The 60,948-nt window shown below is 39.5% G+C and overlaps 1 protein-coding gene across 1 annotated transcript; it reads right to left on the reverse strand.

Moving 5' to 3' along the window:
• Nucleotides 1-8,896: 8,896 nt before the first annotated feature.
• LPIN1 (lipin 1) lies at nt 8,897-58,057 on the reverse strand. The gene is made up of 20 exons (XM_058801393.1): nt 57,977-58,057; nt 48,009-48,209; nt 46,591-46,686; nt 45,059-45,396; nt 44,582-44,701; nt 38,975-39,104; nt 36,327-36,636; nt 34,807-34,900; nt 33,276-33,463; nt 32,278-32,371; nt 29,905-29,974; nt 27,028-27,120; nt 25,682-25,755; nt 23,540-23,684; nt 20,735-20,883; nt 19,011-19,097; nt 17,469-17,621; nt 15,520-15,634; nt 13,290-13,393; nt 8,897-12,448 (listed from the first exon to the last, which is right to left on the reverse strand). The coding sequence occupies exons 2-20, from the start codon at nt 48,198-48,200 to the stop codon at nt 12,289-12,291; spliced, it is 2,712 nt and encodes a 903-aa protein (XP_058657376.1). The 5' UTR covers nt 48,201-48,209; nt 57,977-58,057; the 3' UTR covers nt 8,897-12,288.
• Nucleotides 58,058-60,948: the final 2,891 nt, after the last annotated feature.

Below are 60,948 nucleotides of genomic sequence, written 5' to 3' on the forward strand. Positions count from 1 at the left end.
CAAGTTTCAGCCTTGCACCATCAGAACAGTGCTGAGCAGTGACAAGAGAAGCCAAAGAAGTGGTGGTTGCCCAAGCATCCACATTTCATCCAGCACAACAGGTCTGTGCCAGACCCATCACCCTGCAGCTTAGATAAGACTGAAGCCAAGCCTAAGCTGGATTGGGCTCCACTTCTCTTACCAGAACATTTTTGCTGTCTGCGGCCAAATTTTCTGAATGCTCTTGCACGGGGTTGAAAGTACGTGTGAAGCCAGGCTGGAGCTGCAAATGGAGCCAGTCCCCTGGCTCCTGTGTGAGGGCCTAACAAAGGTCACTTTATGTGTGTTGTTGCAAAATGATGCTATGCCATGTTTCTGCACAAACACAGTGCATCGTTGCTCAGCCAAGACTGGTTGTTGGACAGGCTGAGGGTTGATTTAGGTGGAGCAGCCCTATCAGTTTTCAAGGGATTAGTAAAGTCCTTGTGAAATCCTTGCAGTCGGCCTTGGGGCCAGGAGCAGCTGTTTGGTTCCTGTCACAGCCCCACAGCACAGGCTCCTGACAACAGAGATGGGCATATGGGAGGGATCAGGCCCAACACATCCCCATCCCATGTCCTTCTGAAATAGAAACAGGTCCTGAGACTTGCATGGAAAACAGGCAGCTCATAAGGAAGGTAAAGATAAAATACAGAGGAAGAGAATGGAATTTGAAATGCTAAAGAGATGGATGCATCTCTTTAAAGAGAACAGAGAAATACATAATAGGCACCTAGCCACACAAAACACTCAAAGAAAGTGTCCTGGATAGATGCAGCCAATACATTCTTCTGGATATTTTGCTTTCTAGCCCAATCTTAGAAACCTGTGGTTGTGTGTTAATTTTATACATTCATTTAACAGTCAAACCAACTCTGTCTCATTTTCACCTAGTTTTAGAAGTCAGGATTTTATTTGATTTGCAAATAAGATTTCCTTTTAAAGTAAAATTATTGTCAAGTCAATGACTGACAGATTGTCACGTAAAAAATTATAAAGCATTTTAAAGAGTTAAGGACTAAAATATGTATTTGTAGCGCACAACATTAAAATAAATATTACTTTTTTATTCCTAAATGCAAAATATTAAATAGTCACATACAAAAAATGTTTCACCAAAGAAAGGAACACAAAAATTACTACTCTGCTCCTGAAAATAGGCAGGTCTTATGTGACTTATGTGCTTACACCTCTTGAATTTAATAAGTCTTTGCTTACCCATATGGAAGGTCATGCATGAGGTTATTACTCATACATACCAATTACTTTCACAGGTAAATCAGTAGGAAGCTACTTTGACCAGACATCTGAAATTTTCCATAATTTTTAAAGCACAAATTTCAATCAAAGCATTATTTTCAGGAATGGTTATTGCTGTTATCTGCAGCATTGCCCACCAAATGCCCTCTTTGAAGGCAATGCTTAGAAATTTTCACTAGCCAAAATTCTACCTCCCTGTTTGTCACAAGGACATTTTGGAAATGTTATCTCTAGGTCAACACTCATCTCGCTGCATTTTAATGAACAGTGTGAGCCCTCCTGATTTGCATAATAGCCGATGGTTTCAAATCCTGCCGGAGCTAACACCTTATTATCCCCTTTCATGAGGGTGCCTGGGTACCAGTGACCTGCACACCTCACTGTTGCCATTATTCAGGGGATGGCATAAGTGCTCAAAGCTTCTGAAAACCAGCCTGCATTTAATAGGTAGCTAAAAATACACAGGCCAAGGCTGCTTACAAGCCAGAGCCCTTTAGCCTCCCACCCTGCCTGTGTGCTGCTGTCTCCAGCTATTTCATTTTCTCCTCAGCAATAAGGGTTTGGAAGTGCTCTGATACAGAATGCATCGTTGTCACTTAGCAACCTTTGCCATGGTCCCTAAATGAAGTGTTTTATCAAGGAATTCATGTAACTTTAGCATTTATAACCAAATCAAAGGGGTTTTCCCTCTGTCCCTCTGATAATTAAAGTATAATAATTAAAGTTTAAAATAAACTTGCGAGGGCATTGTGACAGAAATATAAATTAGGAAAAACTGATCTAAAGTTCTGCTGTGAGTTACTGAGATTGCATTTACCTGGATTTTAACCTTTTGCTTGCTTGTTGTGAGAGGACATTGCTGAGTTGGGATTCCTCCTGGGAACAATTGCCTTGGACATTGCCTCTTGCCAGAGCCTCCACCAAGTCTTCACTACACTTGAAGTTTAGTACAGTAAGAACAACTTTAGTGGGAGATTGCTTCCTGATATTTATGTAACTTTAAAGTTGGATGAATTTTAGCATTATGGTTTATTCTCCCTTTTAATATAAATAATAATATTATCAAGTATACATGAGAAAATTTGGAGCAGTACAGCAACCACATGAGAAACTCCTTCAGGTTTAACGACACACACTTGGACTATGCAGCAATATTGTTTGCATATACCAAGCATATACTGACTATAGTATATGCTTATATGCTATAAGCATAGTATATAAGCATATACTATGCTTATATAGTATAAGCATAGTATATAAGCTTATACTTATATACTATGTAAGTATATACATAGTATATACTTGAAACTACAGGCCAGTAGCCCTGACAGCTGGAAATGGCTCATGTGCTGAGCAGATTGTGGGTGACAGCCATCTCTTTGCACCTCTTGGCACTCCACCAGCAATCAGCCCACCCTTGGCTGCTGGACAGTTCAGGGCGGGGAGGGACACCGGGGCAGGGATGCACGTGGGTGGAGATACCTTGTACTGTGGGTTTGGCAGCAGGGAGGGCCTGAGGAGACCATGGATCCTGGATACACAAACCAGGACTTCAGTGCTCAGCTTCCTCAGCAAGGGTCACACTGCAGCTGTGACTGAAAGCCAGGAGCTGGCAAACCCCAAAGCTGTGAGGGTCCCACTCCTGCTCTGCCCTCCTCAGAGGAGGGGTCCCCACCCCGGGCTGGGAATTGCCTGGAGAAGCCTGGGAGGCACCGAGCAGGAGACACAGGTGTGTCAGGCTCCGGGAGTGATTTTTTCCCACAAGACAGCACTAAAGAAGGAAATGAGAAGCGGCCTCTTTTGTGGCTGAGATTCACTCTGGAGGGCTGCTTCTTGCCTGCCGCTCCTATGTTGCAACACAGGAAATTTGCTTCTGCTAACACCTGGTGTTGTTTCAAACAGCCAGATGGTCCTAACCTCAGTCTCCGGTAATTGATGGCCTACTTGTCTAACCCTGTAACTATCTCTCGCTTTAGACACAGATGCTGCATCTCTCTAAATACTGTTCCACATTAAAACATCCTACCTTCCTGTTTCACGTATCAATCAATGCAGTAATTCTTACAGAAACCAGCAGTGGCCTGTATAAACCAGGAGACAGTGGGTGTAAGCAAGGAGAGATAAAATTATGCAGGCTTAAATTACAAACTGGATGTGCGGTTTGAAGGATTTAGACTCGCATTGCAAAATTAGCTGGGACATAACCAGCAAGCAAACAGACATCAGCCAGTGACCCCAAGAGCAAATGTTAGCTCACACAAGCCAGGATGCCCTGGTATGTACTGCTCTCTGTTACAGGACTAATGCTAATTTGATCGCTAATTCTCTGCACCAGCCTAACCCACTGCTCACTTCCAGCAAATCCAAATAGCCTTATACTTGCAATACCTTTTTTTTTCTGGGTTTTTCTGGTAGATGATTCTCTTCTTCTAGTTGAGCTCTGCTTGTAGGTGGTCTGTTACCACATGATGATGATGAGGCATCCTACAGGCTACCACAGTATCAGAAGGCATTAGCCTTCACGAGTTTGAAGGCCAGAAGCTTTTACTTGATGAATTAGGATCTGCCCCGAGCTCCCTGCTTCCTCTCAATCCTTGTTCTGAGCAAACTGAAGGCTGACACCTGGGACCCTGACAACAGACTCAGGAAATGAAAGCTGATGTTACTGAGGCTACCAAGATGTTCTGTTTCCTGACATTAAATGGAGACAGTATTCTTCCATCTCTCGTGCTCAGCAAGGATATAACTTGACTGTTAGGTATTTAGAAGCTGAGCAACTGCTGTTGGTTCAAATACCTTTCTTGCATGACCCTTCAGTTTCACATAGCAATCTCTCTAGGCATTAGAGCCTTGCTTTCAGGGCATGCCACCATCCCCTCCTTCTGCATGGAGACATAAGGCACAAAGCACAGTGAAGGATTCACTCAGTCAACACAAGATTTCTGTGCCAGGGCATAGGCTGGATCCAGTTCCTTACTTGCCTCTAGGTTTTTGCATTTGTATTTGTCCCTCCCTTTTAGGCAGGTGGTTTTGATCCCACCGTTTCTTTACATGTGGTATGTTACCATTCAGGTTCTCATCTGCATGCAGTTATCCCATGCTCTCAAGTTCCCTGATGGACACCAGGAATGTCACTTTATAAGGTCTGCCCACAATTATATGATGATTACTGTAAGAATAAAGAGGTCAAGTATGGAATTGGGATGGCCATAGTAAAATTGAGCTTACAGTTCCATAAGATTTAGAAGCATAAGGTTCTTCTTCCCTCTGAGACCCTGTAACTTCCTAATGTAGAGCAAAATACCAGGAGTACAGGGAGGGGTTGGGGGTGGAGAATCAGGAGGAAAAAACAGGGAAAGTGGCTTTTTTGTTTAGGCAGTAAAAAACCCAGTAGATCAGATCAGCCACCCTTAAAACCACAGCCCTCATTTACAAGAATTTACTAGGTCAAAATAAATGGAAGTGATCCCATGCCAATGATGTGCAGAAATGCAGCGTAGAGCAAGAGAAGAAATGAGCTTTGCAGAGAAGTGCAATACCTATGGAGGCTCTCAGGTTGTGCAGAGTGCACGAGAAAGCAAAGTGTGTGTGAACAGCTGAACTGCTCCCTAAGTCACTGTAACTCCAAACAATCTGTTACTGACACAAAACAATGTTTCCATAAGCCACCCCACCCCTCTATTTCTATACTTTGAGAAATAGAAATGTGTTCATTTCCATTCACACAATACATGGATCAGAAAAAAGTTCACAATACAGGGCACTGTATTTTTACACAATATCTAGATCCCTACAGGAAAGGTGCAGGATAATATGGAGCCTTTTTCTTTCCTCTCAGTACACTCCCAATAAAATTGCTTCACTTTCTGAGCCTCACATTTTTGCTCCCAGCTGTTGTCTCTGCCAGCTTGAACTTGACAATTGAGAGGGGTAACTGGAAGGTCACATTTTAAGCATGATCAGTTGAATTTCTGCTTTCTCAATGTACATATTTGCCATGGGGTTTTTTTGGTTTTTTTTGGTTTTTTTTTTTTTTTCCTAAGCACTTAGTTTTCCACACTCCATCTCTAAGAAGCCTTTGCTAACAAATGTTTTAGATTTTTCTGGCCTTGTTGCAGAACTGCAGCTTCTCTAACATGTTAATATTGCACAGGCTCCCAGCAGACAGAGGCTCAAAGCAGTTCAGGACCAGAGAGCGCCTCCTCTTGAGACTGAACTGAGCTACAGATGAACTGAAGCACCTCCTGAAGCCATAGGAAGAGCTCAGCTCATCTCAAAGCCTCTGGAAAGAGAGGTCCCAATATGTGATTGCCAGTCAGCTGGGACACGCATGGGGAAAGGAGCAACTGCCAGGCCCAAGCCCCAGGCCTGGCTCTTCCCAGGTACAGCACAGACATGCCAAAGAAGCGTCAGGGCATCCCAGCCCTGGCACACAGTTGCCAGTCCAGTCTCCTGTGGCCTCAGTCAGGGCCCCCAGCACTGACCCAGGCAAGGTGTGGGCACAGCGTGAGGGTCAGCAGGGCCAGCAGTGCCCTGTGAGCAGGCAGGCAGCTGGACAGCGGCCAAGCCAGCCCGTTGGTGCGGGTGCCTAAAACGATCCCTACCCTTCACTGGGCAGCAATTCATCTGCACAGACAGCCACGAGCTTGAAATATAAATAGTTGTATCTAGCAATGGGGAATGGAAACTGTCCTGGTCATTGGTTTTGATGTATTTATGGCTGGTTTTAACGTAAATCTGAGTTTTCGCTGCCAACGGTCTAAGCCTGCTGAGGATTCTCTCCTTCCGCCACCATATTCTGGCAAAAGTCAAAAACAAATGCGTTCACATCTCCTACCTCTTTGCCTCCAGTATTCTGAAGGGATGAAAGGGATTGTGAATTGGATGGAAATCTGTAGCACTCCCTATTCAGACTTCAGACTGCAATCATAGCTGTGCATATCTGAGCAGCCATCCAGATGCTAATGGAGCTGATCCTATGTCAGTAAGATTAGAGAAAGACCTCCATCGTTTAATTTTTAAATATTTATTGCCTATGAATCAAAGGGCCAACACATACTGAGATAGCAGGGGAAATATCTTTTCTTGCCTGTGTTAACAGTAATGTTCTAAGATAAAGCTGTTATTTTAAAACTTATTTTCACTTTTCACTAGTGTTTTTAACTGTCCTGAAAAGAAGGATGTTTATACAATTTTGAAAAGAAACATGAACTGTTCTACTCCATTTACATTTCTTTGTTCCAAAATGTATTCCTCTTGTTGAGATTCCAGCAGACAAGGAAAGCAGACACAGTGGTTACTTTCCAATGTGAAACTTAAAACCACAATCTCCTGCACAGAAAACACAGAATGAGTCACAGGAAGGGGCCACTTGCTTGCAAAACTCATTAAAAGCGAGGCAAGGCAAAATGGATTTCCTGTATCAATAAATAGATTGCTGGCAGTAGGCAGAACACCTGACAGTGCTGGAGGCTAAAAACCAGTCCAAGGGTAACCATTAGTAAAGTCAGATCAATTCTTCAGCTCAGAAACTCTATCTCCCCAATACACAGTTTTCTTGGAATTAGTTGGCTTAATCCAGCAAAGTGTTTAAGAATATGCGTAAATTTCAGCACAGGGAGGGATGAGTTAAACACTTGCTAAAATAGGCTGAAAAATGATGATGTCTGTATTTATTCACTGAAGCAAGCTGTATTAAAAGGATACACGCATGGTACCACTGAGGTGCAGACAGTGCAGGTGAAAGCTTTGTTTCCCAAGTTCATGAAAAAATAATAAAGAAGCCCTAGTCCTTACATAAGCTTAAAATTTAGCTGAAATTGCAACTTTGTTTTGCTGTTAGCAGTACTCCTTGGACACCTGAGCATAGAATTCCTTTTGTTCAATGTTATTCTCTTCTGTCTGGCAAATGAAGCCAAAAGGGCCTTCTGATGTCTTCTGTGCAGCACAGACACACGGAGATCACAGGCTGTGCACTTAGGGGGCACAAGGCTGAGCTCAGTGCCTGACCCAGCACCACCCAGGGTCAGCACAAGGGTAGGAACAAGAAGGTGCTTTTTGGCCACTTGTTGTGGTTTTGTTCCCCTTCTCTAGTTCCCCTTAGAAAAAAACTTAATTCTCATTTTACCTTTATTTTTCTCCCTCACTTCCCAATGGCTGGAAAGGTCTCAATGAAGGTCTCTTCCCCCAGCATCCAACAGCTCTAATTCCTCAGCACCGTCTCCTGGCTCCCATTTACAAGTAGCCCTTTGATTGCATATTTCCAAAATGCTACTGAACACAATGAGAGGCTGTATTTTACTGCAAGCACAAGAGTGAGACTATCTGAGGTCATGACACAGGGAGTATATTCCCTTCACCAGTGTACTTTGCTGGAATTTTATGAAAAGAAAGAAAAAAAATAAACATAAAACCAAGAATACTAAGAACAACCCTCAGACTTCACCTTTTCATGCATTCATAAAGGGCTGCAAGTTACACTAGTGATATTTTTAGGCACTAGCTCTTAGCATCAACCATCTTCTGACTCTGGCAATGAACTATCCTGAGGTACTTGATGGCACATGCAATGCATATTGAATTAAAGTTATTTACAAGGATGAAAATGTAGCATTCAGGAAATATTCCCTACCTTTCTCATGGCATAAAAAGATGCCCCCCCCCCAACAACTTTATGTTCTTTGCTCCTCAGGAGCTTCCTCCCTCAGACTGCTGTATCTTTAGTGTCAATGGGATCTTCCAGGAGCAATGAGTGTCCTTATAAAGTTTGTTTTGCTGATGCAAAAGCACAATTTCTCTGACTTTTAATTAAAAGGGTACCTTCATTTCAAAGTCTGTCTCCAGAGCTCCAGGGTAAATGTTTATACAAGGCAGAGACATACAGAAGATAGAGAACACTGAAGAAGCAGTGACTGCAGGCTGCCCAAATACGGCTGCTCTCGTATTTTTAACAGAGAACTTGAGATGCCGCAGAGCCTTATCAACCCCAAACATCTTTGCTTCCATACCAGCACTCACAGGCCTGGCAGTATCACTGCACTGCAGTGAGGCTGCTCAGCAAACCTGGCAGGGCAGCAAAAGGCACCACTGTGTTCTCAGGGACAGGAGGAAAAAGGGTTATTGGCTTTTCCCCAGCAGGATGGCCTATGTCAAAGAGAAGCCCACAAAACAGGCTATCTGGTCTCACTGCCATGGATGGATGACAGCATCCCCATTCAAAACAGATGGACAGCTTTTGCTTAGGTCACACTAAGAATTAGACAAAAGGAAGATTCAAAAAATTCTGGGCTGGGGTAGGATTCCTGACTGCTCCAATTTGCTCCAGTTCCCGTCTGGTTGCTCTTGGCTCCAAGGGGCTGTTCCCATGTCCCAAAATAGCCAGAGCCCAGATCCTGGCCCCATCTCCCTCAGTAAACTCTTTCAGATTTAAAAGGCTCTCAGCAAAACACTGCAGCTGAACAGCAAAAATAATCTAAGATACACTGGATAGCCCTAGTAAAAAACAGGCAGTGGAGATTGGAGATACAAAAGCCATGCTTTACATATTCAGCAGTTCTGCAAAAGCACTCTGCCATTATCAAAGAACACAGAAAAATAGGAAAGTCAGGAAAAATTTATTTTTGCCTTTATTACAATATATATTTCTACTCTTGTTGCATTCAGCAGATCAAAATGAAGTGTTAAAACTATTTTCATCACTGCAGTAGCACATACATTTACAGAGTAAACACTGTATATAAATAGTCTTTCAAATAATAACAAAGCATATCTACAAATAAAAAATATCCAATACCTCTTTCTCCTCCTTCCCCAAATTACAGCAGTAACAGTTTATGTTCAGCATAACTAATGTCACAAGCACAACATTCTTTCCCTCCCATGACCCAGCTAGAGTGGTGTGGTCATCAGCATCAAGAAAATAAACATTAGTCACTCCTCACTGCTGCATATTCTAGTTTCTGTGTATTGTATGAATAGAATATACTGTGATCTAATGTGTCTGTATACTTATGTTAACATATTCTTTCTGTAACAAAAACCAGCATTACACTGCAAGCAAGGTTGACTTTTTTCTTTCACAGAAAGAGTAGCATTTTTTAAATATATTTTTCTGCTACATGAATTAACAAAGCAGTTTAAATATTACCCTAAAATTATTCAGCTACCAAATCAAAATGTCTTATACGTTCTGGAAAAGCATGGTGATGTTTCTAGCAGGTCAAACCCTTGATTTTCATGTAAGTAGTTTTTTTGTCAGTAAATTTGATAAAAGTTACAGCAACACACACTCCTGACAGTGTTCAGCTATATTTCAATTTCAGATACAAAGGGGGATGCAGCAACTCAGAAGCGAAGCTTTGAACGTCACAGAATCACAGAAAAGTTGGTCAGAAGGGACCCCTGGAGGTCATGCAGTCCAACTTCAGCCTTAAAGCAGATGGATACCAACACTAGATCAAGTCAGCCATAACCCTGTTTAATCAAATCTTGAAAAACTCTGGGACAGATTCTGCAGCACCTCAGGGTCACCTGTACCAGCAATGCACTCTGGCCACAATCTGACAATTAAAACAGTTCCTTATTCACATTATCATTTTGTTTTAAATACTAAAGGCAAGAAACAACCCTAGATTGCCTATTTATTAAGTTATAAATAAATATATCACAGGCTTTAATTGTGGAGAACTTTCAGGGACCATCTTTTCTGGTGGGAATTGCTGCATGTACCACCTTGGAAAAATAGATTTTAACTACTGTTAAGGATAAAAAACACAAAACTGACAGCCTCTCGCTGAAGAGAACAGTTAGTTTTATTTTATATATTTTATATAATAAATGCATTGAAATAGGCCTTTACCAAAACAGAATTTAAATAGGATGCAGCTAGCACATCTGTCCATTTATTCAATGATTAATGACAAGTATTAATAGATAATTAAAGTGTGGCTATATTTAGAGATGCAACCATCTCAGTTTGGCAATCTGCAATCCCCACTGATTGTCTTTCAGAAAATCCACCCCATATTTCTTACACCTTGAAGTAAAAAGATATTTGCATTTTCTTTAAACTTTCAAGAGAACATAATCAGTTCTGGGTTGTCAAACACTTGTCAAACAAATATCAAACACACATTTCTTCCTCTTTGTGTCTAATCCTGATATGTCCAAAGCAGATATTTACCTTTCCTGAAGTAGCAATGTTCATATGAAAGGAAGACTTAGGGAGGGCTCTCCACTGCACACTGCAGCTATATAAAGCATTGCATATGTTCTCATTGAAGGCACAGAGAAATCATAAATTGGCCCACTTAGAACCCAGATAAAGTCTTCAGCAGTAAAACTTAGAAAATCCCTACCAGAGTGTTCCCATCCTATCTACATTGCGATCACTCTTGACACGCAAAACCAGAATTTGTTGTTAAGAAAGAAATGTGATACAGAGCAGCCATTTCCAAATTTCTGGGTGATGAACAACCATAATCACATCTTAAAATGTCTCCTGGACCACTCTTCCTTCCTGTTATTAAACTCTTAAGTGAAAACACTACAAAGCAGCTGCAAAACACTTACCATAGCCTCAGATCACAAGCTGGCAGAGACCACAGCTTGGGAACCACCAGTGTAGTCATACTGAAATACAATATACATAGAAGCCCATGATGCCATTTTCAGCATTTCAGAGAACAGTTAGACTTTTCAGTATAATCCAAAAGGAAAAAAAAAATTTCTTTCCTATCTACAACATATTTGAAATCATTTGGCATGTGGGCACTTGGAGTCCATATTTTAAGTACCACATTGTGTAAAGGCAGACCATTTGGAAAATGTTATCAACTGATCCACAGTATTGCTTTTAGTGCACACAGTTCAATCTTAAGGCTGTCAAAAACAATATCTACAGCTTGTGTCTGGATAAATATGGAAAAAAAAAAGAAAAAAAAAGGAGATTTCATTATCTTAAAGGAGAGTAAATTGTACTAAAAGTATCCATTCTTTATGATACAAAACAAAGCAAAAACATCCATACAGTAAAAACCTGAGATGCGTCATTCACCAGAATCAAAATTCACATTTTAACCAAAATAATATTTCAAACAAAACTATTCCATTTTGATAAAATCCTTACTATTTTTGGCTCAGTAAAAAATCTTCAACCTCCGCACACTGCGTGTGGGAAAGATGCATTTACTGAAAATCACCCACTTCAGTAAGGTGGGCACTATCCACAGCGGCCTGTATCTTCCACTTGAACATGGACCTTGATCCAAAAAGCTACTCCTGAAGTATTATAGTTCTCACACTGAGAAAGATTGGAAGAATCTGGCCATCCTATTTCATTTACTTTCAATTTAGAATACATATAATTTATTTCCTCAGAAGTGTCCCATGTCAAAACAGGCTGGAATCAATCAAACACAGCTCAATTGGTTTTGACAGCTACACTGATTTACATCTGCTGAGAACCTAGCCCAGTAATTAACTCTTAAACAAAGAGTTGTTGGTCAAGCAAAGGAAGAGAGGAGGAATCATTTGCTCCTTCAGAGAGAAGGATTTTGCTATATAGATTGTAATCCCTGTTTGTGTCACCAGATAATGTCAGGAATGGTGAGCACTTTCAGCTCCGTTACTGGCAAGGGGTTCTGACAGGATGGAAGATGGCTTCAGTGATGCAGAACAGAAGTGGAATCACTTTACAACCTTATGGCATGATTACCTGCAACCCCAACATCACTGCACTTTTAATTGACCTTATATAATGAAAGTGCATGGCAAAATTTGAGGAACTGGGAAAGGACCTAGAAAAGCAACTCCTATTCCTAACAAGACTCCCCTTGTCTGGAAACCTAAGTAAGTATGAAAAAGCATTCCTAAGTTTGCTCACAGCAGAAGAATACAATGCTCACAACTTCACAGATCCCAACTGAACTGTCAACAGCAAAAGCCAAGTGGTGTCCTTTCAACACAAGCCAACCCAGTCTTTGAGGTGAGACCAACAATTTGGAGATGTGATTAAGATGAGGCTGGATGTGCATCCTGAGTTTCAAATGGTGGCAGAGGTTCTCTCCAGTAGGTGAACTGGCTGTAGGTGTCAGAACAAGGGAAGTCTGAAGAATTACTTCTTTTCAGCAAAGGGAAAATGTGATCTACCACTTCACAGAGTCTGACATAGCTGGAAAACAAAAAAAAAAGAATGCTGAACCATTTCAGACCATCTTTATTTTGAATTTTTTAAATGTCCCAACCACTAAGGCATGACTACATTTACAAACAGACAAAGTGCACAAGTCACCCTCCTCAAAGCAATAAAACTAAATTTAATTTTGGTGCCCAGCTTCCAGAAAGGATTCAGAGTTAGGATAAGAAATTCATTCTAATCTGTTCATTCTAACAAATGATACTTACCTAGTGAGAAATAGATGCCATTTTACACATAGATCATCTGCTAAAATATTCAAACACCACATTCTGCCTCTCCATTTCTGTCCAGCTTGGCTCAAGCAGTTCCCTGCTCAACTGATTATTCATATTTTATGCACATATGGCTGCCCTTCAATTAAAGACACCAACACTTAACATTACTAAAAGCCATTCCAATGCTAGGGGTTACCAGTGCCTAAGCATCTTTCTGGAAGCACTTGACCCTCTCTTCAGATTTTGTTTTCTGGCTCTTCTAGATAGGAGATCCAGGAAAAGGAAATTTTGAAAAGGCAGATGGTATCAGCAAACTAGTGAGTCTCATTTTTATGCAGACTAAATCATCCACTTTTAAATCTTTTACATTAATAAAGTAGATGGAATTTATTATACTAAATATAAAAAAAAATCTTTTTGTCAGTTTAGCTGAAGGGAAGTGGAAAGTCTGTATTTTAATCTAAATCTTTTTTGTTTTGTTTGAAGAATTATAAAGAATCTTTAATTACTAAAATTGAATGGATCTTTGGGCAACTTGAGTCATAAGTTAGAGTAAATGAATTTAGTCCATGAAGTGTTAGGGATAAGAGATTACTTACGATGAGATGTTTGTCTTTGCATGCTCTTGTATAAGTTCTCCTTTGGGGTTAACTGTAAATATCCTGTTTAAAGAAACCCCCACTTGTTTGTATGAATAAACATCCTAAAAGAATAAAAAAGAAGAAAAATCATGATTCCGCCTTTGCAAAATCATGTGTAATCTTGCTTTAGTATATTACACAAAAGAACATATTTACACAGAACTGGTACTAAATTCACCTAGTTATTGTGTGCCTGAAATTCTCCATTATGTTACAAATGAGGTCAATCTAATGAAATGTTCATGAAACAGACAATTTCCTGCTAGATAAGAAGTTTGCCACTTCAGTTTAAACTGTTAATCAAAATCATGTTCATTTTTTTCAGTAACTTCCCTTGACACAATAATAACATTCAGTAAAGAACTAATGACATTTGGTGTAAGAGCACATTAACACCTTCATTTTTCCTTCAGAGAATATTTAATGCCCTTTGTGCATTGTACCAAGTATGTTACAACAGTGTACAGAGGTTAAAATGTAACTGACACATAAAACAGGAATTATTTTTTAAGGGCAAGGTCACAAAATTCGTAACAAATATGTCTATACTAAAGCCATCACTTAGCTCTTGAGTTCAGATTTGTGGCATACTCATATGGCATACTCCATGTCAGAACAAGGGAAAAAGAAGGGAAAGCAAGAAATATAAGTGAGCCACAGCAGGTAATGCAGATACAACTATGGGAAGTACAATTAGAAGTCAGAATTAAGAATGTCTTCTACAAAATTCAGATTGTTAAAGAAAACAATAAATAAGTTTTGATCTGCTCTGAAGAAAAGCTCAACAAAATCAAAGTTGAAAATATCTCCCAAAAGATCAGAGCAAAACCAATTTCCATTTTGCTAACATAAATCATGGTTTCAAAAGCCAAAATGGTGAAAAACTGGAACATTAATGAAACCACAAAGTTTATTATTATTTCTATATTGTAAAGACTGTTCAAAAAATTAAGTAATTGAACAAAAGAGAAGAGCAGTCATTTCAAGAATTCAGCATCATGGCAGTCCACACACTGTCTACACCTGTAACACCCATGTGTACAGAAATTTCTCTGAGTTTGTTCTTGGAAAAAACAATCAAAACCAAAAACATAACAAGACAACAACAACAAAAAACCAACTTCCAAAAAAAACGAAACAGAAAAACAACAGAAAACCCAGAGCAGAAAACTGAGAAAGCTGTGATCCTGAGCTATACAAAACCTGTATAGCACATTGCACACCTGAAGCCTGCACTCTAGCAGCAAGTATAGGAGTGAGCTACCAGTAATAACTTTAGAAACAATAACTTAGTGTTTTACTTGAAATAGTATTGAAATAAAATCATTATTTTAATGCATGTTTCCCTGAGGTTCAAATAAAAATGGAACTAGAGGTAGTTATTATCTGTAATACAACATTACCGAAGTTTTTAAAATGTTATTTCATAATCCTATGTTTAAAGGTGTCTTGATAATGGAAACTAAGCTGCCTATAATATAACAGCTCAGTACAGCAATGGGATAGTGAGGAGCTCTGTAAGCTCTGACATAATGCTTTTAAAGAAGGAGTAATTACATGCCAGGGTTCCCCCTCAGCCCAAGCCCATGAGACTGTTTCCTCCTCTAGATGCTTAATAGCATTCTTTGGTCCAGGGCAGGAGCCTTCTATAGCCCAAATATCCAGTCTGCCAACAGGTGACAGATCTGTCTTTCCTTTCCTATGTCTAATATGTCATTTTCTATCCTTTTCTATGCCCAATATATCATATTGGACATATCCTTTTCTATGTCCAATATATCACTTTCCATACAAAGTGGAACCTTTTGACTTCGATGGGACATTCAAGGTTATTTGAGTGTACTTAGAGAAGTGTAAGTCCCACCAATCTTAATCTGGAATATTTTCTGTCTGCCCACAGTTACCTCACTGCCACTGTATCTGTGTGGATTAAAATGAGATCATTGTTTCTACACAAGCTTAACTGCTAATTTATGCAGATATAACCTAGTTACTTTGCTGCTCTTCCATCTCTAAATCCTACATCATGGTATTTTTGAGGAAGAACCTTAATACTTTGTTTTGTACAGGGCCTAATAAAATGTGCTTAATTCTCATTTAAAGCTTCTAAGTTCTAATACAACAGAACCATGAAATAACAGCAACATATCTGTTCTCTGCAATAGAAATAAATTCAGCTATTACTTACAGCAGGTCTGTTTCCAAAAGCAGCATAAAAGGGCTCTGTGTTAGGATAAAACAAATTCTTGATGTCTGTCAAACACTGAACTTTAAATTTTTCTGGCTTCTTTTCTATGACCTCCCTGAAAAGATAAAAAAGGGAAGCTGAATAAGTACACATGAAATACACCAGAAACCATGTTATCTTCTTTATTCAACATTTTCTAGATACTGTTGCATAGCATCCACTCTTCTCCAATAAATCTTTTAGAAGTCAGATTGCCCATGAAGACAAAACAGAATTACCAAGCTTACACAATGGGCACAGAAAATAAATCCTCTGAAACAAGGTAACCTCTATTGAAGCCTACATCACAATGATGACTACTGAGCAAGGATACTGGATTACAGGGAGCATCTGCTAAATCAATCCTTATGAGACAAACTCTCACCAAGTAAACTGCCCCTTGAGAACTGCAGAATGGCTCATAGATTATATCAGCCCTCACTGTTTATGGTGCTTTTTTTTAAATTTTATTTTTAAAAGGATTGCAGTCACCATATGTGCTAGAAGCACCTCAAACTGTTAAGACAGAATTAGAGTCAGGTTCTCCACCACTGCTGATTAGCAAAAGTTAAGGAATAAAGGAATCTTCTATTTCTCTTCAGCTACTTCTTGCAGAACAGAGAATTCATTAATGAACACAGGAGTTATCTCATCTCTGGGCAAAAGCCCTTTCACAACAACTTCTCTTGGCAAGAGGACTAAACAGGTGGCAGAGTCTGGAATTCCCATAACATAGGAAAATACCAGCATGACACAAAAACACTTAAGAAGCTCAGAATCCAAGATCCAAGTACCAACACAAATGTCAAGGAAGATGTGAATAGCACAGAAGCTTCATGGGAGTAAAGCAACCCTTTGGAACAGCAGATCCATGTATAAATCAATGCCTGAGAATGTGCAAAAGATGAATAAAACCACCTTTCCTCAGCCTCACATACAGCTGATCTCAAACCTACAAGGATTAAATTTATGGATAAAACAGTGAAGTAATTTATTGCCTACACACCTCAGCAGTTACAATAGTGTACAGTGAAAGATGGGCATTCCTTAGTCTAAACAAGGTACCAAAAGGAGTATCATTTTAAAGGCATTTCTAGATACAATGAGTATAAAATAGCAGTAACTACTTTTCACTGCATTTATTACTTAATCAGTCTGAGAAGTGCACTCTAATACCTCCATGGTTTCTTATATTTAGAATGTGACTGGTAAGACAGCCTGTAGCATGTCACTCAATCAGGAGAACATCTGAACAACCTTCCATTAAAAATTCTAATGAAATATATCTTGTCACAGCAGCTTTTAACAGCTTAAAATATTTTCAGTAATCACTTGACATGCTTCACTGAATAAGGCAGAAGGTACAATATTCATAATCTGTGCTGTTATTATTCACTCACCACAGTTCAACACCTAGGAAAGATAACATTGTCCTCATAGAATCCCACAGTGCAGTCAGGCATATAAAAAGTTCATTTCATTTTCACATTAATTTCTTCAAAACCCATCAAGAAATAACCTTCCAGAAAAATATACTTATGCCAACTGAAACACCTTACAGGTAAAGACAAGAATGATTGCTATTAAAATGTCCACAGAAATATGCCAAAAATGTGGACATTTCTCTCTAAATATGAACACACAATGTTAAACACATGAAGTCACCAAGTTGTACCTACTGGTAAACAGTGAACACAGCTGTGCCTTAATATACATCTAAGATATAAACTAGGCAAAAATAGATATTGAGTAACTACTGAATTTTGGTCTTTCTCTAACAAAATTTCTTAATTAAATTTTGCACCAATATGTAAAAAAAATTAAATTATTAATTATTTCAAGCACTCCAACTTAAAAAAGCTGATAATCCAGACTCCACTTCCATCTCTGTAAAAGCAAAATTGTGTTACCTGTGAAGAGCTGAGAATAGGCTGCTTGGACTCAGCAAAACTGGCCCCTGAGGCAGCACAGTTCCTCTTTCATTGACCCAGTGCAAGTATCCTCTGGTCATGCCTGCCATTCCAATAGCTCGTGCTGAGCAGTACAGAAATTTATATCCATTTCTGTGAGCAGATATAAAAGAAACTACTTTAAAAATAAAGCAGGTGTCTAGATAGTAATAATTTTGAGGGTTTACTTTTACATGAATCAAATCGTGGCTGTTAAATAGTATGTTTAACCCAGACTTAATTTAAAAGAAGTAAAAACATTTATGCCAAAACACTCGGTAATTAAAACCCATCAAGCTCCACTGCATTTAGTGATTACACCTGAAGAGGGCTCATTTATCTCTGCTCCTCTCAGGACTTGAGACTCTTTATGGTTATCTTTCCACCCCTGTGTGGTGGAGCCATTGTCCTCAGAATTAAATGGAAAGACATCTGCAAAGAGGAAAACACTTGGCATGAAGCAGACAATGGTCTATTGGCCTTTGCTGTATTAACAGTGTTGCATTTCTGCCTCTCAGGCCTCTGCAAAAAAAGATGTCCAGCAATAACACATTTTCTCAAGCTGGAACAACTTGAGCTTCAAAACACAGTATGAGAAGTAATCTTTAACCTGACACTGAAATGAAAGTTTTGGCGTAAGTCACAGGTTGCCTTTGATTCTGCTCATGTTAGAACAGAATCCTATCTTATAGTAGCTCAACTTAGCAGCTTACTTTCCAATTTCTATTGAAAAATAATTTTCATAAAACAAAGACAGACTGTATTCAGTACACGCATGGTCATTAGATCAAACTATTAAGCATTTATATGGAGTTCCACTGTAATATAGCCACGACATAATTAACTCAGTAATTTGAAAACCAACATGACTCAAATCTATTTTTTCCCCTATGTTTATGATCATCAAAGCCCTAACAACTGATAATGCTGGTAGGCACAGAAATAACAACTGCAATTAAAAAAACTAATTAATATTTCCACCAAATGTAATGCAGAGGTTGTACATAAAACTCAGCATGTGAATGCCCAGACTGTCCTGTCTTTTCTGCAAACACGTTTGTCTAACATGCAGAGAAGTGTCTCTGGCATAATTTAGATTCCAACATCCATAATTTATAATTCATCATCCATGTAAAATAAAAAGCAATAAACAAGCCTTAGCAGAACTCTAGTACAGAGAAAAAATCAGATTAACTAAGAGGAGAGTTGTGATGTGTACCAGAGGCTCGTCACACGTTCATGGTAATTTATAAGAAAAGCTGACATTCTTGCAATAAAAGAAAAACTCACAGATAGAGGGCTTTTGCTTTTGTTGTCATAAAGCAGGTTTTGCTCTGCATATCATGCAGGAGACATTTGCACTGTGTAAGCATCACTAAAGCAAGAAGATACTGATGAAATCGACACCCTTATAGGTTAAGAGAAGCTCAGAGAAATTTAAATTTTTACACACAAATGAATAAACACTAGCCACAGATGCATGCAGATTTACTGAATACTCACTGGCTCACTTTATGGTACAACTTTGCAATCCCTTGGTGTGTCCAGTCTTTGCCAAGAGTTGGCAAAATATGACCTAAAGTATCTGACCTAAATAAAGGAAAAACAATATAAGTGAGCTGAAAAAACCCCATACTTATAATAACAGTCAAGTCTAATACAAATCCCACTAACTTACTTGGAAGCTGCAAATGGAAAAAGGTATTCTGTAAGGAACTGATTGTCATCAGAAGAGAATTAGTTTATTTCCTTTTTTTTTTTTTTTTTAGATAGACTGACATGCTCATCCTTGGCCATGTTGTTTAAATTGCTGCTGTGCCCCAAGATGGATAATCTTGTGCCCCAAAAGGTAATACAGAAGTCACAGCACACAAGCATCACTCAGACCTCTAGGAGGCCACCAATGCTAAACATAATTTTTGAGGTTTATGTTAAATGTTTTCTAAATAAACCAAACCTACTCATAATGGACATTTATGAGAAATTTAAGGTATGAGGTAAGTCACATTTTAGCTTACTTCAAACTAACTTCTCCACATTAAGCCAGGAGTTGGTCAGGCGTAAACGATTTTCAAATATTCTTTCTGGCTTCAATGTATTTCTGGCTTTATATGATAGAAAAATATTTACACTATAATAACAAATAGTGTAAATGAGCATCTTGCTTGACAAAGTACTGTACAGATACACAGTAAGAAGTCTACACCCTGAATAACTTGCATCTTAGAGGAAGAAATATTGGGCAGTGGCTTAGGAAGGATTTGCACCAGCACTGTAAGGTGAAGTGATTCAATAACTCTGGGCAGATCAACAGCAGAGAGAATAGATCCCACTCACTTTATTGAAGCTTAAGAAAGCTAAATGGGGAGAGATGTTAATTTACATTGGCATCAAACGAGAAGTTTGACATACAACGGATAAATCACAAGAAAGAAGAGAAATTCAGTCTAAATCAAGTATTTTAATTTCCCACAGACTGCTCTTGAAAATTATTTTTCCTTTTTTTTTCCTAATTAGATATAGCTAAGTTTGATTTTGAAATAAATTACTTTCAAAACAATTAAACATCTCACCACAAGAGACAATGCTTGTATTTTTATTTCATGCTTTCCCTGTTACACAGACAATTGTCTTCCCTAGTGTTAAATACAATAAATAAATAGAAACCAGCAAGTCAGTAAATCCTTTTGGTCACTCCAAAATTATGAGTTTTACCCCAAGTACTAATCTGAAACCTTCCATCAGATTCTAGCTCTGACATTGATTTTGGAGTCTAGTATTCTAAGTAATATGCCTAACACTGGAATGCCCCAGGAGTGCCATTTAAAACAAAATTAATGTTTCTTATTTTTAATTACTCCTTCATATTTAATTACTCCTTTTAATTACTACCTACATCATGAGGGTGATGCAACAAAAAGGTCAAGATTTTGCAGAAGGTCCTCCAATACTATCATGAAACACCAAGAGGTAACAAATAATGGGTACATATGGCATGCGTCTATTAAATTAGGAATTCAACTAAAGATTGTTGTATTGTTTGAAAGCCAAATGTAAAAATTAAAAATATTAAATAAACCAACAACAACCCAAAACCAAGAAACAAAACATCCCAAAACACTTGTATATGAAAATTTTGTGATTAACACTCCTTGGTAATTATATTTTCCTTTAAACTAAAGAGGAAAATCCTTGTATATAAAGTCTCTCTCTGTTCATGCACTCACCGTGTGATTGTCCCATCAATATCAGAAATAACAACTTTATCATCCCAATTCCATAGGTAAATGGTCCCTTCACAGCGGCAAGTGCCTTGATACTGGGTTGTAACACTAAAGGTCACATCATTGGGGCCATTCTTGAGCTTTAAGCTTTTCTGCAAGACATTAGCAGCAAGGTGATCAACAAACTAAGCATGTGAAATGGACACAGTGTAAAAGCTGCACATGAGCATTGCCTTGGTGTTTTTGGCTGGGGAAGCTGGTGTGGATTTCTCCTCCCATAAAGTCAAATTCATTTGTGGGACTTTTTTGCCCAAAGATCAGGGTGTACTTGAGGGGTAATTCAGAAGGATAGGGAGAACCAGGATGTGTCCCAGGGAGATTTAACACTGGGGAAAAGTAATCTGTGGTGTAAACTGTAGGCTGCAGGAAGCAAAGTAAAAGCAACAACATGAACTGATGAAGAATGACTTTTGCAAGGAGCAAGGGAAATGATATGATGACCCGAGCTGGACCAGTGTTGGTGCCAACAATCAGGTATCCTGCTCTCCTCTCCTGACCATCCATCCTGATGCAATGGAGCCCAAGTCATGGATCTGGAGGGGTGGAGGAAGCCCATGGAATGGGAAAGTAGTATGTATCTATGAAAGGATAGGATAGGATAGTAGTCAATGAAATGTATGTTTGGTATAGAGATGGTTTAAGAATGTAGTTAAGTTGAATCTGTGGGTAAGGAGGGATTTCAATAAAGAGAAATAAAACAATGGAACAATTAGAAGATATATCAATTATGTGGGACCTGAGTGCGATATAAATAGTAAGGAATGGGGTGGAAATTTTAATAGGTCTGGCTGAGCTGCAGCTCATTTCCCCACAGCTGCCATCACAGTGCTGTGCTTTGCACTGGCAGCTGGAAAGGTGTTTTGGGCACTACTGAGCAGCACTGGCACAGCAGCAGCACTGTCTCCCCAACATTCCTCCACCATCAAGGGGCTGGGGGTGGCCAGGATCCTGGGAGGCCAGATAATTCAAATTAACCAAAGGGGCATTCCCTACCATACAACATCAGCTTAGATATAAAAGTTAAGGAAAGGAGGAGCAACGAGAGGCATTTGCTATTTTACAATGTTTGCCTCCCGCAGCTGAAGCCCTGCTTTCTAGGAAGTGGCTGAGCATCCCTCACTGGTGGGAAGCAGAGAATATACTTGTTTTTCTCTTTGTTTATCCACCTTATGTTCTCTCCCCTGTCCCATTGAGAAGGGGAGTGACAGAGTGGCTTGGCTGGGCACCTGCCATCCAAACAGTCAACCCAATTTGGTCACACTGAATTTTATTGCTTTCAGTAGAGGTATTCTAAAAGACAGCACCAGAGGTTTACCATGTGTGGTGTATATTAGGCATTGATTTAAAGAACAAAACAAAACAAATAAACAAAAAAATTCTGTTTCACAGTCATGTAAATTTCAAAAAGAAATCCCCTAATGTTCACAAACAGTAACAAATGCTGGAATAGGGACCATATATGGGCACTTCCCACTCCTAAAGAAAGATACATATGCAGAGAGAAATGTAACAAAAAGTTCCATAAACTCTAATTAAGACCTCTGGTAGGGGGATTTGTGTTCTTCATTATTTTATCTTTTTTGTAAAATAATACATCTCTCACACCAAATGAACTATTACCCTTCAGCCTACACTAACTATCCTTAACTCTCCTACTTTGCTACTCTTCACTGTTTCCTGTGCCACTTATTGACATGTGGGGCAGGAGGCTACTGATTTAATTCTATTTGAGAAGCTACATGTTCATTTTCCCAAGACCTGTAGGAATTTAACACTCTTTGTGTATCTTTTTCTTCATTATCTTTTTTGCAACTTCTCAATTAGCTAAAAAGTGAAAAGGAGGTGAGAATGCAGAACTCATGGGTAACTGGTGAATCTCTCCCACTTTTAAACCAATTTAAGAGCAGTTTTAACTTCAGCTAATTTCTGCAAGGTTTCTGAAACTGCAAGTCCCACTTTATTTGTGTAACCCCTGGTCTCTCTTTTCAACAGAAAATACCCAACACATCTCATCTGTCTCTTGGGAAAAACTGCATTTCTTACAAATTATCCAGGCAGTGAGTGATGGGCTGTTAAATGCTGTACGCCTCATGTGGGTTTCCTTCAGAAAATTAATTATCTGTACCTAAGATGACAAGAAGTATTTCCCTATAGTAGCCTATTTTTCCAGATCAAATTGAAATGTACAGAACACAAAATTGCAACAGTTTTGTCATCATTAGCCAAAACGCCTCTGTCACGGAGGAAGAGAATTGGCTTCAAAGAAATTAATAAGCTACAAAGAAATCAATAGCCTGGACTCATTATAAATTCACAAGCAGCTCTTTCAGAAGTTACTGACAGAAAACTGTACTCATGCAAAATATGACTATCTGCGTATAAATGAGAGAAAAGGAAAAGAGAGGAAGGAGAAAGAAGAGAGGTCTATCAACATATACACATTTCACTACAAGGATACTACAAGGAAGGATGTGGTTCCAATACACTTACTCAAGTGACAAATACAACTTTGGAAATTTATTTTTTTTCTAAATGAGATCCCACCTCCAAACCCCAGCACGTGCTGCAAGGAACAACATTCATGTTTAATACAGAAAAGAGAAGGGAAAAGGCTTTTTTGAAAAATGTAATGAGAGAGAATTAAATGCAAGATGTAAGAGCTAATTAAGCTTTGAAGCCTGAAAAACAGCAAAGATTTATGTTGTGTTAGAAATGCCATTTCAGGACAAGGATGTAAAATTAACTCACAAGTTGGTCAGAAGTGAGTCGAAGTGATTTTTTGTAACTGATTCCAGACAATAATGAGAGATGACTGGAGTTGGCTTGCAATGACCCGAGGTTTTGTTTGGCAGCTCTTGGGTCTTCGTCACTTGAAGAAGATTCATCTTTTATTCTGCAACATTGCACACACAGAAAATGATGTTATCATGCCCGGAAACGCATCTCAGTAGCCATTAAAAATGCATTAACAGTGAGTCACCAAATAAGTCATTGATTCTCTGCTACCAATACTGTCTCACAGGAGGTCATTCATATCATGGGTTTTAATATATCAATGAAGTACCAAACTTTCATTCACACATTGTCCATTATTCAAACTTGGATTGTTACAGGCAAGTGAATGGCTATAACAGTTTTCATTACTTAAATTTAATGAATAAAAATTAATGTATTAACTCAAAAATCTTATATGATGAAAAAATAATACCCATTAGATATTATAACTTTAAAAATCCTCTGTTCTCAAAAGAAGAGGCACTTGCTATGCTGAATTTCTCTGTCCCTCTTCTCTCCTCCCCCAAAAAATCTAAAAATTAATTTTTAAAAAATGCAGGTTATGGAAGTTTTATTAAACAAAATAACTCCTCATGTTCTTTCAATGAGCAGTTTCAAATAACAGGATTATTCATTTCTGGGATTTGCAGGATTACCCTGTTCAGAATACAATGATGAAAAGTCATAAAACCTGAGCTCCATCACAGTATTCTGTTTAAATACACATTGGAGTAATTACTTTTGTTCTCCTACAACCATTTTTTAGAAACTTCTTAAGGGTATTCTATCTCAGAAAGAATGTTTTCCTACAGTAAAAAATCCTATCACTGTAGGTATAACTTAAAACTCTTTCAGATCCTACAAATCTGATCTTTAAAACAATCAGTATTTGGCCTTTTATTGCAATCACACCTGGAGGTATATTTGGTAGTCTTGACCCAATATCAAGGTACTGCATGTCATGACTAGCAATGTTTAAAAGCCTATCTTATCCTTTGTGATATGTGATCTCAAAAGCTTTACTCAACATCCCACTTATGATATTTTGCTTGCAAACAATAAATTTTTAATGAGAGATTTCTAAGGTCAGGTAAAATTTAAACAAAGAATACCAATTTCAGAATCCAGTCTGCTTGAACTCTGAATCCCACTTTAAAACTTGTTTTTAAACAATCATGTAAGAAACAGACCTATATGTCACTTGTCATCCTTAGAAGGAAAATCAGCCTTTCCAATTAACTCTGGTTCTCAGTCTCAGAGAGGCAACAGAGACAACAGCTAATCTCCTACAGAATGAGGAATCGTCCTCCCAGCACATTTGCCTGGACTGCAACTGCTGACCACCAGAAAGAATGAGAGCTTTTTGTTTCAGAAGGGTGACCCCTGAACCTCACTTAATGAGCATAAAGCATATTTGAATCTGGTCCTTTTCAGCTGTGACTGCAGCCAGCACAAACAAGATGTGTTTACATTAAGATGCATATGCACAGAAAAGGAACAAGGTAGGAGTGCTGTCCCTGGCTAACTCATCCCTCTAAAGCAAGCTAAAACTCATGCCATGGAACCCTCCAAGGTGAGATTCTGGCTGTACAGCGTGATTGTTAGGAGCACAAGAAAAAAGAGACTTCTGCAATCCTGGAAAGAAGCAATAGAAAGCCATGACTATTGCCTGTGAAAAACACTCTGGAAAGTCCCTTAACTTCCCAAAATATGCAGGAACCAATTAATTTGTCAGGCCATAAATCTAAATAAATAAAAAAAATTTAAGCAACTGGGATCTGACAACAGCTTGGGCTCATCTATGATGTTCCCTTAAAAACTCTAGAGAAATACATGTAGCTTTGGAGAACTGCTCCAATTAGAGTGTGTTTCCAAGGGGCTGGAATGTGAGTCCCAGAGCTGCCAGCCAAACCACAGAAATGCCAGAATGCACCCACAAGGTCTGCAGCCCTGCCATGGGTAGGGGCCTCCTATTTGCACTTCTGTGGTGCAATGAGTAACAAATTTAAAGTATTTCACTGACAGTATTTCTTTGTTTGAATAGCTGAGGTAACTTGCTTTCATTTTTAAATGATCACTCTTGCTTGTTTCAGGTACAGATGATTTTTGGGGTACCTGTTTGCCCTGCTCATCTGTGAAGACTCTTCTGTAAGTCCACTCTCACTCATGCCTTGCTCTGGTTTTGTTTCCTGTAAAAATACAAGTATGAGTAGCTGTGCATCTCCTGTTGAGCAGAAAGTAGATGTTTTTAGAAAAATAGTTGAAAATCAAATTCTGCCTTGTACTGACTTGGTAAAAATCAACCGTGTGTTTGTCTCCTTTTTTTGTAGGCAAATTAAAACCCTTAAAGAATAAAGGCAGTACAAAGAACTAAAAACTGCAACTATAGAACTCAGAACAATAAGTTTTGCAGGGAAGAAGTAGAGAAATATCAGGTTTAACATCTAGTACTGTTGAAGTTCTGGGATTGACTCCATAGCTACGCAATTCATACACCTCAAATAGCTAGATTTCACCTGAGAAAGTGAAGTATGACTTGGGAGAAGGAAAAAAACCCGTAAATTACCTTTCAGAGAATCATTTAAATCTTAAATCCAGTAAAACTTGCTAAAGTGCTTTTATCTTGAGTAGATGCTGAACACTACCAAAGTCATTCCACAAGATTTTTAAATAGTGCTTTACATAGTTCCATTTAAAGTCACCACATCTCAAGAGATAATCAAATACTTCCAGAGAAAATCCTGAAAAGTTCAAACTAGAATCTCATGCTCTGAAATCCACACCCACAGATCAGTACAATGGTTAGCTCATGCAAGGTTAAAGGAGTTCTTGACAGAGGCACAACCATAAAATTGTATTAAAAGTTATTTTCTCCCCTCAAGTACTAATGTTTCAGTAGTATAAATTAATATGAAGAGGTTTTACTAGCCAACAATATTTCACATAAAGCTTTGGATTTTTTAGTTTTCCAATGTTCATCCATGACTAAGATTATTATCACAAACTTCTAATGCTCTGAAAAGAAACTCAAAAAGATTTTCAAGCCAATATATATAGTCAGTTTGTTATCTTAGGTTTTGCGGAGTTTTACAGCTCACTCTACTCATAAATATGCCTGCTCTTCAACCTTTGAAAGAAAGATGCTGAGAGGTAGGTAATCTGAGTGAAAACTTTAAATTAGTGGCACAACTCTGATTCTAGGTTTCCAAACAGAGATTTAATACATTAGATACTACTGCCTCAGATCTGTGTAATGAAAATAAATTGAAACTCTTCAGGCAAATGTTTCAGGTAGGGTCTGATCCAAAGCTTTTTGAAGTCAAAACAAACCACACCTCAGAACATGTTTAATGTGTCAAACTGAGTACCAAGTTACCCTCTGAAGTTCTGAGGGATGAGTATGCAGATCCCAGGCCTCCCACTGCAAGCAGAAGCAAACTCAGCTTGCTCCTTAAACTTACCTCTTTAATAGTGCTGTTCCTCCCTCGCCATGAAAACCACCATCTTCCACCTTTCTTTGGCATCTTGTCCCTCATTATAGATTCCACAGTTGCCTGTGATAAATGGATGGTAACATAAAAAAGACCCAAAATAAAGGACAACCTGACATACATAAATAAAAAGTGCCAAACACACAGTTTTAACTGATAATAAATAGAATAAAAGTAAACATACTGTCTGTGGACCATAAATTCTACTAAAGCAAAATCTAATGGTATCCAGAGCTGCTCTGAAGTAACTTAAGCATGAATACTTATGGTATTTTTAAAAGGAAAATGAAAAAGAAATCAAATCAAAGAAGAAAAAAAGCATAAAGAGATGTTAGTATAATGTCTAGAATGGAGAATCTGCTATTTCTAAGTTTAGTACAAATTATACATAAAAAAAAAGAAATCACTTCCTAAAGGAGGCATCATGCAAAACAGTAACAAACTGACATGCAAGAGAGCTATTTACAAAGTTTGTATTCAATCACCAACTTAGCAAAAAGTAAAGAAGTTACTAGCTTCTATGAGTTTATGAATTATCATGCTATGAACTTGACTGAAACTGTTAGAATAGTTTCTTTTATAAACCTTTTCTACTTTACATTGGTTCTACATACTAGACACCAGTAGAAAAGCTCCTTCAATCTATAATGACTGGAGCCTTATGCATTGTAACAAGGGGAGCTGAATTCTTTCACTCAGAGAGAAGCAACAGATGGATGGGAAAATATTAAGGTAAAAGTGGCCACAGGGTTTATTACACCCTAGAACAGCTTGGACACTTGTATTTCTGAGATGACAGCTTCCATTGCAAGTGAGGTCACCAAAAGAAAGCTGTGATGTTGCTTAATGATTTTTTAAAAAATTTTAAAAACTAAGAACTCTTAGCAATTAAGAGAGGACTGTGTTCAGATAATGTGCGGCACAATGGATCCCTTTTCTCAGTTTTTTCCATAGATTTTCTTCAGTGTATTATCTAAAGTATATTAGAAAAAAAGATATGACAGAAAAATAAAGTTGAGTTTTTCAAACAAAATAAAAAAAAAAACGGGGAGCAGATAGAGCTATGGAGAATGGAGTGCCACAACTGAGAACAACAGCAACAATTTAAGGGGATTCTCAAAAACGTCAAGAACTTCAAGCAGATGTCCTATAAACTTTTAGCGGCTTAAAATTGTAAAACAAGCTTACAATTAGATGCGCATATAAGCATATTTTACAGAACATCAGTAAATTTTTTTTGCAAAAGCATCCATTTTCAAATACTTCATAAACTGTTTATTATTAAAGTATCTTAGTATTTCAATTCCTTAACCTCATTACTACAGCAAATCAAAACTCAAAGTAACAAGTCATGAAGAAAACCAGTAGGTTGACTGGTAACATAAATGAGTCATTTTAGTTTCAGAGGTACAGTAAACCAAACAAATCTTTCCAAACATACATATGTTCAAACTATAAATATTAGCTTCTCCACTAAATTAAAACTGCACTCTCAGGAAAGTTATCAGCATTCAGAATATAAATTAACCATTAAAAAAATCCAAGCACATTGAATTACACACTCATAGAAGATTTTTCTCAACTGATAACCTATATGAATAATGACATAAGTATAAAGCTGTTGAAAAAATTGCCATCTGCTGTAACATTATGGAAAAATATTTTATAGCACTTCTTTCCATTTACACATCCTAGGCAAAATCCAAGACATCTGGCTCAGGCTTTGAAGTGTTTAATTTAAAATGTAGTTACCTTACATTATTTTTATTGCCAATGAAGACCCAAGAGGCACCTATCAAGATCTGAATCACATTGTGTGAGCACCCAACAAATATAGAGTAGGGTAACTATGTACCTTCCGTGGGCATTGGAGTTCCATGGGATGAATCCCACTTTTGATGATTACCAGAACATTTGCAGTAATGCACAAAACATCTGGCTCTGTGACATCTTTGAAATTCAAGCAATGTTTACCAGATATTTGAGATTTTTAGGCTCAATTTATTTTATACTGGGATGGTACCACACAGCTGTACATGACTGCATATTGAGGTAACGTGGCACCAAGAAAGAAACACTGGCAGAGAGTATTCTGGGCTTCGGAGGAATTTTTAGTCCACAGTGATAGCAACAGAGATAGCATTTGAATTCACACATATCCCAAAGATATGTGAAGTGCTGCAAATGGCAGGAGGAAAGTTTAGGTTCAAAAATTTATTAAATCCATGTCTAACTAGGACACAAAATAGGGGTGGTGGTGATACTACTTCTTAATATACATTTACAGTATTTCTGGCACGAGCACCTATGTGGCACCAGGTCATATGGCACTGAACTAACTTCTTCAGCACATTTATATAGGCCAAAACACAGAGTCATACAGCTATCTGGCACTACCTACCTGGGTTATGAACAACCAACTGAGAAACAAAAAGCTAGCAAGCTGCAGGCCTTCCCCATCTAGTATTTAAACCTTATTCACTGAGCTTATTTGTATTTATTTAATAATATATGCAGTATAGATATAAAACAGAAAGCAAACAAAAGTATGCAGCTATAGCAAACACTAACATGGGTCAACGTCATTTATGTTTAAAATCCATATTAATTAAATAAAAAAGAAGTTTTCCTACTTCAAAATAGTTGTAATAACATTAGCCTAGCAAACAAACACTATTCACAGACCAAACTTAGTCCTTATTTAGGCCATAACGTAAGATAAATGAATGGCTATATGTGGGTAGATTTTACTGATGTGCTGATTCTCTTCTACAACCCATTTCCCTCCCTTAATCAGTGGTACCTTTTAAAACTCCTCCTCTTACCAGCCTTCATGTTCAATCTCACCTTTGGCAAAGGTTTCTGGAATGCCTGCATTGCCAGCAGAAGGGGACCAGCTGTCGTCCAGTTGTAGTACCTGGGCATGCAAGGAAGACAATTACAGCATTTTGTAATCCCAAAGCCCCAATTCACAATCTACCTGGTATTCACCACCTGGCAGGTTAGAGCCATGAAGCACATATCAAACTCTGACCTGCACTAGTAATAACAGACCCATCTTATTCCATAGAATGCTCACAGGTATTTACCACATATATTTTTCAGGGTATGCAATAGAAGCTAGGCCTTGAGCAGAAAGGGTGTTTGTCATACGTTACTCAAGTCATCATAAACTCACAGAATGGTTGGGTTGGAAGGGACCTTAAAGATCATCTAATTCCAACTCACCTGCCTTGGGCAGTGACACCTTCCACTAAATCAGGCTGCTCAGGGCCCCATTCAATCCAGCCTTAAGCACTTCCAGGGACATCCACCACTTCCCTGGACAATCTGTTTCAGTAACTCACCATCCTTATAGTAATAAAGAATTTTTCATCTAAAACTGTTCCCCAGTATCGGATCACTATTACCATATAAAAGGCTGCTCTCCCTCTTTTTTCTAAGTCCCCTTTAAGTGAAGTCTCCCCAGAGCCTTCTCTTTTCCAGGCTGAACCCCAACTCTCTCAGCCTGTCCTCACAGGAGAGGCACTCCAGCGCTCCGATCACCTTTATGTCCCTCCTCTGAACTTGCTCCAACAGGTCCATGTCCATCCTGTGCTGGAGACCCCAGGGTTGGATGCAGCACTGCAGCTGGGGTCTCAACAGAGCAGAGGGGCAGAATCCCCTCCCTTGACCTGCCCCTGCTGCTTTGGGTGCAGCCCAGGACATATTTGCCTTTCTGGGCTGCAAACACACTCTTGGCCCATGTGCAGATTTTCATTCACCAGAACCCCCAAGTTCTTCTGTACAGAGCTGCTCTCAATGAGTTATCTCCCAGCCTGTACTCATATCTGGGACTGCTCGAAACCAGCTGCAGCACTTTGCATTTTAACTTCTTGAATTTCATGAGTTTCTTGTGGGCCCTTTCCTCAAGTTTGTCCAGGTCCCTCTGGATAGTATCACTTCCTTCTGTTGATTCCACTGCACCACTCAGCTTTGTGTCACCTGCAAATGTGCTGAGGATGCACTCGGTCCCACTGTCTATGTCATTGACAAAGATATTGAAGAGCATCAGTCCCCAGGACAGAGCCCTCAGGGACATCAGCTTCCATCTGGACAGAGCTGTTGACCACAGCTCTCTGGCTGCATCCATCCAGCTACAGTCCTTATTATACTCCTCTGTATCACAGCATAAGCCATACTTCTGCAAGCTTTTTTCACTGTTTTTCCATCAAGGAGCCACATAAAACTTAGGGGCTGTAGTCTGTAGGATGTCAAGCTCCTGTTATTACACACTGAACATGGCTCAACCCTTGTTGCAGACAGTAAGACAATTAGAGAATCCATTGTGTAGGGAAGATGAAGTTCACATGACATTAAGAGAAGATGATATTTAAGATCCTCACTAAGGTCACCTCTCTTCCCAATAAATTCAGCAGGCAGATAAATACTACCAACAGATTCAGAGAACAGTGTCAGGGAAGCAATGAGTGACTCACTTCAGACCACAGAGAGCTGAGGTCAGGTATGAGGCTGACCACAATATAAACTATCACCTGGTACATCAGCCTTGCATGAGCCATGGCTGTGACCAAGGGTAGCCAAACCTCTCTAAGAGCAGCACAAAGCCATGATCTCTCCTCTGTTTGCAAGGAACTCTCAAGTTAAAGAATCCCCCCAAAAGCTGCATCTGGCTTAGATCACAGCACTGCCCTGCTGCCAGCAATACAAACATACAAAATAATGCCTTGCAGAAATGGAAGCCTCGTACTCAGTGGGTGAAGTTTGACAAATTTTGAAAAGCAATGCCTCCACAGAGGCATATTAGCAAAATATTCAGTATATTTAAAAAAAAGTGCTTGGTACTGAGTGACTGGAAGCAGACTGATATATCCCTGTAAATATTAATTATTCAAACTGGCTCAGGGCAAGCCTTAGCAAGTTCACATCGTATTTCATTTTTACTCTGTCAATTGAATGTGAATACTATTAGCATTTAATAACAGCTTCTTGAAATTTAAATTGTGTCAGTAAGAGGTCATCTGAAACTGCTCTTCACTTTCAATTCAAAGGAGGAAAGGTAACTAGAAGGACCTGAATTCACTAGGGAGTTGACTCTTTCTGGATGAATCCAAACTACAAACATTAAAAACCTGGTTTTCAGCTATAGTTATACTGATGTAATGCACTGAAGTGACAAAGAAGCGTCTTTGTTATAACAGTAATATGAAGTATACTTACTTATTTCCAATCTTAACCACAAGGTTAGGGTCATCAATGATAGCAGGATTGTCCACAAACTGCTGATATGTTACTGCATGTTCTAAGAACTCTTCTGTGGGGGAAAGAAGTTACATTTGTAAAGCATGAATTTATAGATGCCTGGGATGGGCCAACCTAAACCTCTCAGCACCTCTCACACACATTGGTTTCACCTTCATTACAAGGGTGCTGAGATTTAACTGCAATATGGAAGTTGTTCAGAGACTCTCAATCTCACAAGATGAGGGTTTCTTTGTTTCTGGGTGTTTTTCCTTTCAAAATACAAGCTAAAGTGAAAGCTCAGGGGTTGAACTGCGAGGGAGGAAAATCTCCTTTCAGAAAAATTATGTAATTTACAAGTAATTCAGATGAGAGTATGACTCAAATAAATCACAGGATATTTGAAACATTTTAATAAATAGCTTGTGAGCAGCAGTCTGTGGCTTCAGGCTCATATGATTTTGTGACAGCACATTACTGCAGAAAGTGCAAGTGTTAACACATTTATTTTCACTTTATGCCACTGGAAGTTTAAGGCACAAAGTATTGTGATTTATCTAAAAGTTACACCAGAAACTGGAGGGAGGGCAGGAATCAGGCTGAACTTTTCAACTCCTTCTCCTCATGTCCCTATTCATGGGCCACCTTTTTCACTCCTGACTCTAACAGCTGTGAGTTTTCTAGCTACATACTGCACTAAGTGGCAAAAGTATCATTAACACTACTGTGATAAAAAACACAGCACTATCAGAAAGTAAAAATACCAATGAAATACTTCCGAAACTTTTCATATATAGTGGATTGTTCAAATGTGTTTAAAATCATGAGAGGTTCTAGGAAGTTTATCATTACAGAGCCAGTATTTATTTTCTCACGCCAGTGCTGAGCACAGCCACAGGAGGGCTCTGCAGCCTCAGGCTGGGAAGCTCAAACCCATCTGCCAGCACATGTCTGCAATTCACACAGTCATCCTGTACCTTTGGTTATCTCTTTGTTCTCAGTAAGGCCTCCGCAGAGAGAAATGGCAATGGAGGGCAAATCCCGGATTCCATCCGAGGTGCTCTCAGCCCCGCTGTCAACGCCCGAGCTCCCGGCAGACTGCGGAGAGTGGCTGGCCGGCCGCGGCCCCACATCGGCCGTGCTCCTGCTTTGGGCATTATCCCCACTGGAACAGAAAAATCAGCAATTCAGTCATCATGTGTTCATTCCCAAATTCACTCCATTTAACAAGTACAAGCTTAGGGAATAAAAAAGAAAAAAAAAAAAAAAAAGAAAAACCTTTATTTAAGTTTTACAGCAAAACAAAACAAAGTAATATAGGCCTCGTGTGCCCTCCAGTATTAGATTGCTTCTACTTACTTGTCTAAACTAGGCATGTATAATTATAGCTTCACTTATTTGTATGAGCTAGGAAAATAAGACAATAAAATGTATAATCTTAATAGACAAAATAATTATACAATAAGCAGAGTTTATACTAGTAGAACTATTCCCACACAGGAACAAGAACAAGCATGTAAGTTTATTATTATATTTATATTAACTATATAAACTGATAGTTAAACCCAAACATATAATAATGTGTATGTTTGTGTATTTATGTGTCATGTATATATAAATAAAATACTCTACATGTAAACTACTAGGATTAAAATTTTTAGAAACAATAAATTATTATACCTACTTAAAATCTGATGAGATCAATATTATAAAGTTCAAGCTCATCAAACTCTGCTTTCCACTTCAGAATTATATATGCATTTGAGAAAGAAATTTTCAATCCAACATTTTCCCCATATAACTAATCCTTCTCAGCTTTATTGAAATGCTAATATTACAGCAGCTCAGTTTAAGCAAGTGAAAAAAGAAAAATAAAGTACACAAGCTACTTTAGTTGTTGCTCAATGACTTTCATCAAGTGACTAGAGCATACATTGAAAGAGAACTATAAATGTTGCAAGAGGCTCCAATAAAGATCAGAACAAGTTGGAAGTTGTCTGTTCAGAGTGCAGTATTTTCATATGTAACTCTGTCATTCATCTTCCAAAACTTATTTTCTCACATTCATATTTATAGGTGAATCAACCACAGTAAATCCATTAGAGCAATAATTAGAACAATAATTTTCTGCTAAAACTGTTAACAGTAAGAGATGTTCTTTATGGTAGTAAGTCAGGACAGGGGATAAATATATCCCAAGGCCAACTGCTCTCTCAGGACATGTGAGTAACACTCACAAACATCAATGTATATTAGATAACCATCCACAATCAATATATGATGATTAATTGACCAAAACAGAAAACCAGCTGCAAGCACTTTTCTCAGGCTAAAATGCAGCACCTTCCAAAAGTTTTAATATTCCTCTCTAGAAAATTTTACTGCCTTCATCTCTGCTTGAACCCTGAAAAAAGGCATCTTATCTGGCTGGCAATGAAGAGTTTGATCTAAATATGGAAGATTAAAAGAGCGCTTTAAAAAGTAAAAATATAAGAAAAAGACTAATACTTTTTGGGGAAATAAAGTGCAGCAACTTCTGGATCCATGTCAGTGAGGTCATCTAAATAGACACCATCAGCACCAAGATGCCGGCTCCGTTTGTCTGTAACGACAGAAGAAATAAGCCTATTAATTCATATTTTCTGAGTAACAACACAGAGCTGTTATTACTGTTAAGCTATTCATTTTAAGACTGAGAAACCAGAAAGTTATAACAGTTTGTGAACTGTATTTGTACAAAATGATACTGCCAAAAATACCAAAAAAAGTAGTTTATATACATTGTTCAAACTATGAATTAACAAAATGGCAGAGGACTAGTTTTGAGACATGCCAAGGACTCCCTATCCCAGACAAAACCACTGTGAATCAGAATTCAGTGGTCACCAGAGGAAAACCTTCTAAGTATTTGCATAGGCCTATTATCACAGTATGGCAGTCAGAACATTTAATCTTTGATTAACTTATCTTGCACCTCTCCTTGAAAAAGGGAAACAACAGACTAAAATATAGTCACTAACACACTGTAATTGGCTCGCTATGGAGACAACTCACTTTAAAGCACATGCAGCTGATGTGTTGTGTGTGCACATGCATCACTGTAGGGGACAACACACCCCTTTTAGGCCTGCCACTAGGACCAACCACTGTCCTCTTGTTGCCAGTAGAGAGATAAGTAACCACTGTAAGGTCAAAAACTAATTTGGATTCATTCTCAAACCCACAACTTCTCACTGCCTCAATTTCCAACACTAAGCATCACAAAAGCAATCAGAAAATCTACACAAGCACTGAATAGTAAGCAGAGAAACACATCATTTTTTGTTTTCAAAGACAGTGGAATGCATGGGGAAGAGGCCAAGAAATTTGTATGTTTACTGATTAAAAAGCAGCTGCAAAACTAGGCTTATATAGAGCTTACATAATTATGGAATAATTATAATCAGTGCTCTAAAACAGAACATTTGTAAGCAAATAAATTTCATGTGAAGACTGTAACACTTGTTCACTTGTTATAAAATACCATGGAAATAGAGCCCAGAAATTAGGATAGATGAACTTATATTTCACATATTCAGGACAGGATATGTACCACATAAAACTGAAAAGCATGTAAAACAAAAGCACATTATTTTATGGCAAATCTGCTCATTGTGCAAAAGACATACTACAACTTTGCAGTAAAGCAGAGTTCCCACAATTACCAGCCACACACCACTTGGGTGAACCAGCACATCTATAGTCTGCTAATACACAAAAGTGAAATCCCAGAAGCTGACAAATGGAGCAAGTTTTGTAGTCTTGCTCATATGCACGGAGCTGCAAACAACTTCAGACCTTCAGAATCTTTTAATACATATCTCATGTGAACAGCTTGATGGATAACTCGGGTTTTGAAGGCTTACTCCTTTTCTGATCTGAAAGTGCCTTCAGGCCATGGATTAATTTATATGGCAATAAGATGCTTTATCACCAGGAAATTTGAAGATAAAGTCATGCATATAAAAGTGCAGGATCAACACCTTTACCTTTCTTTCTGGAAGGGGAATCCATCTTGCCAGTCGGCTGGGCTGAGCAAGCTGCAGCTTGCTTTATTTCTTCATTTGCAGGCAATGGGAGTTCAGCTGCTCCTGGCAGCTCTGTCTCTGGCTTATTCGTCTCAGCTGGTAAGGGCTCACTTTCACCAGCAATTGCTGCATCTGCTTGTCCAAGGGCAGGCAGAGGAGACACTGTGGTAAACTCCTCAACAGGAGAACTTTGGATGACCCGAAAGTGAGTGCTTTCAGAAGGGTTTACATCTGCCATGCTGGGTTCCTTTGGTTTGAGTAGAGAACTGGCCTGTGAGGAAAAATTAACAGATCACTACAAAGAAAAGCCCTCAAAAAACACAACAGCCAGAGTTTAACCTGTTCTGTTCACTCCAATGAGATCAGACTGTCAGGATGACCAACCACAGCAGAAAGCCACCACTGAGATAGAGACTACAATATGCAAAAGACCTCTCTGCTGTGTTTGTGCAAAATTCATTTGCATCTTGAGGCCAGGAATAATTTGTTCTGCAATGTGCTCTACAGTCTTAATTTTCCATTTACCTGCAAATCCTACCTCTCACCCTGCCTTCCTCTCTTCCTGTGAAAATCCTGGCTTCTTTCCCTTAGAAGGCAAACCTGACAAACAAGAGAAGGTGGTGCAGACTGGAGTCCTTGCAAAATCAAAATGGTCTCAGGCACTGTCTAATCCCCAGATTTCAAATTTAAATCACTTTATAGGATCAATTCCAGATTTTCTCTGAGTGTGGGACAGAAAGTGTTCTTACAGAGGGAAAGAGAGGAGCCGAACTACAGCAGCAGCAGCACAGCTGCTATAACCTTCATGTCATAGCAAACAAACAAACATGAAGTTCAAAGCCAAAGTATGACTCCCACTTCAGGTATGACAAGATCAGAATAGCTTGGGACATAGACAGGGACTGCAGAGAGAAAAGCCTCTGGGAGTAAGATTTGCAATACACACCAGGGTGTGTGACTGCTATATGAAAGATCCACCTAAATTTCCTAGCAGGAAACCCTCCATTCTAGACTGCAACTGCCAATTTGGAACTCCTGCATGGACCCAGGCACTTATATCAGTTCTCTTTGAGAAGACAATCCTGAGATTGATCCTGGTGGGCTGTTCGGGTCCAATACAGCTAGCTATGGACCTTACCCCTTACAATCCCACACAGGACAAAAGCAGAAGATGAAAGTGCTCTTTTCCTCTTGGGAACAAAGTCCTATTTTATTTCCTAAACAGGAGACACCAGGTGGTCCCGGTGACTTCCCAGGTGAAAAGCAGGCAGGGATCTCCTCCCTGGGGATTTTAAGCTCAGGAGCAGGGGGGAGGAGGAAGGGGGCCACAGCCAATGGGATACAAGTGAGGAGGGGGGTGAGGGGGGAGAGTAAATCTGGGACAAACCATTTCCACAGGGGCTTTTTGGGGGGAGGGAAACACCATGTGATATCAGAGGAGAATCACATGAGGATTCAAACATACTTATCAGTGCAATAATACAGAACCCAGTGCAAAACAACTAAATAAACTACTTAGTGCAATGCAACAGAAAATAGCTCCCAAATTTCTTGTAATGTACACAGGGAAGAGACTAGTGCAGAGGAGATGAGACACCTGATATATTAAAAGAGGCCAGAGCTCCTCTAAAGAAATTACAAATTCTGGATTCCCACTCTCTTTTTCACTAATTACCAACAGAGAATTAATTACAACAGAGAATTAATTACAACAAATTACAATAGTGCCACTATAATTCTGGTGCCATTGCCAGAACATAGAAGTCTTTCTGAGCAGGATGTCCACTTCCCTGGCCTGCAATTTTTCCTCTTAATGCTGTGTGTAAGCCCATCTCTCCTGCAGCTCTCTGCAGACAAGCCAGCCTTCAGCAGGAGGTGCCAAACTCTGCACTATCCCAGCCCCCATAGTTGCAGTATTCCACTGAAACCTGACCTCTACCTCTCACACCCTGGTGCACATGCATACTCTAATGTGAATGCTGTGACTCCTCAGGAGCTGTCACAAGGAGCCAGCCAGCACCTGACCAGCCTGCAGTGTGGGCAGCTGCCCACAGTTTCTGTGCAGCACTGGAAATAAGGCTGCTGGCTACAGATCCCTCACCTAACTGGGACAAATGGCTCCAGGAGGAGACGGGCACCAAGCCAGTCCTATCAGCCAAGAGAACAGCATGTCTGCACATCCACAGATACAGAACTGCAGGTGTCTCTGGATACTTTTGTACTGAAGCAGCCCATTTTCATTTCTGTGAATCTGACTGCTAATACCAGGCACCTAATTTCCATTTAAGATAATTTATGGATTTCAGTGATTTAACAAAGGACATTGGGTTTGATTTTTTCTGTTTTTTAAGCTACTAATATTTAAACAACTGGGTCTCAGTTACTTCTTCATTTTCTACTGTATATCATCAGTATTGAGAATATCCATGCCATAAGGTACTTTCCTATACGTCCTATGGAGTAAGATTCAATTACCTTACATAAAACACTCTAATTTTAGGTAAAACCAGGATCCATTTCCTCTTCATCAGTCTGCAGTAGATTAAGCATACAAGCCCTATTAAAGCACAAGAGATGCTAGCAGGAATTCAATAACTTATGTTGGATACCTTTGCAGCCTGGGGTAGCTCTCCCCATGCCCAGTGCATGTGGGGATTATCCTTCAGTCCACTTCTGTCTGTAGGTTTACTGACTAATTCTGAGTCACTTTGAGGAGTAGGAGGACGTGAATCTGATGGGCTAAAGAAAAAACAAACAAAGAATGTTACAAAAGCAAAAGTAACCACAAAGCACTGAGCGCTTTCCAAATTGATGCCCACCAATATAAGGAATTGAAGACTGAAATAATCAAGAGCCAACTGAAGGTATGAAAGCACAGAAAAAATAGTTTAAAAGTTCAAGATCCTCTTACACTGACATTCAGAGGTCTCATCCCCTTTTCAGTAAGTGCTGTCAGAGAAGTAGTATTTGAGAGGCTGAAAGAGATAAATCAAGAACACTGGACCTGATTTCAGGAGGTTTTTTGTTTTCTGCATGGTAAAAAGAATGGAGGTGGTGCCAGCAGCAGCAGCAATGAATAATGTATGCAAAGTGCAGAAATTACTCACATCCACAAGACATCTTATCCTGACTAAGTAATACTTTAATCTCAGAAATCCAGTTGACTCCTTTCTAACTTGTTCAGCTCAATCATTGGATGGATGTTTATAAGGAAATAAGCAGGAGAGCTACAGAAAGAATTTGAGCCCTTTCAGCTGAAACATATTCAACAGTTTGTTTTGATAATTACTTGATAATAAATATTTATAAATTAATTAGTGAATTATCAGCTTATAGCATATTTTTAATGTGGTCAAGTCAAGAACGTGATGTCAAGTCAGTCATTAATAAATAATGAATCACTGATTTCAAGGACAGAAGGAAAAATTCAGATTATCTGCTCTGCCTTTCTGCATAACACAGGTCATAGAATCTCCCCCAGAACCTCCTGAACAAAGCTTGCATTTTTTATCTGAGCCGTAACCTGTCTCGGTATACTCATCCAATCCTGATTTAAAAACTAAAAGCAATAAAAGAATCCACAGCATTCCTAAATCAAAGGTGTAGATTGAGTTACTTTCATTCTTAAAAACAAAAGGCTTCCATCTCATGAAGTGCCTAACTCCATGCAGTTCAACAAGGCCAAGTGCCTGGTGCTATGCCTGAGACGAGGCAATCCCAATACAGGCTGGGCAGAGAAGGGACTGAGAGCAGCCCTGGGAAGAATTACTTGAGGGTTTTTGTGGACAAAAATCTGAGAGGGTGGTGAGGAACTGGAACAGGTTGCCCAGAGAAGCTATAAACTTCCCATCCCTGAAGACCAGACTGAATGGGGCTCTGAACAGCCTGGCCTAGTGGAAGATGTCCCTGCCCATAGCAGGAGGGTTGGAACGAGATAATCTTTAAGGTCCCTTCCAACCTAAATCATTCTGGGATTCTACAGTTCTATAAAAAAGCCAAACAGGTGTGAATATTCAGTATATTCAGAAAAAGATAAAGAATAAATCAAACATGAGGAATTTATGTAAAGGTAAAATCACAGAATGGTTTGTAATGTCTTCATTATATCTAGTTCAATCACCCTGCCATGAAACCAGGTTGCTCAAAGCCCCATCCAGCCTGGCCTTGAACACTTCCAGGGATGGGGTATCCACAAATTTTCATGGCAACTTGTTCCAGTGCCTCAACATCTTCACAGTGATGAATTTCTTGCCAGAAGTCCAAGCTTTCAGCTCACAGCCATTGCTCCTTGTCCTGTCCCTACATGCCTGAGTGAAAAGTTCCTCTCCTTCTTAGCTACTGGAAGGTGTTATGAAGTTTCCCTTTTTCAATGTTCTGTAGAGCCAGGTGGTAGGGAATTCACTGTTCACACCAAAATTACTTCACATTCACATCTGAAATAACAGCAACCTAATTATCTACAGTATTCACTGTTTTCAACTATGCAGTAAAATACACTTTGAATATGGACAGACAATAGGACATTTTAGTTACAGATATTTATGTTACCTAATTAAATTATAAAATTTATAAGCCATCTTTTTAGGGCCTAAGAATTTTGATTTCTTATCCGTCCTCAGGGTATAACCTATAATTTGACAGACAAAGGAATCAATACAATGTAATTTTAGAAGTATTTTCAAGCCCTAAGGATTAAAAAATTGCCTAGTGGGTTTTTAAACAATTTCTAAATCTTCCACTTAAAAGTTTGTAGGATTTGCAGTATGTTCCATATTTAGAGGCCATGGAAACCTGGGAAATCAGTAGCCTGAGTACTTCAGAAAATCTCAGTAGGCAATAATGCTCCTACTGCTGCTTTAAGCCTAAAATACCTAGATTTAAGGAAGCCTTGTCACTTCATGTCTTTCTTAACCTGTGCACTACAAACATTTTAACCTCCAAGATACCTATTATTTATCTAGAAAACACTCCAATCTGTCTTTGTTCAGCCCAAGCTCACTTACTCAGACACCCTGAGAGAACAGAGCTATTGCTTCAGCTTGGGTAGAACCTCTGCACTTTGCAGTAAGAAAACAGATCTGGGGTGGAAGAAAACATGGTCCTCTCCATAATTTTCCCTGAAAATACCGTTCCCTTATACACAGCTGAGTGGAGAAGAGCCCAAGCTGTTACTCAGCACTGTGACTTCTAATCTCAGAGACACAATGAAAGTACCAGAAATACAGCACTCACACGTGTGGGTATGTTAAAGCAGCAGAGCTCTGCTCTGTGAAGGTTCTTGCTGCAACTGCTGCCCAATGGTCTGGGTTTGCCTTGGGCTGAACTCTGTCTTGCAGTTCCTGTGTCCTTAAATTAAGCACTGACTCAGCCCAGCTGAAATTGCCTTGCCTTGCCTCAGCACAGATTGCTGAGATACTGCAGATCAAACCAGAGCCACCCATCCTGTCAACAGTACACAAAAAGGAAGGGAAACTTCAGGTATTTAGATCAGCATCTCTGATTCACATCCCACAGATGCTGAATATTTGTATCACAGTCCTATATATTCTTTAACAGCTGTGATTGCACTTAATCTAATCTAATGACAAAGAACAAGGAACATGGCCTGTAGTTGGCAGTTCTGCAGTAACAGACTACAATGATCTTTGTACTGTTTTGCACCGGAAGCAAAGAGATACCTGAAAAAGCAGCAATATGATCTGAGAAAAAGCCCAGTCTTGTGTGACAAATGGTACCTGTGATAAAAGATGATCAGAAGGAGAGGCCTACATCATGCACATGTCACAGCAATGACTGAGAACCTGTGAAGCACCTCTTAGGTGGCCATAATAGCATTCCTTACTTCACAAAGGGAAAAAAAAAATGCTGAAAGACCCACCAAGTATTTCTTATTTCAACAGCTGCAAACACAGAGCCTCAATCAGACAAGTTGCTACAGCACTTTAAATGTCTCTCTAGTCTGTAAGACAGTTGAATTCCAGAACAAAGTTCATGAAGCCACCCAGAGCACAGCACTGCTCCATCCTAACCTGTGCTCCTGCCCTTCCTTGCCATGAGAACATGCTAAGGAGAACAGTTTTGAACATCCCAGGATCTCACTTTGACTTGGTGCTGCAACATGATCAGGTTAAAGAAGGCAGACCTAGAAGCTGGGAAAACCTCAAGATTATCAATTTTGATACAGCTTTAGGCACCTAGTATGGCAACTATGTTGATATAAGCAATGAGTAATTTAGCCCGATGTATTACTCAAAGCTTTCCCAGCATTAATGGAGAATTGCAAAGGTCATATTCTACTACTTTAAATTTTTAACGTTGCTGTGACCTCTCTCCACTGACTTAATGGAGTGAAAGAGCTTGACTGCAGAATCTTGAGACTTCTTGAATTTAACACACAAAGTCTCTGTATCCACTTTTAGCTCTGTGGAAAAGAGGAATCCTACACTACTGCAAAGGCCTAGAGAGGGTTTTCTTTTGGCACAGGGCTCCTCCTATTACAAGGTTTGCATTTTTTATTGCTCACTTATTCTCTGAGGTTTTTGTTTTGCTTTCAGGAATCTATGCACAAGCAAACAACTCAGGAAAACCATAGGATAAAAATGTCATCAAAATATACACCGATTGTAAAAAGATATGTGGAAATGCCAGTCTTCAGAGGAATGAATTCACTAAGTTCTTCCTTTTGGGGGGTTTTATCATCTTAATAAACTTGATTTTTAACCCAGGCTTTCACTGACATAATTTTGCTTCAGCCATTCTCTTTCAATGGATGGTTCATCAAGGTACTACATGGTCCATCATTACTGCTACTCAATGCACACAAAGAAGCAAGCAGAGAAAGTGGTTTCCAATGTCACTTTCAAATGTCCGGGTTAGCAATAAGTATAGCTATAAATACAACAGCAGTTCACATAGTCTTAATGTGGTAAAAATGCAATAAAGTGTTAAAAGGATTAAAAAGCAGTCCAGAAAAGAGGGAGGACAACTGTTCTACCTGTCTGGAAGAGAAAAGTGAGAAGATTGTTGAGGACAAGAGTTAGATAGGCCTCCATCTGCTGGAACAGTGAGGAGAGTGGTTTGCCCTTTACAATCTATAGCCTTACTGGGCAGCAGAGCACGTGGGGGGAAAGACAGACAGGGTGTCATTATATTCACAAGGGCCAGTTAACAAACTCTTTGTGTATTAGTTACACAAACGCTGACTTTACATTGAGAGTTTTCAAAACCCAGGATACTGCAATCAAGAAACAAACAGAACACACAATTCCAAAAGCCATTGAAAGGGCAGGGTACTGACAAATGCTATCAGCAGCCTGGTGATGCCAATCACATTGAGCTTAACAGGCACTGGACAATGTTTCTTCCAGAATGCAATTCATAGCAGTTCCATTTAGCCATTGCCCTGAAATAATCTCCTCACACTCCCTTCCTCTGCCCCTCAACTACAGAGGCAGGATATCGAGGTAAGACTTGTTAGGACAAGGTCTTGTGAATATTGCTGCACTCCAGCAGTCTGCATGGGGGATGTGGAGCACATGTGCATGGGGCACACACACACAGACCTAACTGGAACTATAGTGCAATGCATTGAGCAAAAACTTGTCCCTTTTTGACAGACACAAAAAGGGAGGTCCAAACTGCTCTGTTTTGATATGAAAGGTATACACATGCATACAAATATACATACAGGAAAAAGTGAGCAAATTACTGTATGTGTTCTTTTCACACAGTGAAAATATCATATCTATGTTAAAAGCAACATGAAAAGCTCATTTTCACTTTAAAAAGTCTTATTTTTAATTCCTATCTGGGAAATTTTTAACAGGATTGCACTTGAAATACTGAAGACTTATAAACCTACATTCATTGAAGTCCTTACAGGGTGTGTGCATCAGGCAAATATTCAGATTGCACAAAACATTCCTCCTCTCTAGAGTATTTATATGCCAACAGTGACATTAACAGATAAAAACATTCTTCAGAATTTATGGACCTGCATTTTTATGTATGCGTTTGCTGTATCCAGGAGAAAGCCAACCCAATGCTTTGGTAGGCTAACTTATTGAAAATATAGAAGTATTCATCTATTAATGGTCACTGACCATGTTTGATATCAAAATCTTTAGTGAGACTTCATATAGTACTTGCACAGAAGACACTAATGGAAAAATTAGAATAAGGGTAATATCTAGAACTGTACTATCAGAAAAAAGTACCTTTTTAGAGGTGACCATTCTCCATCTGAATGAGCATAAGGTGCAGACTGAGAAAGCACAGAAACTGCAGGAGCCTTTGTGTCAGATACATCATCAACAAACACATCCGGAACAGGGATCCTAAACAGGGGGAAAGAAGTGACATTTAAAAAACATTTGGTTACTGAATTTTCATATACCTCAGCTAACAAACCCTATGGCAGAGAAAAATTAGTACAACCTGAACTAAAAGGAGATAAAGAAATGTTATCTGATTCAAACCATCTAGTTCACAACACCATAGAGAATTCTTATGTTTTTAATGTCATTTTCATTACTTTAATTATTAACATTCCCAATATCTTTCTAGCCTAAAGCTTTATTTTTCAAGTAACACCTTCATCAGCCATATGTTCTGACTTAGAAATTACTGCTAGAAGGCATGGACTGGAACATTAACCCAGGCTTTCATTACATAGCTCAATTCCACTATGATACCTTGAATTGTCCAATGGCTCTTTTTCTTCCTCAGAGCTAATCTCTATGGGAAACATATCTTCATCTTCTGACGTGTCTCCATGTGTGTCTTCTCTTTTTAAGCTGTCTATTTTATGAGTTGACTTCCTCCTCTTCTTCCTCCTTTTTTTCACAGAGCTACAGACTGGAGATGTTTCAGTAGAAGGCTGGGATCCATGGGCTTGGGGTGGGACTTGTGAGGATGCATTGGTGTCCAGGTTTCGTATCCTGTCTATGGAATTCCTCTTCAGCTGGGATTCCATTAAGGCAGTCCCCTCAGACAGAATGGGAGACGTGGAGAGATGATAAGGAATCACCTCCTGAAAAAGAAAAAATTCAAATCATAAAACATGTTAGCTCTTTCACCACTCATACAACCAGCAACCTATGCACAAATTACCAAAATTTTAATCATTTACTCCTCGGAAAAATAACAATGATTTGACATGGATGCTCATTATGCTCCTATGGCATATGGAAATTTTTCCATAGCTGCATCTCCTTAGACAAACCAGGGACAATACTCTTAATACAGCATCCTCTGTGCATCTAATATTGGTTATGGCATACATTTCTGTCCACCTTATGTAAGGTACAGAGCAGAAACAAAATCTTAGTTTAGAACCTAAACATTATGTAAAATACAATTCCCCTTCACAACACAGATGACAGATAGCAGTCAGAAAGGTCAGTGGTTTGTAATTAGGTCACACAAACACCCTACTATTCAATCATATATATACATCTCTAGACATTCATGGAAGTATTTCCAGCAGTTTTCAGTCACCAAATAACTTAACACACAAAAATTTTAAAGGTACAGAGATGCACATTCACAAAATCTCACCTGATACTGGTAATATCATACTCAGCACAGAAATTTGAACACTCATCTACTCCAGACAGTGAAAAAAGTTATTTGAGATATATGAAGAAAAATGCCTGCAAAAGTTTTTTTACATTACATTACATGTGGACTACTCAAAGTTACTGTGACCATAATTTTTTTGGACCAGTATTTAACCACAGCTCAACAGCAGACATTCTCATTTAAATATAGCCCCCCATGAATGATAGTTGTGAGATCATGTTTATGAGAAGCACCAGAATTAATGTGGGCACAGATGTTTACAGAGCATGTGCACTTTTACTGGCAGTCTGGTGCATATGTTCAAATTAAAGATTTCTGAAAAAAAACAGGTCCCTGGACATTAATCTCTTGCAAACAATTTTGAAGCATGTGAACTCTGTCATTGCCATTTCTGTTCACACATTGGCATACAAATGATTTACTTTTCACTCATGTGAATACCTTCAGCTTTTTCAAATCTCAAATTATAAAAGCCCTAAAGTAACAGCAAAGCATTAAATTTCCATAGCAGAATATTGTCCAGAAACTTTCAAAACTATTAAATGGATAAAAGCATATTTTTCAACAAGATTGTTAAATCAAAACTGACTCTGAAGAGCCAGCATCAGATTTTTAATGAATTAAAAGTAATTTTCACTCTTACCTGATCATTATCTGTCTCCTGTACAAAAAAGGCCTCCCCATTGTCTCCCAGTTTCATGTGCAAATCTACAGCCTCTCCATTAATTTCTATATCAACCTGGAAAGAAATAAATACATTTCTATATGAAAAGAAAGTTAGTCCTACTGCTGGCACTGGGCAAATGCTTCTCAGGGAAGTGTAGGAAACATTACACTAAACAGGAAATATTGACCTACTCTTTTTCTTTCAGTACTCCTTCACAAAGCAATCAATTACAAAAATGTTTTTCAAACTTGTTCAGCTCATTGATACCTTGCTCCTCTACTCAGAAAGGTTTATAGTCAATACATAAAGTTCTGAATCTTTTTAAATGCAATTCTGAATACTTCATTTGCCAAACAAATCTATTTGCTCCTTAAATTCATAGCCTATTTTTTAATTGTGCTAGAAGTACTTCCAAATGCAAATTAATATCTTAATACGTTGTCTTAATATGTTGTCTTAATATGTTGTCTTTCTAATTAATTAAAGAGACTTCTCTTTACAGTATGAGAAACACAAATGAGAAAAATAATTCTATATTCAATTCCTGAATGTAAAATTCCTTCCACACATTTATCACATCACTGTACAGCCCTAACTATCTCCATTTCTTCTCAGGAAGATCTCTCTCTTGACTATAATCATGCTTGCCACTAACTCCATTTTCACTGTAAATTTTTTGGAGACTTGCACAAGTCTACAAGTCTGTTGCAGGACACAGCACATCACTGGCACATTATTATCTTTCAGCATTTACCAATTCTAAATATTGGAATTTCTTTCTGATCTAAGTAAGAATTGAACAATGTCCATGCTGACTTTAGGATCTTTCTGCAGAAAATTCTAGCTGCATTAGAACCTAGACTCTACTGAGTGAAAAATTACTTTCTAAAATAATCTGTCACACTGGTAACTTCACATCTGATACACTAGCAGGTCACTCAGATGAGTTACTTTTATTTCAAGATCCTCACTGGTTTTTTCCAGCTTCAGTTAACCTCAAGGTTCTATTATCTGAAAATACTACTTCACTAATATCTCCCTTTTTGGAACTATCATTGAACATGTCATTGAACAAAGAAAGGGGATTTAGTGAGTCACTAATGAAATCTAGTATAGTTTCAAATTAGCACATTTGAAATTTTGCTTTATTAAACATAAATATTACAAACTTCATGGCTAGTTCCAGTTTTTATTATAATCAATGTCTTACAAATTATGCTCTGAACTGCAAGAATCAGTAACAACCATTTTAATTGAAGCTTGTCTTAATTCAGGCTCTTTATAAAGGGTGTCTAAAGGAAACCTCAACTAGCAGACCAAAGAACTTCAGTAACTTCCATGCTCTTACAGTTAACTCACAGACAGGACATATAAAAACTGTCACATTTTCTTACCACTTTCTCCCTGGAACGCAGAACTCCCATTTTCCCGAAGCGAACGTGGAAAGGGGAACACTGCAGATTTCCGTCTGGCTGACGTACCACAATTATATCTATACATCCTGACAGTGTGGCTGGGTTTAGACCCTTATAGAGCTCCTTCACAGTCACAAACACTTGTCCTGCTAACTGCCCAACGTAATTCATGGTTTGGACCTGAAAGGCAAAAGGTGCAACAAATTGGATTTTGATCCCTGCTTTGTATAGTGGAGACATTTAAGAGAGAGAATCCTGCAGTGGGTATTCCCCTGTTTCACAAATTAACAATTTTGCACAGAATCAGAATTTCCCACCTAATTTATTCACAGCATGTTTGTAAAGAGCTATTGAAACACAAAAGGGATCTCTCAAGCCAGAAAATAGTAACAACTTTCAAAAGTTCATTAAAATCAGTTCAATTCAAAACCACTGTCAAACTTTGAGACTCTGAAGCTCAAATGCCTCCAATTATTTCTGAGGAGAAAAACATTACTTCCAGAATAACATCTCCTCCTAACATTTATTGTGGCCTCAACACCAGAAATACTTTTTTTTTGTGTATTTCCACAGGCTTTTAAAGGAAGGGCAAGTGAATAGCTTTGAGCATATCTAATTTTGCACCACACTAAAGGCAAAGTCTATTTTCTCATCTTACAGCAATTTCTCCCATTAAAAGGTTATTATAATGCATTCAGACATAAGTTATGCATTAAGGTTGAACACTGTTTCCTAATTCAACTTTACTTTTCTTGTTTCAAACAAGCCTTTTCAAACAGTATCTGGAGTTTTATTAAAAATTACACTTATGTTGATGGCTGAAGTGCTTTGCTTTACTTCCCCTGCTCCTACATTTATTTAGCATTTAGTTTGCTGCTTCCACATTATTAATACATGTCCTGTTCAATATATTTAGTTCCCCAGAAATTACTAACATGCATATTTAGACATGTTTAAAAGATAAAAAGTCTTTCAGTGGCTCTCAAAATATGGGTGAATTTAAGCAGATGCCTTCCTGAACAGCATAGGTTTTAAACACTTCCAGTGTCTATTGTTTTCAATATTTTTCCAGCCCCTCTTGCAGATTCCAAGACACTAGTTTCATCAAAGTCCTTGTGCACACAGGACAGAGCATAAGACTCACACACAATTCTTTGCTAGGCTGTACTACAGCACCTGGACATCAACAAAAGTAACAGTTGCAGGGCAGGCAATGCTGAAACTCCCTCCCATTGAGGGTGATGAGAACAGAACTGAGCTCAGAGCCTGAGACAGTCACTGCACAGCAGCAGCATCTGCTACAATAGAGACTCTTTCAGCTGTGTCCCTTATAAACAACAAAAAAGATGCATGAGATGCTGTAAAATGGCTCCAAATGTAACTGTGATTTACAGTGATAAACAAAAGACCATTTAAAGAATACCATGAAAGCTCTAGAGTAAAAAAAATCAGAAATTTAGGAAATGCTACAATTAAGGCAGTTTTCTTCCATGCATTGCTGTTCTAATTAACTAATGTACACCTCTGTTTTTTTTCAAAAGTCCCTCTACTTTGTGTGGACTGAGGCTTTGCTTTCTTCTCTGCTTCTGTTGCAATACACGGGTCAGGACACAAACTGTGCTCTGAAGGAAGAATTATTTATGGTAGTCATCACTGCATTGTCCCTGAAAAGCAATCACGGTTTCCCCATCTGACAATTGTGGAATGAAACCACAAAAAGATGAAGACTAAAACTAGGCACTACCTTTAAAAAAATCTGTTTTTTTAAAATTGTTTTTGTTCCTGATTTTCTAAGTATTCAGTGTATGAGATGCTGTCGTGGTTTAACCCCAGGCAGCAACAAAGCACTGCACAGCTACTCTCTCACAACAATTCCCCATCCTGAGCAGGATGGGTGAGGGAACCAGAAAAGTGAAAGTGATAAACTTCATGGGCTGAAATAAAGACAGTTTAATGGGACAGAAAGGGGAGAAAGTAATAGAAATTGTAATAATAAATTATAATAAAAAGAACAAAGGAATTTCAACATACAGAGCAAGTGATGTCCAGTGCAATTGCTCACCACCCACTGATCAGCTCCCAGCCATTCCACAAGCAGCAGCCCATGGCCAGTTTCCTCCCCCAGTTTATTCTGGGCATGATGGTCTACAGTATGGAATATCACTTTGGCCAGCTGGGATCACCTGCCCTGGCTGTGTCCCCTCACAATTTCTCAAGCTGGCTCCTCCAGCCCTGTCACTGGCAGGGCACAAGCCACCAAAAAGCCTTGACACAGTGTAAGCACTGCTCAGCAACACCTAAACCAGCAGTGTGTTACCAACGTTATTCTCATCCTAAACCCCAAACAGCACTATACCAGCTACTAGAAAGAAACATCTATCTCAGCCAAAACCAGGACAGATGTTTATTAATGGAAGAATAATACCTACATAGTGTTTGGAGAAGTGAGGGCTGTTTCTGCACAGCCCTCAATTCAGGCATCCAGAAAGTGCCACCTACTGAAAAACCAATACACAAAAACTTCATGGCAATTATATTCCTTTCTCCAGCACTGAACTGGAATCAGCACTTCTGGGCTCCTGTTATACACTAGAAACATCACCTTCCTGAATGCAAATCTAGTGACAAGCTGTTTCACAGGGAACAGCACTTGAAACTCACACCACATCCTATGCTGTGTCACAGAACAACAGGCTGGAACAGACCTCTAAAGGTCACCTGGTCCAAACATCTGTCCAAGGCTGCCCACAACCTTGGTGCTGCAGAGTCCTCAGTGTCTTCAGGATGGAGATTTCTCAGCCTTTCTGCTCTCCTGATCCTATGTATCCCTTTTCTTCACGATACCTAACCTGAATTTCCCTTGTAGCAGCTTGTGCCACTGCCTCTTGTCCTACCACTGTGCACTTCTAATATCCCAGCTGTTTCCTCTATACCCCCCCAAAAAGTAACTGAGTGTTCTGAAGAATAAACAAAACTAGTTCTCTTGGCCTCTGCTTCTAAGTCATAAGGTCTTAGCCCCCTAACTGCCTTGGCTCTTGAAAAGTTACTCTTAAAAAAGTTGGTATGACACAGGAACAAATCAAGGTTCAGCCTCCAGGGTGACAGACATAAGCAAACTTTTTAAATTACCCCTTTACTGTGGAAAAATACTTCAGTTTTTACTGGTGATTTTTTCAACCTAAAGCACAAAAACAAACACATTTCTTATGGAGCTAAATTAAATGCAGATACAGCTACAGCTGGGGTCAAAATTCCACAGCACAGTTCACCCCAGTTAATGCCTGGTCTGCTGAAGTAACAAAACTTCTAGGTGCAAAACAGCCATGACTTCCTTGGCAGAGAAGAAGCTGCTGGGACAGTCTTTATTATAAACCCCCACTATGTGGCAGACAATCCAAACAAAAAGACTCACACATCCTCTTCACAAGTTACACCAGCTGGGCTCCTAAAATCCTAAACAGATAATTTTGCAACTATTCTTGCTCACAAGAAGTCTTAGCTACTCTGCCTGCCCTGTCGTTGGACACAAAGATTATTTTCATACTCACAAATTAGAAAAGGTAGACATCATCCACAAGCTCTGAGGCCAAACAGCTCAGCACAGCTTGGTTCCATACACTGGCAATCTCTTATCCCTTACACTTCAAAAAAGTGTCACATTCCACCTGTGAGCTGGTAGTGGACATTCCTCTCAAGCTGGGCTGGACCTGGCATGTGCAACAAAGTCATTGTGGAATTCAAAGACAGACTGGGAGACTGATCACACAAACCCCAGTTCCCCAAGAAACCTACAAAAATGGGTTTATTTTTCAAATGTAGGGAATAGGGAATAAAAGATGCAGTAGTTAAAATGGGGAAGAGTTCAGAAATCAGACTCTGATGAGTGCAGGCCCTCTATCCTACCTTTTATACATGCCAGCCAAAGCTGAGATTGCTTGGAGTCTGAGGTTTGTGAGTTTGTACTCTGAATATAAAGCTGATCTGTGCCATGTCAGCACTCCAGGAAACCAACACTCCTCAAACCCCAGAGGGACAGGATGTGGTTTTGGAGCAATACTTCACTCTGGCCACTCCAAGAAGTCGTTCACTTACTGACCAGGCAGCTGCAACTTCAGCAGTAAACAGGAGTTTACATCATGGGTTACACCCCCAGTGCCTCCTGTTCATTATACTCAGTTTAATAAAACTCTTGCTCTCATACCATGCTAGTGGACATAGCACAGAATATTTTTTTGTGCTGGGAAAATTCAGAATCCTTTGATCTAAGCTTGCAAGTGAGAACAGTCTGTACTGCTTCTGTCAGGATTCTCAAATGATTTGAGTTTTGTTTTTTGCCAGAAGACATTTCACAGCCCTACATTTTGCATCTATTATAAAATTAAAGGTATTTTCTAGTATAATTTTAAATGTAAATCTAACTAGCATCACCTCCCAGAAAGCCTAGAAAATTTCCAACTCTTTTGATTGTTAAAGACAAGCAGCCATTTTTCAGAATTTATCATCATGTGGAAAAATACGTAAAAAGTAAATAGCTGGTGATCTCCCTTATTATTAACTGATTTATTAATTTAGCAAAGATTGACCTAACAAAATAAGTAATTCTTTAAAGTCCCAATCTGCTGGATGCCACAGTAAGATCAAACACACTGTCATCTAGATAATCCACTTCTTTCATACAGGTACACCAGACTATGTCCTCATTCCACTGGAAAAGCCAGTAATAGCACCCCCTGTGGCATGGATTTGGTTGCTTGTTTTTCTAGGGATTTTTTCATAGCTCAGCTCCTCTCTTACAATTCCATCTTTCTTTGCTGCCAATTTTCAAAATAAAACACTGAAAATTGTAGGAACTAAATGCCTTTCTCCTTTTTGTAATATCTGGTGTCTCATCAGGTGCCACAACATTAATGAATAATAGATTAGATATCCACACATATCCAAATTACTAAGGGATGCAAGTGCTATTCAACATGCTCTAAAAACAGACAGTTGATTTAGGTGGCATGCTGTAAGGGTAATTAAAAAGTAAACCACACTTCCTCTGGAAGATATGAAATTTCCAATGCAGAACATTTTGAAAACAGGACAAACATTTGCTGGGACTGGTTTAAGGACAAGCAACTGCAACCTTTGGGAAAGACATTGTTGCTCCGCCTGTGCCCAAAGCAGCAAATCCACCCATGTCCCATCACAGACCTGACCATGACAATCTGGACATCTCTACTGAATCTATTTAAATTTCAAAATCTGCTTCTGGTAAATTTCAAAATCTGTTTCTTTTAGACACAGGCCAATAAGCACTCTCCCAGCAATTCCAAGGCACAGCTAAGGAGCTAAGATGGACTGGGCACTACTCCATGGCCAGTTGAGAAGCAGTCACCTTCTTTTAAAGTTTTACAGAGCTTTGTAGAATAGATGGTGCTAGCTGGTCTGGTCACCAAGAATGAGCTTTGGCAACATTTAAGTCTCTTTCTATGGGGGGACAAAATATAAGAAAATAAAGGTATTATATAAAGTAATATTACCCCTAGGAGTTGATAATTGGTGGGCCAATTATCAAAGATTAGGAACAGGCCTGACTTTACCAGGCCACAGCTGTAACCAATGAGAAGAAGAGTGCTATAAAAGAGTGGGGTGGGTGATTGAGAAGGGAACTGGGGTCAGTTGGCTGCTTTGTGAAGAAGAAAGAGGCAGTGCTTGGGGACACTGCCCAGGAGAAACACCAAGAAGGTAGGAAACTTTTGTGATAAGGAGACAACAGTATGGAACCCCTGCAATAAAATGGCAACATCTTTTGGCCCCTTCTCTAAGGCTCTATGTACGATTGTGGACTGGCTTTGTAGGCCGGGAGAGGAAGGTTTACAGCAATGGTATGCATAGCACCAACAAAAAAAACCCCGCAAAAGATACAGAAAAATATTTTAGCTACACTTTTAATACCTGATGTGATGATGAGATCCTGGTCCATGGCTGAAGTGATGGGCATAAGCACAAAACAAATCAACTTTCCTCCTAAGAACTTCCATATGTGTTGTGAAATGGTGAAGGGAAGATAAAAATTGATGGGCCAGTGTTCAGTTAAAATACATCAGTGCACCTCTGCTGCAGACACCAAAACTATGACAATTTTACAAACTGGTCCATCTGGTCCCCTCACCTGCCCTTGGTTTCTGTTTTGAAGATGTAAATCTTGAGAGACTGTACTATCTGGGAATCAGACTATGGTCCCTTCAATAAAATTATTCATTTACAAAAAATAAGTAAATTATAATACTTCAAAGTTAGTGCTTATGAACACTCTTTTACTGCATATCAAGTATTTCTATTCTTGACTCTGAAACAATTCAGTTTTGTCTGCAGTACTAAACACTTAATCCCTCTACTGCAGCTAATGGAATTTTACTATTAGCATATTCCTTACCATGAAAAACAGTTTCAGAGGTTATGTTCGAAAAAAGATTCATGATAAAAAGGTAGGGAAGATAAGAAAATATTTCAGATGACATTTCTCTGGATGAATATTTTCAAAATTAAGCTTTGCCCTTCATGTCTGTGCAACAGCCATAGTAATGTTGACTTCTTAACTATAAAAGCTGTAAATAATTATCATTCTATTTTTTTTAAACATGTACTTTTGTTTATTAGTAAGCTGTCAACACATGGTAAAGTCACTAATGCTGTTTGATCATCACATTCAAATCCCTTAGTATTTTAAGCCATTTCAGGTAGGAAACTGAAAATCATTAAGAACTCTCAAAAGCCTTTTTCTTAACTACTTGTGAGTTCCTATATCAATCCAACCTAAAGTCACTGCCACGAATTCCCACCCTACCTTTCTGAGTGAGTGCCCAGGCAGAACCCCAAAGAGGAGCCATGAAGACATTGCATGGGACTTTGGGAGACTTTAGTTTACAGCTTCACTTTCCTAAGATCCCCTCATAACTTTGGGCAAGTTACTGAGGCTTTGATCTCAGAGGGTGCAGCTCCCACTGGCTGCAAGCAGGGTTGACCACTGTTGCTATATCCCAACTGCAGCAGGCCAAGCTCACCCAAGTGAGACACAGACAAGCACTCACTTTGCATATTCCTTTCTCCTGGGAAAGGAAACCTGGACACATGACCTGAAAGGGAGCCATAAGCAGCCATCACCCCAGTTTGGACAAGTTGCTGAGGGAGAACTCTAGAGCACTCTGCTGAGCAGTGTGACTTTGGTTGTTCTGTAAATAGGAGGGCAAACTCTGTCCAAGTCCAATTATACTCACATTTGTTCCAAACTTCTCCATAGTCCCAGCTGATGGGACAGACCACATTCCTGCAGGTGATCTGACAGTACATCTGGTCAGTAGGGAGACAGGTGCAGCTCACTTGTCCCACATCAGAAAGCAAAATTCAGTGTGTGGCTGGCTGTACTCCACAGTAAAGAGCATTATGCTTCCTGCCAGTCAAACCTCCAGAATATTTCAGGGTTGGGATTGTTCTGGGCTTAATTCTATTAGGAACTATCTGACTTCTATTCCAAGTTACCAAAGGCCAGTGCCAAAAATTGTGACTTCTTACAACAGCCAGAGAGTCAAATGGATCAAATGTCAAACTTATCTTCCATGCTGCCTGTCCCTCTAACCACCCACTCACAGACATGGACTTTGAATATGACATGACTATTCCTCTGGTTCTGGTATTGCACTGTATTTCAAATAGTTAAAACTTTGCTAGGTGCCATTCTTCATTAAGTCCCTGTAAAGGACAGAATATTTTCTTGAGAGCAGCTAAAATCAAAAATTCAAACTGAAGACTCAAAACTTGTATGCAATGAATCCCCACGTTCAAACAAACCCCAAAACCCCACAGTCAGGGTATCAAACTGGTACCCAAGAGTCCAGGAAAAATTCTTTCAAGGCCAGCTGAAGGGTACAACCACAGTCCCCACAGCAACCTCCCCACTCTCCTAAATCTTGCCCTTCTGTCAGCACTGAAAAGTAACACCACTAAAGCCAGAAAAAATAATTTCTAGCTAGATCAGTGGGATGATCTGACTCACCACATACCCATACAATTGCTATTGCCAAACAAAGAGAGAAACTAAGAATCATCAGTGCACAGTACAAGGGACACCTCTTGAAATTCCAGGCAGTCCTGAAATTGTATCTCAAGACTTGTCTACTCCTTTCCCATAGACTTCTTGAGACCACATTTCCCTTGGTCTCACTGTACCTTAACTTCCCAACTGTGCAGTGCTTCCCTCCTCATGGAAACACTTTGAGGGAACGTACAGAAGGACTGGACCCCTTTGGACTGACACTGCATAAAGGAGTTCAAACTTTACAACAAATTTAAAAGTACAAACTGATACTTGAAACCAAGAACTTTTGAAGTAGCTGAGAAAATATGGTAAGTCATGTATTATGCTGTCCTGTGCTACCGTTCTGATGTCAGTGAGGGAACATAAATCAGCGTGAAAAAACAGCAGCAGTTCTACTTATACAGACACTTCATGTGACTTGGCATGCTTTCTCTCAACAGGATTGGAAAACAAATTTGTTCATTTGACTCTATAGCTAATCTATATTTTCTGCATTTTTAGAGTTTAAAGTAAGCTTTTACTGTATTTCAACTGTGTGTTCACAGATAAACAAATCTGTGCATCTGCACATGCTCAGGTATGGAAAAGAGTCAAAGACTAAAACTTGCCCAACTCCCTTACAAATAGGCCCCACTGCATCCAGTAAGCAGATATTATCAGGTAGTCTGTATCTGTGTTATTGACTTGGAGCTATAAGAAAAGCAGATATCATCTAAAACTACTAGAAGCTATTTCCATGACTTTATGTCTAAAATCATAACATATTTATATTGAGTATTTTCCATCTGATTGCCTTCACTGTTTCCCCATTTTTCTCCAGTTCTCTTCATGGAAGCAGGTTCATTTTACTGTAATAGGAGTTCACCTATCTAACAGTGCGCTGATGACAACAAAACCTTACGTGTGTACACTAAGCATTTACCAGTGTTTGCTTCCTCAGACAGCAGAGGCAGGGACACAGATAAAGCTATCCAGAAAATAAACCATTTCTAAACACCCTCCAGACTAGGAGCCAAATAAGAGGTCAAAAGATGTATCAAGGCTTATGACTTTACGTGTGAAAAGACAAATGATCTGCTAGATGGTCTGCAATATCAAAACTGGGATACTACCTCTACACAATTCCTTTATTTGTCAGGGGTAACAATATTGCAGTGTTTTGTCTCCTCCCCGCCAGACACATTTGCTTTTAGTTTTGCTTCTTGAAGGTAGAGGAGATATTCTAATCAACAGAAAAATAAAAACTGTTGGGGGGGGTTAACATAAAAAAAATACAAAATATCTGAAAGTTTAGTTTCCCGTGTAGTCATTGCATTGCTGCGAGCCGGGCTCTACTATGTCATTAAATCCCTCTGTCCTGTTACTGCTGTCGTTATTCAGGCTCAGGGAAAGTATTAGTGAAGCAGGGGTATAATGCAGCGATTTGCATCAGCAGCTGCCAGGCAAAGAGAAGCAAAATTCCTAGAGCCAAAGGGGAAGCAGCAGCACATAGAAGGGCACTGGCCACTACCAGCTCACACAGCTCGGCGGGGGACGGACCAAACCCGAGATCCCCACGCAGGGTGCCTCCCTCTGATGGGACACCTGGAAAGCATCACATCTTCCCTCGAACCCCGCGCACAAAGCAGTGTCCAGCCGCGATGCGCCCAGCAAGCCGGGCGCAGCTGTCACTGCCCAGAGCCATGCGGCTCCGCAGGGAAAGGCGGGCAGGGGATGCGAGCAGCCTCCCGGAGCCCCGCCGGGATGCCCAGGCCGGACGAACCCGCAGCCTTCAGCGGCTTCCGGCCTTGCTTGCCCTGCCCGCGGGCAGCCGGAGGAGGAAGGGCCTCCCTCCTCCCGCAGAGGCCGCCAGAGCCCCGGCACCCACCTCTGCCTCGGGCCGGCTGCCGCAGCTCCGCTCCACGCCGCCTCTGTGCGCGCCGCGGCCGCGGGACGCTGCGGGGCCGCTGGGGCCGGCCGGCGGTGCCGCCCCGGAGGAGGGGCCGGGAGGAGGCAGCGCGGGGCCCGGGGAAGGCGCGGCGGAGCGGGGGCACAGCGCGGCCCGGCCAGCCCCGCCCGCCCGCCGGGGCCGGAGCTGCCGCGGGCCGGGGCGGGGCCGTGGCGCGCTCGTGTGGGGTGATCCTGCGGCCGAGGTGCTGTGGTGTGGGGTGATGCCGGCGAGTCAGGTTCCTAGCTGGGGGAAACGGAGAGCGGGAAAGGGAATCGCTCGGCTCAGGCAAAGCAGAGGCACGGCCGCGATAGGCGTCGCTTGGGCTGCCAGAGCCTGGCATTCATCGCCATCGGGAACACGTCTGTCAGCGTCAGACGCTTTATCGCTTTAAATAAATGCGATGAAATAGAGCTTTTCCACCTGATAGTGATTTCCTTTTATGTAAACCGTATTGTAACCTCTCTTTGCACTGACCGCCTTACACAGCTAAAAAGGGAAGTGGATGTCCATGTTAAAAACAAACTGATGAAGGAATCTTCCAGGCCTTTTTGAAGTCTTGTTTACAGAACTCAGGAGAGGGTGGTGCTATGTCCATTACAAATAAACAGGAAACGGAGTAACACGGAGGAATAAAAGGTGACAAAGATTGCACAGAAAAAGAAAAAAGCCAAAAAACAAACATACAAAAAAAACCTGACCAAAAGGTCATTATTGAAGCACTCTGTTAGTTTTAGGCCTGACAAAAACAAAAACTTGAGAGATGGATTTCCAGCATCTCCATGTTGTAGTCCTCAAAATGTCCATGCAGCTGAAGCTTGAGAAGAATAATTAGTAATTAGAGAAATTAAGCCTTCCATTTCTGTTAAATTTTTGGTTACACTCCAAAGCAATCTTAGTAGAATCTTCTCTAGGTTATCACCAGATCATAATCCTTCAAATTGTTTTTCTGTGACACATCTTCCTTCTGTAGCTCTCTTAGTTCTCTCTCCACGTTGGCCAGTCTTTGTACAGCTAAGACAGAGCTATTGAGTTATAGAACCCAATGCAAACTCACAGACTCCAATCCTAACCTCTTGTTCTCTCCTCCATTCCTGGTTGCACAGCTTCACTAATGAGTACACTTCAGTTTAGAACAGAAAAGTCAGTGAAGACAGTTCCTGCCCAGGCATGACAAGGAAAGGTGTACGCTTACTCCCAAAGAGAAAGTGATACACAAATGCAGTTTCATTTCCCAGGCATTTCATATCTAATCTCCTGCCAGTGGGCAGTCAGTGGGCAATGAGAAATGCTGGTAAATAATCCCATGCCTGTTAACAGAAGAAGCTTTATCTGTGTTGACTGTGGATCCTACTAGTGTTCTGCCCACCGCATTTGTGCAGAATACAATCCCATATTGTGTTCCCTCTGAGGGAGTGGAAATCTCCAGCCATCACCATCCGTGTTAGGTGGGAGGACTCCTCTAACATATTGGTCCACTATGGTCTTCTACTACTATGCTAAAGTCAAAATATGTTCATAACATACTGAATCAAAAACACCGTCTTTCCGCAGTCTCAACAACACCCACCCTTCCATGCTTCTTTCAGAAATCCAGAAGCTATGTTCTCATTTTCGGAAGTACTGTATTGTGTTTAGCTACTTATCATGTCCAACCATCTGCTGCTTGATGTAATAGCCCACAGAATAATGCTCTACAGTTAAAATTATTCCATGTGCAAGGTCATGTTTTCTCTTCCTACAGAGCAGAGTAAATACTGCCACAAAACACACAAGATGTGGGAAGTGCCAAATGCTTGCACAGCAACAGTGAGCTTCCTTTAACAACAGGGCACCATCGTTCTGTGCTTTTTCACTCTATTCTTATTCATGGTGCGACCAGTGTACAGAGTGGTATTCCTCAGATTGCTTCCTTGGAACAACCTCTGCCAACTCATTCTGAAATCCTCACTTCAGCTCATAACTGTTCCCAATTATTTCTATCTAGAGGACCAAGCACTGGTACATAACCAGTACTTTGAGATTGTCCAGGCCTTAGCGTGGTCATGGCTCTGGATTTAACTCAGCCCAGTGCAGAGTTTGGAGGATAGTATAGGTCAGGGATGGTTCCTAAAAAATAATCTGGAGTTACCCACAGACTAGCTGGCAGAGGGAGTATAGCCCTAGAAAAGGCACAGTCCCTGATAGTGTCATTTCCAAAACACTCTCAGGAATGATGAAGTTCTGAAGTATTATTGTTTTCTTCCTGAAAGGTTTCACCTTTGACAGGTTTCTTTCTGGAGGCATTGTGTTGGTCAACAGATGTTTGTTTACCAAGGTTTGATCTAAAACTGTCCACAAAATTTTGAAGGACCTGCTCATGGACATTTTTCTTGCCATTCCTTTGATGGTCAATGTACATTAATTCATTATTACCTAACTCTGATTCTTGTTTCAAAGACCTTATAACTTACATATTCACTCTGTGTTTGTATAGTTCTGGCACAGTGGAGTGCTAGCCTATGATCTGGGCTCATAGTTACGATGAAAAGACACTTATGAAGAAAGTTGAGTTGTGTAGTCTTCTAAATTAATAAAACTGGGTTTAAAAAGAGTTGACAAGCACAGAAGAGTTTAATAAAATCCGAGAACAGATTCCTATAAAAAATTATGCAAGTCCACGCAAGGGGGAAAAAAGCCTTCAATTCTATTTTAGGACGCTAGATTTTACTAGCAAAGATGGTGCCAGTGAGCAAAATAACCATTCAAACCATTGTGCATTAGCAGTAAAGTCTGGCTTTTCCCCCAATAAAACTAGGGTTGATGTTCAGGCACACAGGACCTGGGTTATGAATGACTGCAACTGTTAATGAATGCCCAATGTGCATGTAAAAATTATTCAGTAAATAGAAAAGATAAGCTTTTAGCTTTTA

The sequence above is a fragment of the Ammospiza caudacuta genome, chromosome 3 (genome assembly GCF_027887145.1).
Source record: "Ammospiza caudacuta isolate bAmmCau1 chromosome 3, bAmmCau1.pri, whole genome shotgun sequence".
In the NCBI taxonomy this organism is placed as follows: domain Eukaryota; kingdom Metazoa; phylum Chordata; class Aves; order Passeriformes; family Passerellidae; genus Ammospiza; species Ammospiza caudacuta.

Coding starts and splice junctions, on each gene's coding strand:
- LPIN1 (XM_058801393.1), bottom strand. CDS start 48,200: ATGAATTACGTTGGGCAGTTAGCAGGACAAGTGTTTGTGACTGTGAAG. Junction 45,397..46,590: donor AGGAGACAGATAATGATCAG/GTAAGAGTGAAA, acceptor TTTCTTTTTCAG/GAGGTGATTCCTTATCATCT. Junction 29,975..32,277: donor GTGGTTAAGATTGGAAATAA/GTAAGTATACTT, acceptor TTGCATGCCCAG/GTACTACAACTGGACGACAG.